Genomic DNA, 72,089 nt, shown 5'->3' on the forward strand with positions numbered 1-72,089 from the left:
TCCTACACAGACTCACAGAGAGACCAACTTTCCTCGATTCCTTCCCTCTCTCGCCCATCACCAAATTAAAAGTGAAAATCACAACCCAACAAGTCAAAGAACACCATTTCTTCCCTCTCTCTTGCAATGTCGCCCATCAATTCACTACCATTGCCAAATTCTCTCTGACATCAGAGTAATCAACATTGTCGTCGCCACCTCTCAATATCCTTGGTAGTTCTCAGCAGCCCTCTTTTGTCCTCTCTATCTCTCACAGTATCTTTGTTTTCATGGTTTTTTGGTTCTCTGTTCAGGGTTATTTTCATTTTCATTAAAGTGAAGCAAAAGAAGGAGTAAGAATAGATATTTCAGTGTAAAGATTATTTTTCAAAACAGGATTGTTAAATTCCAGTAACTATTGGCAGCAATTGTGTTGTTATGTTAATATACACTTGTGACATCTTCATATCTACAAAAAATTTATGAGAATTTCATGCAAAAAAAAATTAGTGGTTTTGCTTTACATTTTTTTTTTTAATGTGGGTATATTTAGCAGATTATTTGTATTTTCATTAATTTATTTTACGGGTATTGAAATTAATAATTATATATATTTTTAGTAATTTTAAAATTTATAACACTCGAATAAATAACTTTAAAAAAATAAATTTAAAATTTAATTAATTAAGTTATACTTTTCAAAATTATGCTTTATATTTTCTTCATCATGCACAGAGGATCAACATACCAAGTGTTGAGGATTAATTTGAAAATATTATTTTAGTTTGGTGGTTTTTTTTTTTTATTCAAAATCAAACTCAAACGAAAATATTCAACTCTCTAATAAAAAGATTGTGTTGTGCATTTTTACCGGTTTAAGCGAAAAAGATTCACATCTCAATTTTATATAATGAAAACTAGGTTAATCGTTCACGTTGTGCCGCAGATTTTTATTTCAGTTAATAAATAATAATTTTAATTTTCTTATGTAAAAAACAAGATTTTAATGTATGTACATAATCCATTTTATTAATTTATATAATAAGTTCATCGACCAAGTTATTTTTATAATACAGTAGGAAATAACGTGTCTTTGACATGAAAAGATTGTTTTTATTCAAGTTGTTTATATTCAAGAACTATCAAGATATAATTATGTCGGGTAAACAATGTTGTTTTAAGAATTTTTTCCAAGATTATTCTAGTTAAAGCTAACTTTTTTTTTTCCTGTGTTTTTTATATAAAATCATATGTTTTTTATTCATAGCAAGGGTTTTTTATTAAAAAAATATCATGATTTGAAAAGTAATTTTTAATTAAAAATATATGTGTAGATAGTTTTTATGTGACTATTTATGAAAAATAAATTAAAATTTTATTTTAAAAATTGTATAAAAATTCACAACAAAAAAATATCATAGATTTTATTTTTATTGAATATTGATGAGAAAAATTTTAAATAACTTATGCTTAGTATATTCAAATATGATTATTATAAAGTAATTGTTAACATTAAAAAAAAATATCTAATCTTATTTGAAAAGTAGCACAATATCGTTGCAATTGTTTTATTTAAAACAGATTTTATTTTAGGATATTAAAGAATTAAAAACAAAAACAACTAGGGAATGACAAGTAGAGTCCAGCCCAAACACACCTGAGCTTGCAAGATCAAGCCTGTACATCTAGTTTTTTTAAAAAAATAATGTTTGTCGGGATAAATCATAAATATGTATTTAACTGGAAAAAAAAAGCCATTTTTTGTTATTAAAAAATTAGAATCCGAGTTTTTAAACCATCAAAGTCTAAATTTCAATTTATTTTCATTTAAAAAACTATAAAATATCTTAGATATCTTAAAAACTTCATTTTCAATCTTATAACACACTATAATCAATTTAAAAACTTAAAATCAAACAAGTGAAAATAATTTTTTTGAATTCTTATATACATTCTTTGGCATTATTAAAAGAACCAAATCGTCTCCATCGACATTTATTATGGTTGAAATGTTGCTGATTGAAAGCTTTTTCTCTCCTCTTCTTTTCTAGACAACTTTCTCTTCATTCATAATGTTTGTGTGTGTATAAAAACAAATATTGTCACCTCAGATATGACTCCCTCCACTAGCAGGGGCAGAGGTTTTCTAGCACCCTTAAACCTTCAAATCATATTCTGTGATGGAAGGTTTGAGAACACGGTTCTCTTGTATTTTTAAAAAATTTGAAATTTTTGTTTTTTTACTAAAATTTAATATAATTTGTACGTTTTAAATTGTTTTGATGTGCTGATGTCAAAAATAATTTTTAAAAAATGAAAAAACATCATTAACATGTATTTTGACACGAAAAGTTATTTGAAAAGCACCCACAACCACACTGTCAAATAAGCTCTTACTATTCCTATGTTGAACATAAATTACACATAACAAATCAAAAATTTATTTTTTATTATTTTTATTAAAGTTTCAACATTCAATTGACAGGACCCTTTAAATATCATACCACCAAGAAGGTTGATTCTTAAATAAAAATAATACTTTTTATATATGAAAATAATTGTATCCTTTTTTTAAAAAAAAAATGTTCAAAATCATTATTTGAGTATAAACTCCATAACGAGCAAAAAAATCACATCCACGTATGAAATCAAACAAAACATGAAAAATCAAACCTCCAGGCACAAAAATCATCTCATCCTTTCAACCCTGTTGTTTTCATGGGTATTAATTCCATTTTATCACTCCCCAAAATTAATAGATATATGATCATAGCTTTGTATCCCTGATGGCTGATGTTTTCACAGTCAACCATTTGAATATTCACAATATCCACACAAAATCAATAATATCATGTTATAGATTATTATACAAAGGAAATAAATATTTGTTTTGGATATCAGAACGAGCAACTAGAGTTGTCGGAATAGATTAAAGCATTTCATTCCCCTTTTTAAATTTTTCTCAGTTATTTTTTATTTAAAAAATATGTTTGAAAACAAAGACAAAATTGATTATAACATTGTAGGGCAGGTGTATTGTTGTGTTTTTTTTTTAGAACACAATAAGATTGTGTATATAACTTAAAAGGACAAAAAAAATATGTCATTGTAATAGGGGTATTGACGTCTTTTTCTCTTGATTTTTTTTGTAGTTATTGGTTTGGTTGAGGGTTGTAACGTAATTTACCATTTAATTTATGATTTTTAAATGTAAAAAATTGTTGGCGCAAATCTAGCACGTGTCAGCGCATGGAAGACACCGTGCACTTTGGGCAGTGTGTGTGGAGTCTCCCGGTAGTGTAAATTGAGCTTTCATCATCTCATTTGGTTCCCCTCCATATCCTCTTCCTTTATTGGTGGCTTATGGCATCTAAAAGTGGTTGGTTTGTTCTCTCTCGTACCCTAGAAAAATCAACTTTGATCTTTATCATAACCAGTTATTTTTAAATTAATTTCAATACTAAAACATTATTTTTTATATAAAAAATAGTTTAATCCTACAATGATACGCTTGCACCAATACTAGTTCATTCTAGAGATGTTTTAGGAGTCAAAATAGAATTAAAAAAATTAAAAAAGAGAGATGAGATGCAAATATATTTACAATCATACATGGAGAATATGTATCTGTTCAATTAATGTTACGTGCCAGTTAATATCATAAACGTACAATTGATGATAAGAAATGATCAGTTTTGCAGTGTCCATTGTTTACCAACAGTTTCTACTTCTTATCTTGTGCAGTCCTCATTATTATTTGCTATGAAAATCATCATCCTCAATTGATTTTCCTTTTCAATCGAACAGTAAATTTACGGAAGAATACACTACACCGCTTTGTTTAATTAGCCCTACGGAGAAAAAAGCTTTTTTATTTATTTTTATCGATTAACATAAATATCCTGGCCAGTTTACGTGCATCTCAACTAATTATACGAGTCTTGAAGTTAACGACTATGTAATCCTTCAGTAGCCCTAAAATTTGTTAGACTCCAACTGGTGATTTCTAAAATATAAATATAAAATCTGACCAGTTAAATTATACCTTTTAGAGTGTGTTTGGTATTGCGGTTGCTGTTGTGGTTGTGGTTTGAAAAAAGTTGTTTTTATAAAAAGTACTTTTAATTGAGGTTGGTTTGGAAAAATGTATGTCTGGTTAAAACTGTGGTTGAAATTGAAGTTGAACAAAAAATAGTTTAATGTGTCTGGTTAAAAAAATGCTTTTCAAATTGAGGTTATAAAATAATTAAAAAATATTTTTAATTTAAATATTGAAGATTTAACTACTATTATTACATCATAAAATAAATAATATTGATATCAAATATTTTTTATTATTCCATTAAACTATATGCAATGTCATCACATACAAAATCTATCCAACAATGACTATATTTTTCATAGTTTCTTAAGCATGCAACAACAAAAACTGAATTTTTTGTTACGTCATCAAGCGATATCCTTCTAATTTTTTGAATAAAACACAATTAAAATAAAAATAAAAACTGAATTTTTTTAACTGGGTCGGACCCGGCAAGAACATAATTGGAATTACTATCAAATTTCACAAATGCTACGCCATCATGCGATATCCTTCTAATTTATGTAGTGTTATAAATAATATTAAATACTAGTTTTTCGAGTAAAACTCAATTTTTTTAAAAAAAAAAAATTACAATTTCATTACGTACAAAATTCATTCAACAAGAACTATAGTTTTCATGATTTTTTAGCGTACAATAAAATTAGGTAAAATATTATCAGGAATAAAATTGAGATTCAGTACGAGTAAATTTAATTCACCTTAAACTATTTTTTTTAACAAAAAAAAATATTGTTCACGTTCACGTGAATAGTGCGAGTGAAATCAATTAATTGCACTGTTTTTTTTTAAAAAAAAACTAAACTTTTCATGTGAACAATGCGAGTGAATTAATTCACTGGCACTGTTTTTCAAAATTAAAAAAAAAACTACTGTTCACGTTAGTGAACAGTGCTGCAGTGGAGCAAGGCTCCATTGTTGGTGTTAATGTCTAGACGAAATGCTGCTTCTCAAAAACCTGTGGCACACCACAGTTATAAGTGGGTCCCATAAAAAAAAATTATTGTTTTAATCTTACCAACACTAAAAGTTGTGGCTGCGGGTGAACCTTACCTGCAGCCACAATAACAAACACCCACTTAAAATTTAAAAACTAATAGGGTGCTTGTCACTTGGCAAAATTAGTACAGTTACCTGAGAATTTTGTCTTATTTCTTGAATCGGAAGTGAACTTCTATTCACTCCACCTTGCTGGGAATGGACATCTGGGGGGAAAGAGAGAGAAATACATTTTCTTTCGAAGGGAGGACATCATAATTCGAGGCCTAAACTTGCTAAATTAATAAATGTGTAAAACGTAGCATTCGTTAAAGAATTCCTAATACAGGATAGACTCTGGAATTATACAAGATCAAGTTCCATTTTAATTATAATTAATTATTATTCCAGAGCAAAAAGAAAAATGAATTAAAATGTTTGTTTAAGATTATGATACATGGTGTTTTTTAAAATAAATTTACATAAAAATATATTAAAATATTTTTCTTTTAATTTTTAATATTAATACATTAAAATCATCCAAAAACCCTAAAAAACATCAATTTAATATTCTTATACTAATATTTTTTTAAAAAATATCTAAAAACAATTCAGACTCCCATGAAGTCAAATTGATAAGAAGGTGACTTATTCACAGCTCATCTGGAAATAATAATAATAATAAAAAAAATCAATTGCAATAAGTAAGTGGCTATGATAATTTTTAACCGTTGACTTTACTCTCGCAAATCGAGCAGTAATTCAAAATGATATCGAGTATTTAATTAAAACTACAGGAAAAAGATGCCCAATAAGTTCTACCACCTAGAATTGTAAGGTAAAAGCTTGATTGGCATTTGCCAAAATTAGTAAAATTAATTTTGTGTTCTGTCTTTTTGTCCGAAATTGGAAGCCAATCAGTGAACTTTTCATCGCTAACCTAGGCATGGACATGATTGGACCTTTCCCATTAACATTAATATATAATATTAAGTTAACATTATTTGAAATCCCAAATATTAATCCCAATTGAGTTACCAAAATAATGTAATAGTTTTATTTTCTTACAACACATGGAAAGATAAGTAAACTCTTAAACTCTCATGTCTGCATCACCCCATTTTTTTTATTTAAAATATTTTCATCATTTTTATGTTAAAATCAAAGCTTAATATTCTTTACAATAATTATCATTGTATAATAAAAACTTATATAATTATATGGCGTGATAGGCCCTCCTCGAATTTTCAACCTCTTGTACGAGCAGTGCATCAAAAGTTCATTTTAGCTGCTCTAACCCAATCTTGGTAATATGAATATTTTTTTTTATATATTTTTAAGTAAAAAACACCCTAAATTAATAAAATTACAGACATGTTTGTAACTTTGTAGACTTGTATCATTGTAAATGTGCAAGACAAAAGCAGACATTGAAGGATCCTAGGCCAGAATATGAGATTTTACTCTCAAAATAGCACATGAGCAAGCTCCATTGCACTTGCAAGAGAATATTATATCCAAGGAAAGGATCCCAGCTGAGAATATTATAACCTTAGCAGTCATGAATGGATGGGAAACTGAAAGGTGGATTTGACTCATCATGGAGTACTTCGATTTGATCCGTTTGTTTTCGTTAGGTAACGAAGATGATGAAATCACATGTTGAGAAATGGTGCAAATCTTTCTTCTTCTTTTTTTTCCCCTTCTTCAAAGCATAATTGGTTCAAATTCACCTAATCTACCATTCAATTTTCGTTCCAGTCATTTCACCTAATGCTATGGAGAGACTGATTCCATGCAAATGAAGATGGCAATTTCTGACTAGCAATTCTTATTTTCAAAGAGCTAGCTAGTAGGTATATCTATCTTCAATTACCTTTATTAATAAATACATCAAAAGCTTAAGATTGCATTTGTTTTGGTTTTTAAAAACACATTTTTGAAATTTTTTAAATAATTTTTTTTATGATTTTAAATCGTTATGATGTTAAAAATAAATTTAAAATATTATTTAAATAAAAATATTTTAAAAAATAATCATTATTATAAAAACAATACAAATACCTAAGCTTTGACAAGAAAGATGCAAGGGAGAAAAAACATAAATAAATAAACTATAAAGTTGTTGAAACATAGGATAGAACGACCTTAAACAAGATGTCGTCAGGCTTAACCATTTAAGTGGTAGTCCAGTGGTAAGAGCTTGGGACCAAGATGTTTGTTTTCTCTGTAGTCTCAGGTTCGAACCCTGTGGTTGCTCATATGATGGCCACTGAAGGTTTACATGGTCGTTAACTTCAGGGCTCGTGAAATTAGTCAAGATATACGTAAGCTAAACCAAACATCCACATTAAATTTAAAAAAAAAATATTGTCAGGCAGTCATTTTCAAAGGTTTTCTTCTCCGACCAAAGACCAAAAACTGGACATACATCTGTGTTTGTTTATGTGCTTGGATTTCCGATACCAAAAACTTGGAGTGCTATGTGACACTCTAGCTTCATGGCCCATCAGTAACTTTAAGTGGCCCCACTTGACCCACCATTGGTTGTCTTCATTGAGAGTTCGGTAGTTTTATTGGTTATTTTTAAAATATTTCTTATTTAAAAATATATTAAAATAATATATATTTTTTAAAAAATTTATTTTTAATTTTAATATATTAAAACAGCCTAAAACATCAAATCAAATGGTTACTTTAAGTAACCCCACTTTAGCTACCACTAGTTCCTTTCATTGAAAGTTTCATAGTGTTTTGTTTTGATATATTAGTTATTTTTTAAAATAATTTTTATTTAAAAATATATTAAAATAATATATATATTTAAAAATTTATTTTTAATATTAGTATATTAAAGTAATTTAAAAATATTAAAAAAATCTAACTTTTTAAAAAGTGAGCCCAACAGTAATAACAAACCGTCCCTACATCAGCTTTTGTTTTTAGATGTTTTTTAAAAATATATTTATTTTAAAAAATATTAAATTAATATTTTTTTTATGTTTTCAATGTTATAATATTAAAATAATTTAAAAATATTAAAAAAATAAAATAAAAAATTAATTTTTTTGAAAAGTGAGTCTAGCCGTTATAACATGCGGCCCTCCATCGGCTTTTGTTTTTAAATGTTTTTTAAAAGATATATTTGTATTAAAAAAATATTAAATTAATAATTTTTTTAATATAATTTTAATATTATAATATTAAAAATATTTTTAAAATATATATGAAATATAAAACCAAAAACCGTGGATTTTTTCAGGACTAGAAGCCCTTAAAGACGTCCTTCCATTTCTACTTGAGAGTTAAAAATATGCCTTCAATACCATTTTGAATAACTTGCAATCCAATGTGTAGCTTTTGAGAAAAGCATAAATTTAATGAGACATTAGAAAAAAAAAAAAAACAATAATAATCCTCCTGCCCAACGTATGTTAATTCCTTAAACCATCCACGTGTTAGGCATTTATTATTTAACAAACTGACTGAAAATCCAAATCAATTATCTATAATAAATTAATTTCCTTATAAATAGAAGATTATGATAAAAAAAGATTTTCATTAATTAAAAAATAAAAATGTGATTAATGCCAGCCACGCATAATAGTCTAAGAGACTGCCATGTGTTGGGTGTGGGAATTTCTGTTGTATTATATAAATAAAAAAAACATGTTTGATAATATTACAGTCACCAATATACTTTTTTACAAGACAAACTTAACTTATAAACAAGCATGAGGTTTATTTATTTTTGACAATAAATATATTTTTGAATTAGTTTGGAGATTTAATTTTTTTTATTTTTACATTTTAGAAATATTTTTAAAAATATTAAAAAAAAATTATTTATTTTAATTTTTTTTTATTTTCAGATATTTTAATGTATTGATATCAAAAATAATTTTTTTTAAATAAAAAAATATTATTTTAATATATTTTTAAGTAGAAAATATTTTTTTTAAAATCTAAATCAAGAATCTTCTAAACCTCTTACCCAATGATTTTATAAATATATTTCCCACGTCAACTTAACTCGTTCATATAAATTTAATAATTTTTTTAAGTATTGTTTCCAAAATCCAAATCTAGAAAATCAAGAAAAGAAACAAATATTCATCACCGGCCAATTTCTTTTTCTTTTTCTTTTCATAGATGGAATGAATATTTTGCACGCTTGTTTTGTCTCTGTGAACTGGACAGCAATTGAAAAGGAAAAACACTCTTTGCAATCTCAATTTAAGAAATTTTCCACTCAGGAAATTTAGCAAATGCTCACAACATGCACTGCCCAGTGCCCACTCTCTTTACCCTCTCCCTCTCTCTCTTCAGTCTAGGTCAGCTCAGTTGCTCTCTCTCTCTTTCTCTTTCTGTCTCTCTACAAAAGAATTTTCCACCTTTTCTCCTTTGAAACAAACCCAGCCCCTAAAGAAATCCACAAATTCTGCCCCAACCTATACAAAACGACAGCCTTCTGCGCCATTTCTGTTCATCTCCAAAAAGACCATCATGCTATCATTCCTTCACTCTCTTTCCCCTCCATCTCCTCCTCATCCTCCTTCACTCTCTCCATCTCTCAAGAATCATACCCGTTGACTTCTTACCGTTTAAGTCTTGATTTTTACAAGAATTTAAGAAAAGAGCACTACTTTTTTGAGAAAAAAATGGAGCAAGCAGTTCTTGATGATATAATCAAGAGGTTATTAGAGGTTAGAGGCAAACCCGGGAAGCAGGTTCAGTTATCAGAGTCTGAGATCCGACAACTTTGTGTGGTGTCTAGAGAGATTTTCTTGCAACAGCCTAATTTGCTGGAGCTTGAAGCATCCATCAAGATTTGTGGTATTTTTTCTTTCTTTAAATTTACTTTCGTTTTGTGTTTTTGAGTATATTAAGAAGGTCCCATGTTTTTATTTTGGCATCCCGTCTGAGTTTTTGTCATTTCTATACTCACTTTACCTTGTTTATTTATTTATTTTCTAAGGTTTGGAGGGTTTTTTCCTTTCTTTTTTTGAATTCGCGATTGTTTTTTGAAGTAAAGATTGTGTCTTTGATGACCCTAGTAAGATGTGGAGCGTCTTAGATGAACTCCATTTTGTTGATTTTGTAGGATTCTTTTGTGTACTGGGTGTGATTTTATAGCTTATTTTGGAGTGTGTTTTGGGACTTGTGTTTTTGTTTAAATGAAAGGTTCAAAATTTACAAGAATTATGGTAACCCCATTTGGTGTTGACTAGTTTGTGGTTTTGGATCGGCTGGAGTGCTTCATTTAAGTGCCTTTTGGTGATTCTTGGTTATCTTTTGATGAATCCTTGGAGAGTTGGTTTGGATTTGTGGTACCTGAAATTGAAGGTTGCCACTTATTTGTGATTTAGTAGGGGTTTATTGCATCACAACTGAGAAAAATCCTAACTTACTTCTGCCCTGACGAAGTTGGCTTTACTCGATATGCCATGTCTGGCTACTTTATCTTCTCATGCTTGTATAATTTTTGGAGAAAATTTTGCCAATTGCACTTGGTACTTGGGAGTAGCTTGTGAACTGGGAGCTTTATGATTGTTTAGTTTGTGAGTTAATTTTGTCCTCTCAAGTTTGTGGCTTGCAACCCATCATTGCTTCTTCTTTTCTATTTTTTGTGCTTTAAGTGAGCCCAACTTGGGGCTTTGTTGGATTACTTCTTTTTTGGTATGTTTGTTTTGTTTGATTTTTATTGATAGATGGATCTTACTGGCTTGTGCATGCTTTGGATGCATTTAAAATGCTTATTGACATACTTTGGCAAGATTGTGAACTGAAGTTTACATTTTATAAACTTATCAAGATTAGGAGTTCTCAATATGTCTAGAGAGTAATCCAGTTGAATCAAGAACTACAGACAAAATGCATATTATAGTTGATTAAGGTTCAGTAGCCTTGTACGAAATAAAAAAAAAAGTTACTTCAAGAATCTGAACTCGTAAATGCTGGCTTGCATTATGATTCCTTTTCAGTTAAATGCAAATTCTTGTCACAATAACAAAATTTTGGGGCCTTCTAATTATTACCCCCATAACTAAGTTATGCATCACGTTTTCTATATATTTGTAGATGGCAAAATCACATTTTGCCATGCAGGAATGATTATGAAAACTGTGCTGTGGACATTGCAATGTCTGATTGGTTGGGTGCACTAAGTTCTCTCTTCGTTGATTGGTGGAACAATCGTGTGCCTGTGTTCTCTTGTTGTGAAGTGTTTGAAGATCCTTTATGAGGATATTCATTTGCCCAAAATACATTGGTTGATCTTATGAATTTTATTTGAAATGTGGATTCATGCTTTCTTTTGTTATTTCTATTTGGTGCTAATGTATATGCTTGTATGAATTTATCTCCTGTTCTGTTAAGGGTTCGCATATCCTTTTTAGGTTTTTTTTGGGGGGAAACGATTGTTATGGAGTTGTTTTGTATACCTTGTCTGTTTGTCTTCCATGACCTCGGGCTTCATTTGGTGCATGATAGTATTCCTATTAGTACTGTATGGCAGGACCAGAGTTACTTAACTAGTTCCCTCCCCTGGAATTGCTATCCTGATCTTGAAAACCGGGGATCTTTTTTTCGATTTTTAATAGTTTACAGTGGATTTACATGGGTTAGAGTTTAAATATAAAAGTAATACTTAAATAAGAAACGAAATATTCTGATTTGCAGAAATCTATTCTCGATGGAAATCTAAAATATTACGTATTTAGGTTGGTCTTTTCAATTTCTTCCCTTAAAGAAAAATTATATACAGCTGACCCTGGAGAAGATCAAAGGTTTTTTTTTTTTTTTTTTTTTTTTGGGGGGGGGGGTCTACATGCACCCATAAAAAATGAACCATGACTTGAAATGACGACCCTACTAAGCCTTGCTCCCTTTGTACCATGTTTTGGGGGTAGCAAATTGTGTACTTGTTCTGCGTACCATAATGTACGATTCTCTAGGTAACATGGGGCAGAACTTGCTCAGGATTTTGATTGCAGACTAGCTATTACATAGTACTTGGCAGTTTTGCCCTAAAACACCTGCATCATTGCTAGTATGGCTATTTAATGCTAATTAGTATTTCCTGTCCTATTCTTTTGGTATTTTTATTCAATGACCGATTGAATACCTGTGAGGTTTATAGTTTCTTAGATGTCAAAGAAAGGTCGCTATCTGCTTTTCGATTTTAGATGCAGAAGTCTAATGCTCTTGTTAATATTTGTTCCCAAGTATTGTTCATGTAATAATCAATGTAAATGGCTTAATACTATCAAAATGTGAATCATATACTTTTTATTACCAATACCTATCACTTTCACGGGTATTATTTTAACTAATATATGGTAGTTTTTTCTTCTTCTTCTAATTTTTAATAGATTGTTTAGAATTATTTATCAATGGTCAAATTTGAATGTTTATTAAATAAACATGTTTGATTTTCAAATAACATTATATGATTTTGTTGATTATAATTAATTTATTTTGTTTAATTTTTTAGTCATAAAATATAATTTATAATTGTAATTAAATAAAAATTAATTATACAATTCAATTATCTTGCAAAAAATAATAATTAATAGGTAGGGTAAATATATATAACTCTTAAAAATGATAATCACTGAAAGAATTTCACTTAACATTATGTTATTACGAACCTTTTTTATTTTTGAAAAGTTCTTTTCAATTAATTATATGTGACATGATTATAAATTAACAATATATAAATGAATACAAATTTTGTAAATTCTATTTTCAATAAATCTTGCATTTGTTCAAAAGAGTAAATATAATTGTAAGACAATAACAAATAATAACTATAAAATATTAACTTAGGATTCAATTTAATATTTTGGTGTAATTTAATCATTTTCTGATTCTAATACTTCATGTTTTTTATTGGCTTATTTTTAAGCTTTTAGAGTTTTGATAGTCAAAGTAAAGTACTAATATAGTCTTATATAGTGTGTGGGTAATTTGAGTTGCTTATTTTATGTTTTTTTTTTTTAATGTTTTTATATGATTCATGAATAAAAATATAATTAAAAAAGGGATTAATCTGTATTTTGGGATTCATCCTAAAAAATAGTCTATTTTTTAGGAAATAATAATCTTCTTTCTAAGAATTTTACCACTAATCATCTTTTTCTTAATTAGAGATGAGGTTGAAATTACTTGTAAATATTGGTGTGTATGTGTGTGTATTATAATGTTAATATTGTATTAAGGATATGATAGTCAATCAAAAGTTTTTATGGAGTTTTTGTTTTAATATATAGTTATGGATTTTTGTTATTTGACCTAAAAAATCTGTAAAAAATTCACATAATTTCCTAATTATTTTTGTAGCATGGTATTTTACTCTACGTAGTTGTTAGTTACCATTTTAGTGAATTTTGGATGATGCTTTATATTGATCCCTTCGATCAAGTAATTTTTTCAATTACTTGAGTTTTCAATGTATTAAACCGACCATCACACCCTCCCTCTTGATGAGCATGTTCAATGTTTAGTGATGTTTGCTGAGTAAATGAGCCCTTATTCTCTGTTATGTAATATTTTTAACCATACATTCTAGTTTCTTTGTTAAAGTGTCTTCTGAAAGACATTTTTCATGTAGAGAAAAAGCTGCATGGCATTTCTGATTCATAAACTGTGAATTTGCAGCAATCTACTTGAAAATGCTGTGCATGTGATTTCTGTAATACCTTAATTATTTCTTTTTGGCCATCTGGGCCTTGGCTTTACCATGGAGTAGCTCATCATCTCCTGAAGTTTCATTTACCCATCCCAAAATTGAACTAACAGGCCTTGGTCTTTGTCGCTCTCCGTTACTTTGACATGAAACTTCTTGGTTGTAACTCCTAATTATTGCCATTTCTTTTTGGGGACAGCACACTTATTGATTTAATTCTATTAATCTAATTGGCTAGAGCTGGGTTTAAAACCATTTTGGACTTTGAGTTGGCGTTTTACTTATCTATGGATGGTATTGCATTTGGTGCAAGGCTAAAAGTTGAAGGGGAAATTTTGCAAAGTAATTGTTGAGAGTGGAAAGATTAGTTTTTTAAGATGTTTGGTGTGTTAATAAATTGAAGGGTAAATTGTTAGTGGAAAGAGAGGGATAATTTGGTGTCTTTTGAGACAAAAGGAAAGAGAGAGAATGAAAAGAAAAAATATTCCTTAAGAGATTAAATTTTACTTTCCAAAAACACAAATTTGGGGGTTAATGTTTCTCCACTTAATAATTCACCTCTTTCCCAATGGGAACTTTAACCTCATTACGCTTGTACCACACATATCCTTAAGAACATTTTACTATGGTTTATGTGCTTGATGAATGATCAAATCTCCCATTTATTTTTGCTGGACGATGATGCATTGGTGTTGGATTTTTGCATATTGTACTCTTTTGTGGTTTCTAAGTCGTTGATTTGAAATATGTTATATGCTTGCATGAGACAATGGACTTGATGAGTCAGCTGGTTGGCTGAGAACAATCAGGATAATTAATATTAACGGAGGAAAGAATTATGATCTTAATGTGTCACTGAATTTCCCCCCTTATTAAGGAACTTTCAATTGTTGATGAACTCTGCTTGTGACATGCAGGTGATATCCATGGTCAATATTCTGATCTTCTAAGGCTATTTGAATATGGTGGTTTCCCTCCTCATGCAAACTACTTATTTTTGGGGGACTATGTGGATCGAGGCAAGCAAAGCCTGGAGACAATATGTCTTCTCCTTGCTTATAAGATAAAATACCCAGAAAACTTTTTCCTCTTGAGGGGAAACCATGAATGTGCTTCTATAAACCGCATATATGGTTTTTATGATGAGTGTAAGAGAAGGTTTAATGTTAGGCTATGGAAGACGTTCACAGAGTGTTTTAATTGCCTACCAGTGGCTGCGCTAATTGATGAGAAGATTCTCTGCATGCATGGGGGTTTGTCTCCAGAACTAAACCATTTGGATCAGATCCGAAACTTACAGCGCCCGACTGATGTCCCAGACACAGGTTTGCTTTGTGATCTTCTCTGGTCAGATCCGAGTAAAGATGTTCAAGGTTGGGGGATGAATGACAGGGGAGTTTCATATACATTTGGTCCTGACAAGGTGACAGAGTTTCTTCAGAAGCAGGATTTGGATCTTATTTGCCGTGCCCACCAGGTTTGACCTGTCACTGCAATTCACTTTCTCTTAGGCAGGCTTCTAGTTGAATTCATATCCTTTACACTATTACTTGTGGGGCTGTTACAAATAAACAATCTAGAGCCATCCTTTGTTGAATTGTTCACTTCCTTTTGGGAGCTGTACTTACTTTTGGAGTGGCTTTTGAGCCAATTGGCCACTGCGGTATTGACCCAAGAAAATATTCTCCAAAACTTTACCGATAAGTTTTTAACTCCACTGTGGTATTGGGTCTGGTTGTCCATTCTATGCAAACTTTGAGTTTTTACTGAAATTTGCTCTTTCCAAATGTATGTTGCAGGTCGTGGAGGATGGATATGAGTTCTTCGCGAACAGACAACTTGTAACTATATTTTCAGCGCCTAATTACTGCGGGGAGTTTGATAATGCTGGTGCTATGATGAGCGTGGATGAGACCTTGATGTGTTCTTTTCAAATATTAAAGCCTGCTGATAAGAAATCAAAGTTTAAGGCTGGAAACACTTCAACTGGAGCTGGTCTTTTTGGGAGCACAACTACAGCTAAGCCTGGAAACCCTCTTCCAGGAGTCAAGGTAAATGCATTACTTAGAAAGACATGAAATGCTGTTTTCCTGTTGGAGTTTTTAGATAGACAACTAGAGTACTCGATGTTAATTGTATGATGATGTACCCTTTCAAGTTTGTAGTTCATCTATTTGTTCAAATATTTTGGTCAAGATAGTCAAGAGAAGTGATTAGTGCTATTCTTTTTTATGCTCTGGCAGAGCTTTCCATTTTTCATGGTTATCCTTTTGAAAGTGATTTGAGTGTATACCTTTACAGTTTTTATCTGGGACAACTTTACAACTTTTAGAAGGGGAAAAGCTTTGGTTTGTATTTAAAAGCAGTATCCCAGCCATTTTCCCATGTATCAGAAGATTTAAAAGAAACCTAAGAAATTGTTCATCATTTACAATTTGAATACAAGTTTTTCTCCTCTACACTTTTGTGGATATCCTGATACTTGTAAATGTAATTCTTCTTTTCTTCAATAAGAATAAATGTACAGTTAATATTTGAATTCTCACCTGTACACCAGTTGATTCGAGATAAATGTGCCACCATTTAGAATTATCAGATGTTCTGGTGGAGCAACTGTAGAGTTGGAGTTGGAAAATGGTACTTAAGGTGGCTTGTTTGTAGTATTGGTCAAGGAAAGAGGATTTGGGTAGTTTCAGGGAAATTTATTCTTTAGTCATGGATAAAAAAATTTCTGCCTTTCAAGAAAAAAATTAATGCTTTTAAGTAAGAAAAAATGATTCAACTCATGAAGTTTGTATTAGTCTGTAAGAGAGTCAGAAGTGTTCGAATTATTCGGCTTGCATGTGTTGAGTATGCTATGCTGAAAGTTTGATGATATTAAACAGCATGTTAACTGCCTTACATGTATTTTATCTTTGTTGCATTTGACATGTGCTTGCATGTTACTGTATTTTACTTTTTACATATAATTGCTGTCTTATCTGTTTTGCTTCTGGTTTTGCAGTCCTTCCTTGGCACTAAAGTATGACTATTGGATTTCCACTTAGAGATCAAGCTTAGTTGGATCATGAACATGCTGAGATTGCTGTGACAGGAATTCAAGGTCCATTTAATTTCATAATTATATGCTGAAATTGTATAAATTGGAGGGGGGGAGGGGGGGGATAGAAAGATTGTTTTCCTTATATAAAGTTGGATTTGAAGGTAGAAGGCAGAGGTTTCCTTCTCTTCTTGATTGTACACTTATAGCTGCTAGAATTGCTGCTATGAATTATTTCCATGTTGCTCTTATTGTTCCGCACATATGTGAGATCCCGAACCATGTCGAAAGTTCGAAACAATATACTCGTGATTCTGGGCAAGCAACATGGACTTGGTTTTAACTATTTTTATGTTTTATTCTCAAGACCACCATTGAATTTGAAGAAAGCTGCAAAACACAAGGAAATGGACTGGTGTAATATTCCGTAAAGACTGAAGAGGTGCCCCCCTTTCTATGTTGTCATTGTGTGCATCTTCTTTTGTTGTGAGGTTCTGAAAAGGCCAGTTATTTTCTCATTACCAAGTGAAGACTGCGAGCTTTTTGCATGGAGGAATGATTCTAATCCCTTGGCTAGAATCATGGGTTTAAAGAAATGGTGGCTTGCCCTTCCCCATTGCAGTGTTACATATAGCTGAAGATGAGGATGCTGATGCATGATGACTGGAAGTTTCATTACCAAATTTGAATGCTTGCTGTTCTCCGTGATTGCTCTGGTTTCGATTATGCATATTTCGTTCCATGAAAGAAAGATTCCCCGGGATTTTGTTTATGGGCCTTTTTTCTCCTTGAGTAGAGATTTCCAGGACCTAATTATCTATACGTCTCTAGCCTCTCAGGTATGTGGTGACTGAAAACTAGAACCGCTTTTTAATTGGGAGTGGAGAAGCAATGGTAAAATAGTAAGAACTAGTCCTACGGAAATTCTAGTTTGCTTTGTCATCGACCAAAATTCTCAGATTTCAATTGGGATGAAACCTGAGAATGGAGAGAGGTTGCTCTATCGCTTGCAGGGAATCTTTCAACCTGAGTGTTGAGTTTCTGCAAAGAAGTCAGTATAATAAGGAGCTTATCAGCTGATGGTAGATTTTCTATTACGAGTCCCCGGGAAAATATGAGCAAGGGGTGGTATCATTATCATTGATGGAGAGGTTGATGCTTGATATTGGTGCATTGGAGGAGAAGTACGAGTAGAAAACTATTGGTCAAGAAAAGTGATCTGCTCTGCATAGAAAATTTTATGAGCGATGCAACACTGATATATTCAGAATAAATAGAGGTGTCTTGTGTGATTGTGAAAAAGAAAGAGAAAGAAGACAGAGGAAGAGAGAAAAGGAGAGGGGGGTGTGAGAGAGGAGAAAGTGTGTGGGAGGGAGAATGTGCGGGGAGAAAGAGGGGAAGAGGAGAGAAGCTTGGCTGTTTGGGCGGGGCTTAAATGGCCATGGTTTTTCTTTTTTTCACTATTAACATGTCTTTAAGCTAGTTATACTATTAATCGGTACTCTGCACTCTTGCACTGGGCTCAGCCCTCTTAGTCTCTTTTGATTTATAACAAAAAATCTTTCTTTAAAAAAAATCTTAGCTCGGGAGATTTCTTGCCGAGGGGGATTGAGGATGAAAGTGGTAAAAGCTATAAAGTCTGAAACTTTGCAGAGGCAAGTTCTCTAAAATTTGCAAGAGGACTTAAGCAGAGAACCTTTCAAGGACTGGAAGCTGTTGTTGGTCGGGAGAGAAGGCTTTCTGGCTATGAAGCTGTGTGTAGTTGCCAGTTTCTCTAGTAAACCAATCAGTGATGAAAGAAAAAGGTTCTCAAGGGAGTCTTGTTCTAGGGCAAAGCCATCATATCAAGCAAGCAAACCAAGTGAGCCGTACACACTTATCCACGTCAGATTCAAGGTCTGCTAATCGAACATTATTTTCACATGGTTTTGGTTCTGGTTTTGGGTAGGCTGGCTGCTTGTCCAGCGGGCTTAGATTCTAAATTTCAAATTGGATTTTATAATATGTTATATATTGAATTAATTCCTCCAAATTAATCTATTTTCATCCCCAAATATCTCTCAAATAATTCAAGCCCCCCATTTGATTACAAAGCCGGCTGGGCGGTGTGAATATTGACTCTGTAACTCATGCCACTTATTTTTTCTGACTGTAATTAATGTTGTAGGATTTCAGTTGATATCATATTGTTTTAAACAATCGTTGGTGCCTCTTCGCATTTTCACATAATTAATTTATGAATTTAAAAAGTTTTATGGCTAATAGTATTTATTACTTACACCCATCTTGATGAGAGACATAAAAAAAAATGAGACTTGTGATTCATAAAAAATAATAAGAATATTTTCATCTAATTTTTTTTTCTTGTATTTATTTTTATTTAAAGTAAATTGAGATAATAACTAATAAGATATTGCTAATTACTTATTTATCACCTTAAATTTGGCTCACAATACTCTTAGATTCCAAGTATAGGACAATAATGGGATTCTTATTATTTTGGTTCTCACCATTTTCAAGTATTTGTTTATGTTGCTAAAAAAGAAATAAAAAAATTATCTAAGTAGACATGTCGGTTTGGTTCCTGTTTCATCAAATAAAAAAAAATAATAAAAAAAAAATAAATATATATATATATATATATATAGATTAGTCCTCGGTAAGAAAAAAAAGTTACGAGGAATGGAAAGGAACCGACAAATCACATGGAAAGGAACACAGAGAAGGAGAAATTGAAGTGGAAGACAGCAAGCACTAAGCAGAGTGTTAAAAAGTCAAAAGGACAAGTGCCCTTTGTGTTCCAAATTCCAAATCGAACTGAATCACTTCACCGTACATCAAGGGGATGATCGCGAAGGAAGGAAGGAAGGAAGGAAGGAAGCCTCGATAACCTTGCCACAGTGTGGTCAGGGGCAGTACAGGACAGGACAACAAGGTCTTTGTTACTTTTCTTGATATGCTGTTCCTCCTATCTCCCTTCTTCCTTGTAACATGCAAAGAATATTTTTTTCTCATTTATATGCTTTAGAATTTCGATGAATTGAATTTTTTTAAAAAAATTAATTTATTATTATTATTTATTTTATTTAAAATAATTTATGAAATTAAAAAAATTAATTTTATAAATAATTTTAAATAAAATAAATAAAAATAAAAATAAAGATCAAATCTGACAAATAAAAAAAATTAAAAAAGTATTAAATTGAAAAAAAATTAATTTTATAAATTATTTCAAATAAAATAAATAGCAATCAAGGAATAAAGATCAAATTTGATAAATAAAAAAATATAATTAAAAATAATAATATAAAAATAAATAACAATTAAAATAATAAAAATTAAAATTGATATAAAATCAAATTAAAAAAATTAAAAAATAAAATAAAAATCGATTAAATTTAATATAATTAAAAATTAATAAGTAACAAGATATCTTTAATTTTTTTATAAATTTTTAGAATTACTTTCCGCTCTAAATAAATTTATTTTTCTAAGAATCAAGTCTAAATTCCTTTTTAACTAAAAAGTGTTCTTGATTGATTTTGTTTTTTTGTTAATAGTAAAGAAATAAAAAAAAAAAACGTTTGTAAAGCGGTTTTCTAAAGTAACTTTCCTTGCGTTGAAAGCTTGGCTTGAATGACAATCCTTGCTAAAACATCACGTGGCAAATTCCACGTTGCCTCATGAGCAAAAGGTCAGAGAATGGCATGATAAGTGCATATCATGCCATTATTGACTCCATTTAAAAAAAATTTAAAAGATGCTTAGTAGAGTTGCCGTAATCGGAAATCTGTCTTGACTAGCCAGAGTGTTTTAATATATCTGTTTTTATTTTTTAAAATATTTTTTTATTAAAATAATATTTTTTTTATTTTTTAAATTTTATTTTTAATATCAACACATCATATCAAAATAATTTAAAAACATAAAAAATTAATTTAATTTTTTTTTAATTTTAGCCAAATTTTGTTTGGACTGGGATCCCAAATGGAGGCTACCATGAAAATGCTGTCTTGATTATCTAGAGTGTTTTAATATATCTGTTATTATTTTTTTTAAGTATTTTTTTTATTAAAAATATATTGTTTTATTTTTTAAAATTTATTTTTAATATAATCATGTTAAAACAATTCAAAAACAGAAAAATATTAATTTTTTTTTTGAATTTTAGTCGACCTTCATTTGTGCTGCAATCCCAAATGGAGGCTGCCATTAAAATGCTCCAGTCAGGTGTTTGAATCGATTTTGTTCTGAATTTTTTTAAAAAAAATCAGTTTAATTATTTTTTTAATTTAAAACTAAACCTAAAATAATCACCTGTATCGTCCTGTTTAGCAACAAGATAGCAATTGCCAGTTGGCAATGAGTTAATGTGTTCAGGAAAGCTGAAATGCCTAGACAAGAAATTAGTAATGAAAGAGACATTGGTAAAGCTCCTTGGCCACCGAGGTTTTTGTTCGAAAGTCGAAACGATGGCTGAGAAAGCGGTCCCGTGAAAAAACTAGAAACTAACTTTGGACAGCATGGGTAGGTCCTGCCTAACTTCCCAACTCCTATTTTAAGTTCGCACGTGGCAAGTAGGTGTCTGATTAGTTGTATTTAATTTCCATTTTCATAGTTTAGGTTCAGCACTGCACCACTTTTTGACTACGTAACTTTATTTTTTAAAGTTTTTAAATATGTTTAGTTTTAAATTAATTTTTTTTAGTGTTTTGAATTTTTTTATAGGTTGGTTTTGAAAATAAATTTTTTAAAAAAATAATAAAATATTATTTTAATATATTTCTAACAACAAAAAAAAATTCAAAAAATAATCTCTGACACATTTCTAAATAGGCTAATAACCACTTTGATATGTGTTGTTTATTGTGTTTTAAAAATATTTTTAAAAAAAATTGATTTTTTTTTCTTCAACTTAATATTTTTATGGTGTTTTCGTATCATTTTGATGTGCTGATGTTAAAAATAATTTTTTAAAAAAAACATTATTTTAATGCATTTATGAGCGAAAAACATTTTGAAAAATAACCGCAACCACACTTTCAAACACTTCGATAATATTATATAGTTTATCAGTATGGCTGTCCAGAAATTTGTTTAATGAATTCCAAGCGAAGTTTAAATTTCTCATTTCAGAATTTACAGCTATGTATTTGGCTTGGCATGAGAATCGAAAGGCTATATGTATATCCTCATAAAGTTCAATTAATATATGGAGGGGGAACTACGTTCGGCATCCTTCTATTATTAAATTTTAATTAATTAAATCCTTTTATTGTTAATATGATTAAAGGGATCTCTCTACTATATATTATCTTCATATTCAAATCTCTTAATTTGAGATACTAGTTAAGTTGACTACATATTATATTATAAACGTGACACATGTCCAATAAGAAAAAAAAAACTGTTGGGTATTAGAACTCATTTTTCTTAATTTCTAAATTCTTAATAAAAGAAGAAGACACTGAAATAATTTTTTTATTAATTTATGCCGAAATTTTAAAAATAACATATAGCAATAAATTAATTAAAAGTTGGAAATTTTTATTTTTAAATTATATTTCCTATAAAACTTTATTCACATGTTATACTTCATTAATTTAATTGGTTTTTTAAATTATAAAGAATTAAAGAATTAACCTAGCCTAACCTAGTTAAAACCTAATTTAATTTGCGACCCGGGATAAAATCTTATCAAAACCTGAGTTAAAACCTATTTATTTATCTTTTTAGTAAAAATAATATTGTTTTGAATTTTGATGTTATTTAAAACACAGCAGATCAAACTTGAGGCTTTGCCTGGGCTGACCCTTAGATCAGATTTTAGAATTATTATATTAATATAATATGTACCCATTAGTAGAAAGAATTAACATACACTAAAAGGAACAGTGAAAAACTAAGCACCTTTTCACTTTGGTCCTGAAATTTTTTAAAAAATAATTTTAAATTTAGTTTTTATATATATATATATAAAAAAATCATTATTCAACATTAATTTTATTGGGCATAGAGCTTCATATTTTGTTTTGATTTATTTTCTATTGAATTATCTTGATCTCATGACTCAGATCTCAAGTTTTATTATTTATCTGTGTTGACTTGAGTTATTTTTTTATTTATTTTTTTAATAATTTTTTTTTTCAATTTCATCATTCAATATTAAGTTAATTGAGAATCAAACTTTATAATTTTTTCAATTCACTTTTTATGGAGTTATCCCAGTCTTCTAATTCAAGTTTGTCAGGTTAACCTGTGTTGGTTTAAGTTATTTTTTTTATCATTTTTTTTAATTTAATCATTCAAAATTGAGTTGATTAAGAATTGAGATTTATAATCTTTTTATTTGCTTTCTATGGGGTTATCGTGATATTATAACCTGAATCGCGGATTAGGTCAGTTAACTTTAGTTTTTTTTTTGTTTTTGTTAGTTGATTTTTTAAAATTTCATTATTTAATACTGAGTTGATTTGGGTTGACTTTATAATTTGTTTTGGTTTATATTCTACGAGGTTATCCCAATCACCTGACTGAGATTATTGGTTTGGTCGGTTGACTCGGATGGTTTTCTATTTTTTTTAGTTGATTTTTTTAAAAAAATTACTTTTAAACATTTGGTTGATCAAGAATTAAGTTTCATAATTTGTTTCAACTTGCTTTTTATGGGGTTATATCGATCTCATGACCCATGTGTTGACATGTTAATTCAAGTTGATTCAATTCAATTTTTTTAGTTAAATTTTGTTTTCAATTTCATCTTTCAACATTAGATTGACAGATAATTAAGTTTAATAAAAAAAAAATTCTATAGAGTTAACAGGGTATCATGATCTAGATAATAGATTTAACAGAATAACCTGAATTAATCTGAGTAGATTTAATATGTTGTCATTTTAATATTTTAAAAAATATCATCCTGATTTTTTAAATTAAATTATATTTTTATCAGTAATTCATATCATGTAAATTCTTATATGTTATTTGTACTAAAAAAAATATATATTAACAACTTCTAGTTATTTTCTTATATTAAAAAAAATTAATCTGACCGTAGAGAAACACCGGACGGAATTAACCCAACCGTTTGATTACGTGAAGAAGCCACATCTCTAGAAGTGTAGATAACCTATCATTTTAGACGCTACATATCTATGATCATACCTAACAAAAGACCAGTGATGTTGAGTGATTGCTTTACACGCAAGGAAAACAAAGAGTGTTAAATGGACACCTCGTTTCCCTCTCCTGCCTGTACTTGTTTTGTCCTATGCGAATTCTAAAGACTCCCAGAACTAAGAAGTAAGAACTATGATAAGTTATCAAAGACGCTTTCACACTTGATCCCTGTCCACCTTAAGTTTATCTCCTCCTTGATAGTAAACACAGTTGTAGTTATATTTTTAAAAATTTAAAAATTTTTTATTAAAAATTAATGTTTTTATATGATTTGAATTATTTTGATACGATGATTTCAAAAATAATTTTTTAAAAATAAAAAAATATTATTTTATTACATTTCAATATAAAATATATTTTAAAAAATAATCATAATTACACTTTCAAACAGTCTTAATCACCTTTCCCACTGCTAAAATGTCTACCTCTGTTTATGTTCTTGCTTTTATTTTCTGAATTATTTCGGATATTTGCAAGCTTCGGCAGGCCCTAAAATATTTAATTCAGTTTTAGGGTCCATCAATGCAATATTTAATTGTTTTATGGGGATGCATAATTTTGACCTCGCGCGGTCTAGATAACTACTGAATTAATCCAACTAATATGAATTGGGGTACATACAGTGTTTCAAAAAAAAATTTAAAATTAATTTTTTATATTTTAAAATTATTTTAATATGATAATATTAAAAATAATTTTTAATATTTTTACGAGTAAAATATATTTTAAAAAATAATTATTATTAAATTTTGTTGATGTTGATAATATCTAGTTTTTTGCCCCGTGCACTCATGCTTTATGTCAATTTAAATTAGTTGTTATCACTCATAATTGAGGAGTTGTCATCAAGCAATTAATGTAACTTGTGGAGGGTTACTAACAATTTTTCTGATCTTGAGCACTGTTTGGTTAGCCAAGGAATGGGATCCAATTCCAAATGAAAAAAAAATCAAATTTTGATTTTAATTAAAACTAAATCTCCTCTTTATTTCAAAAATATATTTGTAACAGAATAGAGTATTTTATTTTATTTTATTTGAATTAAAATAGGATTATCTTGTTTCTTGTCCAAGTATAATCATTACTCGAGGGACAATATGATATTGAAAATGCTCTGGAAGGAGATTTTAATTCTGCTCTCAATTATGAGCGAGCCAAACATGCCCTTGTAGAGAAAACTATACATTAACTAGATGCTGCCAAGATTAACGTAGTATAATCAATTATGGGGGGGCCAGAGCCATTGTCAGTTTTCAATGCTCAAGTGCAGGTGGATTTGGTACATGTCTTATTCTCTCCATTACTAGGCTTCTACTGCATAAAATATGCTTTGTACTGTAAGCTTTGACAATTGCACAACTTAAATCCCATCCTTCGAGCCAGGAAATTGGAAAGAGGAAGAAATCTTTGACTTCACAATGTGAAGCACACCCAGCTGGTTAGCATGAACTCGAGAGCCAAGACAGATTTTTTATTTTTTTTAACTATGTATATTTGGATTAGCTTAAACGTATCTCGACTAATCACTTGAGATTTTAAAATTAAAAACTAAGTAAACCTCCAATAGCTTAGAAATTTATGACACTCAAACTAGTAATCTCTGAAAAATAAATTCAAAACCTACATCCCAATTCACACGACATATTCTTGTTCTATAGAATCACTTTGTTCCGCATTGAGTAATGGCGTGGCGCATCTGCCATAGCATATCCTTGAAATATGCCTCCATCAAAAACATGACTCAGCTTGCATTTACTCTATGCCTCCATCCAAATCAAACAAAAGATGAACACTCAGATTCCGAAACATTTAACACATTACAAGAACACGATTCATTCACAACAAAACTGAGAATAAAGGTAAGTAGGCATAACATATTAAAGCAGTAATAGTACAAACTTCCTCTAGCTTTCTCACTTCCTTGAATTTTCAAAAAAAGCAAAGGAGGGGAAAGACGGGATTCTCAACCTTTTTCTTCTTAACTATCTACAGGCTCTCTCTTTATAGCATAAACAAAGGCAAAAAACAAAAAAACAAGGCCACAGTCCTTTGCATCAGAGCCTCATGAGTAACGTCAGGTGACTGTTTGTTTTGTCCATCTCTCTCAGCCTCTATCCTCCATCTCTGGCTTGGAAAAAACTGAAATTCTGGAAGTATTCACCATAGGGTTTTGTGCTGCACAAGGCAAAGTTAGCATCTTGGGGGCTTGATAGGCGGTTGTATGTACACACTCACTACACAGTGATAAGCTATTAGCAATCCTTGCTTTGAGGGGTATTTTATTGGATTTTTACAAGGGCAGATTAGTCCATTGAGACTGCCTCTCCTAGTCTCCTCCACTCAAGATCCATGGGTGCCCTGCATTTCAAACAGAACACAACAGAGTGAGACTAATGATTCACATACATCAAAACAGTGATTCAAACTCAAGAAAAGGCTAATTTTCTGTTTGATTCATGAGAAAATTGTTAAAAGCAAAACTCTTCTCAGCATTTTAGCTGATTAATTCTGTGATCAAAAGAAAACAAATCTCAATTTATCAAAAGCATCAGAGCAAGAGTAATGATTCACAGACATAAAAACAGAGGATTATGCTAAAAAAGGGTCTTAAACCCTGTTTATAAACAGGAAAACTGTTGCAATATTATAAAAACTATTTCAGTATTTTAACTCATAAACTCATTAATAAAAAGAAATCCCACTTTAAATCCATAAAAAGATTACCAAAATTCAAAAACAAAACAAAATAAAAATAATAATTAAGAGCTTACATAGAGCTTGCTCAGCTGAAAATCTCCTAGAAACGTCTCTACAAATCATCTTCCTCAACAGATCCTTAGCTTCCGGGGAAACATTTCTAAAAACCTTAGGAGGAAACCTCAAATTCCCTCTAACAACAGCCTGAAAAATCTCCTCAGCAGTCTCCCCATAAAACGGCGGAAATCCAGCTAACAAAACATACAAAACGACACCGGCACTCCACACATCAACTTTCTCATTATAATCTCTCCCCATCACCACCTCCGGCGCCACATAATACGGGGTACCCACCACCCCACTCAACGTCCCCTCCTCCCCAACCCAATCAGCGGACCCAAAATCCGCCAACTTGACCCGGTTCATCTCATCAAACAATATGTTATCCGGCTTAATATCTCTGTGCACAATACCAAATCTATGGCAATGCGCTATTGCAGTCAATAATTGTTTCATTATCGACGCACACCTGCCTTCGCTTAACCCGTCATTACTACTCTTCATTAAACGATCATAAAGAGTAGACTGCTGGCAAAGCTCTAATACCATGTCAAGAGAATCTTCAGTATCGTAGACATCGAAGAGTTGGACAATGTTTGGATGGGGAGACAAGAGGGACATAATCTTTGCTTCGTTTTGAAGACACTCACGGTCAGTTGGGTCATTAAGGAGATTCTTGTCGATAGATTTGCAAGCAAAGAATTCGTTCTTGATGGGTGAAAAACAACGAGAGATCGTGCCAAATCTTCCTCGGCCGATCTCTTCACAGAGATGATAGTTGCTCTTTAAGGTATCATCACACATTTTCCTTAAGGAATGAAGGAGGTTTCGTGAGTTGGTTTTGCTCTTAATTCTGGCTGCGTACTCTTCTGTTATGTTTTTTTTATAGGGAAGAGAGAATAGTTTGGGGAATATTCGGTTGAGTAGTTTTGCGGCTACTTCAGATTCACCACGTTTTTTAAGCTAGATATTACTTTTTAAAGATTTGTTTTTTCGTAGAAAAAAACTATTTTTTAATGTTTAATTATATCATAAAATCAAAAATTATTTATTAATATTTTTTAAGTTAATCTAATTAATATATATATATATATATAACATTAAATTTAAATATTTGAACACTTAAAAAAAAAGAGAAATGAAAAATAATATTGTATGAAAAAATAATTTATTATATCATATATTTATATAAAATTTATTTTATAAAATGTAATTATACATATACCATGAATTGTTTAGATACAATATTATAGACATATAACTATTTTTATGTGTTTGAAGAACATTAAAAAATAAATTAATTTTTATAGTATCCTAATTTTATAATATAGTTTATATGATTTAAAATATATGATTATTGTATAATATAACATGTTTTGTTTTCAAATATAGCTTTTAGCAATACTATCTAAATTAAAATATTACATGCACTAGCATATCAAATTAATATATTTTTATATTGCATATTAATATATCCTAATATATTATTTTCTATATAAATATATAATTAATTTATTATTTTCTAATATTATATTTTAAAGTATTATATATAAAATGAAATATTATATCACTTTAATTTTTAGATCATTCTTGGAAAATGTTTTCTAATATTTTAAAATAAAAAAACATTTTTCTTCATTTAAAGCTTTTTTCTCTCTCTTCTATTAACCAATTTTGTATAATATAGCGAAACATGAGAGAATTAAGAAAAGTGTTTCTACAAAAATACTTTTCAACAAACCAACAATGTTTTAATATAAATTTTCTAGAAAAAAACATAATACTAAGATTTTATTAGTCAATTTTTATTTAATCAAACATTTAATTTAAAAAAACTATTTTTAATTAATACTTACATTTTATATAATATTTTGATTTTATGAATGAATATCTACAAAAGATATGATAAGTCGAAACAAATTCTATACAGAACTATAAAATCATGTAATGTTTTTCAAATTGATTTCTCATAATTTGGACCCCTTAGTAAGACTTTAACTTGTAAGGAAAAAAAATTAAGACTATTTTTTTATGATATACACAGTAATTAACATAGAAAATAACACAAAAGCTTCATGTCAATGCCCGAAATAAAAAAAGTAAATAAGTGTTAAACTCTTAACAAAATGCTTTATTCCTTTTTTTTTTTGTGGTTCAATGGTATTTTTAGTCCTTGAGGTATTTTAATTTTTACATATCAAACTCATTGGTTCCAATAAATATAATTGGGTCTTTAAACTTTTGATTTGAAGAGAAAATTGGTCTCATTGTAAGGTTTGAATATAAAATCTGAATTAAAATTGATCCCATCACATTGAACACATGGCGTATTTCTATTACCCACAAAATTAAATACCATTATCAAAGAGTTTTATTTTTTATCAAAATATTTTTTTTCATTTTTTAGTTTGTTTTTTTCACTCATCCACTAAGTAAAAATTATTTCCATTAAAAGGTATTTCGATGAAACTTTTTTTTTCACTTTGTTAAGTAACTAAAAAATTCATCGAATATAATATTCAATCATATATATATATATATATATATATATATATATGTGTGTGTGTGTGTGTGTGTGGAAATCCTTAGAAGAAACTCAACAACACATCTATTAAGATCCAAGAGAAGACAGAAAACAATCTAAAATTTTTAAATTGCCTTGCAATGATTTGACAAAAAATCTTAGCATGAGAATATATAACCATGTTAAAAAAAATTGTTTGTTTTAGGATTGATTTTAATTTCCTTTTTTATTTCCATATTTTTTATCATAAAATTAAAGTATATTTTAAAGGGTGCCTATTAAGTCAAAATAACTAAGTTTTAATATTTAATTAAGTAAATGTTAGCTATCAAGATCTTAATCATTCAATTTTCTTAGAAGGCTTAAATTAAAAGAAAAAAAATAGATCATTTTCAGAGCAACATAAGAATATCCCAATCCTAATTAGATTTAGACTAATTACACATGCAATATTGCATTTCATAAATGTTTATTCTCTTGTTTCTTATTGATTTATTTCTTTTGTTGAAATCAGTTGACAATCTTGAACATATTTGAAAACACTTATAACAGTTGCAATATATTACCCATTGGAGGAGAAGATGAAATTGATTTATATGAAACAAATACCCATTCAACTAGCTTTAAAGGTTTTTCCTTTTAGATTCAATAAAAAGTTGCTATAGTATTATTGGAAATGTTGAATTATAGAGTGCATATTATAGCAATTATACTTACCATGTATAGTGTATAGATTTGATTTTGTGTTGTACTCTCTAACCTTACTATATTTATATTGTGTTGCCTTGCATATATAAATAGAAAATGATGATAAACTAATTGATTTAACTCTATTATTATTTCAATTTGGTATCAGAGTTTAAACATATTAACACTCTTTCTTCTTTTCCTTATGAATTCAATCAACACAGACCCCACCACGGATATATTTTTTTTATCCATGGCTTCTGCATCGGTGTTGTCTTTCTACTTCTCTTCTGCACTGACCAACAATTCTTCCCTTCCCTTCATTGTTGTTGCTATTGCCACTGATCCTTGTTTTGCAGTTGTCGCACCTCTTTCCAACGCTTAACAAGTAATTTCCTTGAAGCTCACAAACTCTAACCATCTCCATTGACGAATACATATGAAGCTATATTTTCTTGGTCAATGTGTTTTCCACTTTGTTGGTGGCTCTTTTCCATGTCCTTCGCCTTAAGTAGCTAATGTTGAAGGTTCTTCTCTTTAAGTTAACCCTTCTTTGGAAACAACAAGATCAGCTTATTTTGAGTGCACTCCTCAAGGTTGTTAAAATCGTATTTTGACTCGTAAAATCATACGATTTTACGAGTCAATATATGCTTAACATGTTAAATCATTTGAAAAACTTGAAAATTGTTGAAATCGGGTGAAATCGCACAAAAACGCGATTTCAGGACCGTTTTAACGATTTCAACAAAATACATAAACTGAATTATATGTTTCCTCCAGGCTCCAGCTGTCCAGCGCCTATTGGCTATTAACAAGCTGAACATTAAATCGGCTTCCTTTCATCCTTTTCAATGAAAACAACGTCTGAACTCTGAACATTAAATCCCTAATCTCCTTTTCTATTAACCAGCCACCGTGAGATCAACTAACCCGCCACCGTGAGATCAACAGCTCACGACTTTAGAAAAATTAGCCATCAATTATTGTTCCATCTAGGTATAGGCAGCCATCTCCGAGTGGGAGGAAACAACCTTCTCCCAATGCTCGAAGGGCTTCGCTTTCTCCAGGGAAAAGGGTTTCTGGAGTGAAGCTTTCACCTGCTGTCTCGGACTCTGTTGGAAAGAAGAAGATTACAAATATTGTTGTTGGGATTTCAAAAGTTTCAGAAATGCTAGTTGGGTCTGCAAAGAGTAGTAGGAAGAATTGGGAAGAGATACCAGCTGTGGCGGGTTCAGGGGAGATGAAAGAGAAGGGTGAAGCCAAGAAGAAACCGGATCTGCAAGCGATTTTGCGGACTCAAGTAATATCCTATCCTACTTTTTCAACGCTTCGTAAGAAGCGTATGTTGAAGAGTCTTCTTTTCAATGATATCTATTACCCACTTCATTTGTAATACTCTATGAGTTTGATTATATGCCTTTACAGTCTTGCTAGTATTACTGAGCTTTTACTTCTGAATTCGTATTTGGTATATGGAATATATTTTCCAAAATACTATTGGTTTGTCAACCCCCTTTAACTACTTATACCTTATGCTTTTGCACTGTCTTCTAAATTCATCAACCATGTTAATTGGCTTTCAAAATGGAAACGAACCACCACACAACCCAACAGACAGAAAAGGAGAAGAACCCTAACCTTGAAAAAATCTTAGGCATAAAAATGAGGTCCATTGGAGTCCTCATGACTTGTCCGATGGACAAATACCTAGAACAACATCTAGAAACCCACTTTAATCTCTTCAAACTATGGCACTGCAACTCTTCAATAACTGAATTCTTGAAAACAGATCAAGGAAACACAATCAGAGCAGTAGTAGGTAACACTGAGATTGGTGAAGATGTTGAACTAATTGCGTCATTGCCAAGTTTAGAAATTGTTGCCAATTACAGTGTAGGATTGGATAAAATTGATTTGAGAAAGTGTGAAGAGAAAGGGATTAGAGTTGCTAATACCCCTGATGTTTTGACTGATGATGTTGCTGACTTAGCAATTTGGTTGATATTGAGGGTTTTGAGGAGGATTTGTGCTTCTGATGCTTACGTCAGGATTGGCAAGTGGAAGGATGCTGATTTTGGATTGGCAACAAAGGTCTGTTAAGCTCTCTCTCCTCTCTCTCTCTCTTCTTCTTTTTTTGGTTATTTATCAGCATTTTAATATTGATTTTGTGTGATATGGATTGCTGTCTTTGGATTCTCGGATTGATAATTGGTGAATGGAAGGTGCATGCTTGTTAGATATTAAAAATCTCGTATTTTAATATTGATTTTATTTGAACCATGTATTTTAAGATGTTTGAACTATGTATGAATTTTTATTTGAAGTGTGTATTTTAAGGTGCTTGAACTATGTATGAAAAAAAAATTCATTATGATTTTACGATCCGAGTTTATTTTGTATTTTCCGTGCCGTGTCAAAAATATGTTTTTGACAACCTTGACACTCCTATCTTCCCTTTCCATAGATATGTTGTATCTTGTTGTTGATTGTCAGACTTTATACTGTGTTTAGCACACTTTTGATAACTTATCCAAACATTCAACGCCACACAAATTTAATTAAAATCCAACTTAATTCATGTTATTTCCATACTCAATTGCTTAAATCAACCTTTATTGACTTAATTCACAACTAATTTATCAAAAAATCAACAAACCCTAATTTCAAACTAAACCTAAACAATAATTTAATCACAACTATATTAATCACAACTTAAATATAAAACTTATAAAATTATTAGCAATGTAGGATGTTTATCTTGTTTTTTTAACCAGAAATAGTGATAGCGTGGTGGGTGGGGAGCGATGGTGGCGTCTAAGGTGATGATTTTTCACTAAAAAAAACATGCTTGGAGGCTTGGAGACGGAGTAGATGCGGTTTCTAGTTATTTTATGGAGAAAACCAATTTTTAAAGACATGTTTTTTTTTTTGGAGAGAGAAGGGGGGCTGGTCATTGGTTTTAGAGAGAGAGAGGGGGGGGGGGGTCTTTTTTTACTGGGAGGAGAAGAAAGGAAACTAGGTTTATAGTTATTTTAGAATTGAGATATATTAAATATTTTACTATTTTTTTAAAAACTGTTTTATTTCACTAAAAATTTTAACCTATAATGCTAATTTAAAAAAAAAAAACAAAATACAAAAAACACAAAAGTAACATTTTAACCACCGAGCCGGGCTAGAGCCTACACACGTCATAGCTTACATAATTAGAACAAACTTGCACCATTTTTACTTTAATATTTAGAGGTGTTTTTTTTTTTTTTCTTGCATCATGAATTTTAACCTGCAAATGAAATTTCTTCTTTGCATCGATCATGCCTCAAGTTTAGTTAGGATCCACGGCCACGCCTTCCTGTAGTTAATTAGCACAGCACGCGCATGCCTCTTTTTTAGTAGAATTATCATTCATCACGCTTCTTTATTTATATATGAAACTATGACATCCTTGACGTGATGGAGTCTCTTTTGTGTAGATTTATATATGTATCTTTTTGTATTTTAATTTTTTTAGTGTTTTTATATTGTTTTAAAATATTGATGTTAAAAATAAATTTTAAAAAATAAAAAAATATTATTTCGATATATTTTTAAATAAAAAAACACTTTAAAAAATAACCGCTATTACAATATCAAACAAACTCTTAATAGTTAATACTGGCCATCCACGTTTATAAAACTCTCAAAACAGTTGAAATTTGCAAATCATCAAAATTAAAATTAAATTAATAAATATTTATTTTAATTTTTTTTATTCATCAAAAAGACTTGATAATTAAATAAGTCTGTTCATTTTTAAATCTCACCCTACCCTATGTTAATATTTATATTTGAGAGTATGGTAGAAATTATTGTTTAGAGTCTTTTAAAGAGTTTTTAACTATATTATTAAACATAAGTAATCAAAACTAAAAAAATTAAATTATGATTTATCATATTTTTGCTTTGTTTAATAGTTATAATATTAAAAATAAAACATTCATAAAATTTTTGTTTATGCATTGTTTTATCCATTCCAATTATAATTAGTATCCAAAAACAATGCAATTACATAATGAGCTAGAAAGCTAATAAATTAAAAAAAATATTACAAGGGTTCTTAGTCATAGTCTGATGTTATCATTGACTTCTTTATGTAAAAAAATTATAATTCTTTTTGTTATTTCAAACAATTGTTTATATGCATTGCAAGAAAGAATACAGTTTTTTTCTCTCTTTCATCCTACGTTTTTGGTTTTAAAAAATATAAAACTTTATGATAAAAGCATGATATAAAGGATATTGTTGTGAATTTTAGGTATGATAAAATTATATGAATTTTTTAAGGATTATTTTTTAGAAGGTACTATGATACGTGAGTGTGTTGTTGGAAGTTAATTGTCATATTATGAACTATGTACATCGTGGATAACTTGGTGGAGTAATTAGACTCGGTTTGAAAATATAGTTGAAATTATATTTTTAAAAATTTAAAATGTTTTATTTAAAATTAATTTTTTTTATAGTTTTAGATTTTTTGATATGCTAATATCAAAAATAATTTTTAAAAAATATTATTTTAATACATTTCCATGTAAAAAATTATATTTTAAATTGTAATTATTATCACATTCATTTTAAGAACATCCCTTTTTTCCAACTACAAAAAGTTGGCCGGAAAATAATATATTATCTCTAAAAAAAAATAAAATTGTATGGCATATACAACACATGAACTCATGCTGCACGATGGACAAACCTGATTGAAGTAGATTCCCCGTAGGGCTAATTTAATATCGTCTACTAACCCATCGTTGCATTGTTTTATTTGTTCCAATTAAATTTAAGAATATCACATAACTGCTATAGTTTAATTCTAAACAAGTGTTTAGTTCTTGCTTTGTGTCCACTAAAATAAAAATATTAAACGATGGGCGACCAAGATACCAGGTGGTTTTGTGTATTAAGTTAGGACATCACATAAGTGGAACAATTAAAAATATAATTAGGATCTAGATTCGGTTTTGAGAGATAATCAATTCTAATCTTATAAATTTCAGGACCACTGAAGACTTACATGATCGTTAATTTCAGGACCCGTGAGATTAGTCAAGGTGTGCGCAAGCTGACCCGAACACTCACGTTAATAATAATAATAAAAAAATATAATCATTTTAATGGGGTGTGGTTCAACTAGTCAGATCCTGGATTTGTTTTTTAAAGATCACCCGTTTGAGTGCCACAAATTTCAGGACCACTGGAGATTTACCTGATCGTTAACTTCAGGGTCGGGGAATTAGTCGAAGTGCGCGCAAGTTGATCTAAACAATTGCAATTAAACAAAATAAAAAATATAATCATTTTAATGTGGATGTTACCTGTCATGGTCTGCTGTTTGTGATCCGAGGTCTCGAAGTTTAATAATTTTGCATGATCTTATATAATATCGCTCACATCAGCTTTATATTTTGATGATGAAGAGGGCTGGCTGACTATAAGTTTTAATTATATAGAAAATATAAATAATTAGTAACACAAGTCACGGGGTGTGATTTTAATGGGTATATTATTAATATCGTATTTAATTTTTATAACCCCTCCCTTCACCACTGCTATTATGGCATCGCATGGATGTAATTGTCTTAATCATAATTAATACCCTCAGACCTTCAAAAAGGTAATTAAAATATCAAATTTTATTCCTTTTTTTTTTATTATTATTATTATCATCATTCCAAACACGTAGCATGTTATTTCAGTTCTCTATTATTATTATTCGTTCCAACTTTTTCATATTTCCATTTAGAACCTTTTATTGCTAGTATATACTAAAATAGCCACTAGGCATGTCTATAGTAATGCGATGTAGGGATTTTTTTTATTAAAAAAATTCCATATATTATGCAGAATTAGTTTAAACTAGATTGATGACCAGCACAACATCATAAGCTGGATCCAAATAAATTAAAAAAAAAAAAAAAAACTCAAGCAACTGCTAGCTTTTTTCAAAGAAGCAAGAAATAATCTATGACCCCACTGAATTTAATAAGCAAAGCTTTATTCATTTATATTATAAAAAAGTATGCAACCACAATAAATCAAACAAATTAAACAAAAATAATAATTGGATACACAAAAAGAACTTTTGACAATATTTTGAAAAGATTCCTTTCAAAAGTTTTCTACAATCTAACCTCTTAACAATATGTTTTATCAGATTGAATTTATTAAAATAATATCTAAAATACATTTTCCGGCTTATCTAAGAATAAAAAAATATATTTCAACCAAAATAATATTTAATTACGGGAATTAAAAAAAATACTCGATTTTAAAAAAAGAATTAAAAAAAAACTTAATTTAAGTTGAGTTAAATTATCAAACTCGCGATACGAGTTATGAGAACGAGACAATATCATATAAATCTAACAAAAAAGGTTTTTGGAGCCCAGTTCCAAGCCAAATCAATTTAAAAAAAAAATAAAAAAAAACAATTTGAATCAATTTAAGCCAGCTGACCAAACTGCATCCTAAGTCGTGAGGTCATGATAACTCTATAAAAAGTAAATAAAAAAATTATGAGGCTCATTTTTCAACTAACCCCAACGTAAAAGGATGATATAGAAAAAAAAAACAATTTACAAAAAAGGAGAAAAAAAAAAACAACTCGAGTAAACTTAAGCAAGTTAACCAAACTCTACGACTTAGGTTATAAGAACGAGATCACCTGATAAAAGGTAATAAAATAAATTAAAAACCTGAATTTTTGAACCAACTCAATGTTAAAGGAAAGAAGTGAAAAAAATAAATTTAAAATAAAAACAAGAAAAAAAAGACTCGAGATAACTTTGGTTAGCCAATCAAACTCATGACTCATGTCATGAGATTGAGATAACCCTATAAAAATAAAAACAATTATGAATATGGATCCCCAACAAACTCAATGTTCAATGATGAAATAAAAAAGATCAAATTTTTTTTTTAAAAAAATAAAGTCAACTTGGACCAACCTTTTAAACTTGTGATCCAAGTCTTGAGACCGAGATTACCTCATAAAATACAAGCTTACAAAATTTTAAATCTCAATTTTCAACTAACCAAATATTAAGGGATGAAATTAAAAAAAAATCATTTGAAAAAAATATCCAAAACAAAACAAATAACATATAAAAAGAAAGAGCACTAAATCTGATATAAAAATAAAATGACTTGCTACTTTACTATTTTGGATGTGTCAGTATGGAAATCAAGAAGATATGAGAGAAAAGAGAGAGGAGAAGAAAAAAAGATTCAAAGTCAACCTATCTATCAACCTCCTCCTCGTGTTGCTTCACTGTAAGACTTCATCGTGTTGCACTTAACACCGTCATAGAAGGCTGTATTTGGTAGCCAAAAAAAATCACACGCACCATCCAATCAGAACAGCTTCACCCACTCACTAGCGTGTGAGTTACATGTGTCATCCAAGCCTTGCCTTCTCGCTCACTTTAATCCCTTATAATTGTTTTATTTTCAAATTTGATCCCTTAAAGCTCAATTGTTTTAGATCAATACTTTGTTTTACCAAACAAAGCACTAACTGAGTGCGAAAGATTTTCCTTGATATCACAAGATCACCATCTAGTCAACCAAAATAAACCATTAAGTACAATCTCCAATAAATAAATGTGAAATTATCAAATTAAAAAAAAGAGTTAAAATAACAAAAAAACAGGTGGACTTTTCTCTTGTCAGTGTAGATCAATCCCTAAGGTTGGATATTTGTTAAAGCTTCAAATTCAGTCCCAATGCTCTAATTATTTAAAACCAATGAAATTAAATTTTATTTTGCTACACCGAACATTAACCAAGCGACGGAATATTTTCTCGACATCACGAGCCTTAAATGCAGATATAAAAAATAAATCACTAAGACCAATTATAAATCAATACAATGTTAAAGGATCAAATAAAAATAAATAAATTGAGTGACCAAAATATAAAAAAAATAGAAGAACTAAGAAAATAAAAAAAATTCACCATGGATTATTGGATTGTTATTGTAATCCATTGTAATGTAGGAACTTTTCAAGCATATATTTTTTTTAATTTAATTTTTAATCAAGTGACAAATAAATGAATTTTATCTATAAAGAAGGTGAAGTTTGTAGTTTTGTTTTTTGGTCAACACATTTTTATATTTATTAACTTCGTAACCCTTTGAAAAGGGCTAATTGATTTAAAAAACATATGGCTCAGTTACAACCCACACAAGCTAACATACCAATCAACAAACAAGTACCTAATGCTTGCCAGCCCACCCATGTTTCTTTAGATCCCCACCATCACCTATTATAAATTATGGCAACAATTTAATTGCCATGTTTATTTTATAAATAAATTTAACAGTCCTAACAATCCATGTAGTATGCTTACTTTTTTAAATTATACAATAAAATTAATTTCTAATCAATTTATTTGTTAAGCAAGACTAAATCCTTTCATAGACAATTTTAAAAGTATACTTCCTACATTAACCTGGTATATTAAGAGCTTGTTTAACATTATGATATTGATTGTTTTTTAAAGTGTTTTTTACTTTGAAATGCATCAAAATAATATTTTTTTTATTTTTTAAAATTTATTTTAAATATCAGTATCAAAACGATATATAAAAACATTTAAAAAATTAATTTAAAGCAAATAAAAATTATTTTAAAAAAATATTTTTGCATGCAAAAACAAAACAACCGATGCCTAAACAATATTTTTTTGATGCCAACCTCAAAGTTTGAATCCAAAAAATAATAAAAAATCAAATCTTTTTAACTATCTAATCTTTTGAGGTTTTTTATTTATGATATACTACTAACACCTTATCTTATATATATATATATAACCCAAAAAAAAACTCAATTTTTAATTTTTTTTGTTACAAATTAGAGATTTGAATTACACTTATCATGGAGAAAACAGACACTAACATCAATTGAACTATGATTTATTGAAAAAGTTAATAAGAAAAGTATTCGGTTCAAGAGTAAACTAGTGAATTACTCTTGCATTGCTGTAGTTTTTTTTTTTCATTTATATATTTGAACATTGATTTTATTAGTTGAATATATTCAGTAGTAACCAATTTATATTACCTTCATTTAAGAATAATACTTATGCAACAATTTGGTTTTTAATTAAAACTAAAACCAATTTGTATATTGATATTATCAACTCAAAAAACCCCTCACATATTCCATGTATCAACACCAAAATTAAAAAAAATGCATAAAAGCTATAAAAACAATTCATAAAGCTAAGGGGTGAGTAAAAAAACTGAAAAACCAAGAAAACCGGAAAAAAATAACCGAAAAAATTGAACTGTGAAAAAAACCGATTAAAATTTTAAAAAAACCAATCGGTTCGGTTTGGTTCGGTTTCGGTTTTATAAGCCTAAAACCGAAAAAACTGAACCGAAATCAAACAAAAAAAAACCAAGTCAAACCGGAAAAACTGAGTCAAACTGAAAAACTGATCCAAACCGGAAAACCGATCCAAACCGAAAAAATCGAGTCAAACCAGTTTGAACCGGTTTTTGTCCTAAAAAACCGAACCAAACCGAAACCGGTCAGTTTGAACCGATTTCGGTTTTTTTTAAAAAATTTCAGTTTGGTTATTTTTTTAGATAAAAACCAAACCAAACTGAAAATAATCACCTCTAATAGAACTTATTAAAAAGCTTAGAATATATGTGTGTGTTGAGATTTTAAGGTAATATTTGATATTTTATTAATAATTACTTTTTATATTATTTTTTATTTAAAAATAAATTAAAATAATATTTTTTTAATATCAGAATATTATAATAATTAAAAAATATAAAAAAATTTAATTTTAAAAAAATTCAAAACTTTTAAAAACGCACAGCGAACTGTAAAAACAACTACAGCCTTGGAGTCTTCCAAAGCCTCACGGGAGAGATTTGTAAATTACTCAAAAGAAGGGGAAAGAAAAGGGATTCCAGGAATTGAATTGAATTTCCCTATTGGACACCAACAAACAAGCACTAACGGATAAACCTGTAAAACTACTACACTCCAATTCAAAAACCCTTGAAAAAACCCTAAAACTCAAATTCCACAATTCCCTTCCACATTGAAATCAATGGCTTTGGCGGTCTCAAATGTCCTTAACTGCCCCAAACGCCAAATTTCCCAGAGGAATTACACTCTCAAAAGCTCAGTTTTAAAATCCCCCCCTTCTTTTCTCAGGTAACTATGAATTATCGTTAAAATCCCGATCTTTGCATAATCTCAGTAACCAAAGAGAGAGTCTTATTGAAATGTCACAAATATTAGTATGTTTATATAAAGGAGCTAAGCCTTTTGCTTGGAGCTTAGTTTATGCAGTGATTCTTAATGGGTACAGAGGTTTATGAACTGTTTGGTCGCTGAGAAAATTTTACAAAAAGAAACTATACCAAAGTTTGAGTTTAATGGGTTTTCGTATTTTAAGACTCAGTCTTAAATGAAAATTAATAAATTCAGTTGTGTATAAGTATATGTATGCCACTTTGTTTTTGCTTATTGGTTTAATTGCATTGGGGTATATAATAACGGTAGCATTTTGTTGTAATTTTATCAGATTTCCTAGAGTTGAAAGGCAACATAAATGTTTTATTTATGCTTCTGCGTCCGCAGCAGGAGGCTCTAGGTCAGATAATGACTTAAACCCATATGAGGTAATCTTTGATAATTCTCGGTTTTGCAGTAAGGATTTGATGTTATGGAATTGTTGTGTATGGTGGTGTGGTGCTTTTTGTTTGAATTATTTTTGGGTTTGGGTGTTTCAGGTTCTTGGTGTGAATCCCATCGAGGGGTTTGATATGGTCAAGGCAGCGTATGCAAAAAAGCGCAAAGAGGCCCAAATAGAGGGTGATGAAGTAGCTGCTGCTCAGGTATGCTACTACTTTATCTCACTCTAAAGAAAAAATATTCTGTTGATAACTGTTTTGTACTAGCATATGTCTTTATAATGAGGAATTTGTAATTTGTCTTGTGTTGGGGTTCTTGTCTTGTGGTTTTACCATACATGACTTTCAGCTAGAGAAGGCATATGATAAATTGATGATGGCTCAGTTAAGTAATCGGAAGAAGGGTGTGACTTATGGTTCATTCAAGGTATGGTTCATGATTTGATATTCTTTTAGAACCTTTTCGAATTGATGAATTAAACGTGAAATATTAGATGATATTTGTGGTGGTTTCCTCGTTCTTCTGTCCAGGGAAAATTGAATGAAATTTATAGTGTGCGGGTTTCTATATATATATACACTTAATTTTTCTAATGACTTGATATATTATAAGTAACCGAGTATAAAAAAACTATCAGCTTTAATGACCATGTAAAAAACAACGAGAAGAACTTAATATGCTCCTAATAAGTACACAAGCTATCTAGTTTAATATACACATTCATGGAAGAAACCCAAAACAGGCTTTTCTTACACTAAGTTCATGATTGCTTTTCTTTTTACTGAGTGAAAAACTTATCAGTTACCACGTCAGCTTTGAAATGGTTTGGCAATCTCTTAACCACATAACTAACTTGGGATATATCAAGAACCTTGTGCAGTGCAACATTTTGCTTTGCAACTTCTGGTGGCTGTCTTCACCTATTCCCACCCATATTGGCGTCCACAAGGGTGTATGGAATTCATAATTAGAATATCAGGACTAACAAGATCAAGTAGCAAAGCTGTATTCTTGATTACATGCTTTTGTGCAAAACATTTTTGAAAATTCATAGATATTTTTTAGATACCTTTATTTTAAAGATGTTTCATTGATGTTTTGAAGTTCATTTCTAGGATCCATTTTGTTATCATATTGATTATCCTAGTATCCTTGTATATATTTTTAAAATGCAGGTCTCAAAGGACATAAAATATGCTGATAAGCAGCCGATTGTACCATGGGGACCAAGGTCTTGTGATTGCTCCATATCAGTATTTTAAATAGAATCTGGTGCAGAATTGACTTATGTGGTGCTGTGTACTTTAAATCTTTATGTCCTGTATTACCTTTATTTGTAGTTTATGATTCTGCTAGCACCCATAGAATAAACCTTAGGGAGAAAATGACGAAATTGATAATAAGTTACCTATAGCATAGTTATACTATGGCTGCCTGGAGAGGTTCTAAAGTGAAGGTGTGAGGACTACTTCTCTGTCAGATAATGGGAAATGCCTTGCGCAGCATTACTCATAAACTTATTGGGATGGCATTTTGTATATTTTATAGAAGTTATGTGCAATTTGTTTTTATCTTTTAGTTTTTCTTTGCAATTTCCACTGAGGATGCAGACTGATTTACTTTGCTTTGATGAACTATGTAGATATCTCAGAATAGTTCCTTTTCTTTTTCCATGTATGTTATATTCGTTCCTTCAGCAGTACTATTAAGTCTTCGATATGTTTCAGGTTTTCCAAGTCCAGTGAAAATGACATGCGCATCAACCTCGCAATATCTGTTGCATTTGTAAGTAATTAATTGATGTTCTTTTGTGAAAATTCTCTGCATTTTGTGAGTGCCTGTGATATGCTTGGGCAAGGAAGTCATTAGTTTCATTTATCCATGCCAGCAATTTGGAAGTTGGTGGGCACTGTCATAACTTATAGGTTGTTGATTCTACTGTCTATTTGTCTGTTTTTCTTTTTGTTTTTATCTCCGAGCTTAGTTTTATGAACTTGCAATTCATATAATGACATTTGTTTTTGGTGTGATTGATTCGGTCAATTTAAGTTTTCATGATGTTGAGGGTTTATCTTTGAACCCCTTCTGCAATATAAATGAACTTATGTTACTCTCAGGTTTTTTCTGCAACCCTCAGAGACATGCTCTTTTCTTTGTTCTTTTTTCTCTTTATATATGAGTAGAAAATGTCCATGAAAATTTATCATGTTAATACTGGGTCTTGGGTGTACCAAAAATGTCAATAACAGAGGGCCTAGTTAAGTGGCTAATAGTTGCACTAGTAATTCTGATCAATCCATCAGGAAGAATTGTTGTGTTATAGGTGTTAGCTTGTCGTATATGAATACTTTTCAGGTCTTTAATAACAATGATGCTTTCTTTGTTCTTTGTTGGATTCCATTCTCAAGTTGTACTTGTCTTTCTGCAGACAGCTTGGATTCTTATCAAACGCAGTGCTGAATATAAACCTCTTCAGTTTTTGGCTTTCGCATTTGTATATCGAATTTTTGAGAAGTTAAAAGCCTTTGAACCTCCTGTTTCACAAACATATACAGTGAGTAAAATTTATAATAGTAGCATTCTTCCGTCTTGTGGGACATTAGATGTGGAGGCACTTTCAATAATTTTGACATGCCTGAATAAGTTTTTCCAACACCTGAGATGTTTTTGGCTGCAGGAAGAAGGTGAAGATGAGGGACGAACACTGCGCTTGGGAAAACGGATTCTTCGTTCCCTCGCACTAGTGTTTGGCTCTGTTGCTTTTGCTTCCTTGGTATTATACTCTTCCCTACTTTTTGGTGTGGTTTTGGAAAGGTTGTCAATAAGTTCACATGTCTGTGGCTTTAATGTGCAAATGTTCCCTGAGCTAAGTTCTTGGAGAACTAATTGGGATGCTATGCAACACACATTCAAATAAGAGTAGTCAATCCTGAGTTTCTTATGATTGAAAAGAGAAATGTTCCAAAACTTTTCTGTCCCTCAATAGTGCAATGCTCTCACTAAATAATACTAAATCCATAAGTCCCCCGGTATGTATATAATACTAATAACTTTCCTCTGGCATTTGCGTTATGAATTTTATGGGAGATGGACCAGCTTACAATAACAAGATTTGTCAAGTTGGTTCCATCAAGTGGTTGATCTAGATTTGTGGTGAGGAGGCTTGGGGGGGTGGGGGGGTTATATGCTTCAAAGTATTTGATGAAGATTCTGTAAAACCATTAAAGAAGACCTTTTATGTTTGTCCCTCCTCTAAATCCTTGCTTCTGTCCAATCAATTTTTGAAAATGTTCATGGCGAGACCATCACCAGTTAAATCATGCTTAGTTTACTTCCTGTTCCTTTTCCTTTTAAGATCTTTAGGAAAGGACTTCTGCAAGCCATTGGACAGGATTATGTTTGCCTCTCTGATTTCTCTACATTAGAATCTTAGTTTGGTTTTGGATTATTGGTCATTGATAACCATTGGCTGATACCTTGCAGGCTTACACTGGTATTTTGAATTTGATTGAGATGGCTGGCAGTTACATACCTGTTTTTCTTTACAATAATCAGGTAGTGACCTTGACATATTGTCCTGAATAAAGGAGTTCTTCGTATGGATATTTTTTGTGCAAAAATACATTTGGGGATCAGTTTGGGTTTATGTGATTTTAACACATAACATATATCGCTTACTTGTATTCTTAAGGTTCTTTTGTAAACTGGGAATGGCAATTAGCTCTCACATGTGTGCATATGGGCTAGAAAACCTAGTTTATTTGCATTTGCTATTTGATTTTGCAAAATCCCCTAGATTTCGGCATGCTCTATTGTGCTGATAAAAGTGATCTCACTGCAGTTTTTCTTTGGCCTGTGTGCTGGATAGAATAACAACACTGCTTTACCTGCTTCATGCATCAAATATTAGCTTGTGTGAAACGCAATTATTATTTAGTTCTTGGATACATGCTCAACTGGTTATGTTAGTTATCCGATGGTGTTTCACTGTCTATATTTCTATCTGTTGAATGCTATGATGTCTGCTCTAATATAATAATATGTTTTCACCTGTAGGAACTGCTAATCACCACTGCCACATCAGTCATTCTCTACATCCTGGCATCATATTATCGGTAAAGAATCGGTCAAGAGGTTGAAGGGGCGTGCAGAAATCCTTAATCCTGTATCTTGTTTTTTCCCAGTTTATTCAGTTGTCAAACGAAATGAGGAACCTTGTAAAAATGGAACGGTAATACAGAAAGAAAATTTTGGTTAAAATAGCGTGGTTATATATTTGATTCGATTTTTATTTACAAGTGTGGTTAGTGCAGAAACAGCTCCACCCAAATGTGCTCTTAGCGGACCACATTTACAAACCGAAATTCCATAGAATCCACACAACTCAGATATAGCTTAGTTTGGTGCCTGAACGAGAATGTGGTAAAGCTTGTGTTTTTTGTTAAGAAATAAATTAAAATAATTTTTTAAAATTTATTTTTAATATTAGACACATCAAAACAATTCAAAAACATTTAAAAAATTAAGTTTTTTTAAAAAATTTAAATTTGAGATAAATAGTGTTTTGATTGTAATATCAAACACGCTCTAAATAAAAAAAAGTGAATTTCGCGTAAGTGATGTAGAAATGCATTTTATAACCGACAAATCAGAGTTATAGGATTCACAGCTTAATTTATATCAAACAAAATCAAAATAATATTACTTAAAAAAAAAAGATTTTTTAAAATCGCTATGTGTTGACAGGTAAATCTGTTAAGAGGCATTTGACTTGCTGGGCATAACCGAGTGCCTTTGCCTGTGGGTATTATCATACGTATCGAAATATCTAAGAAAATGGGCAAGCCCAAAGGTATAACAGAAAACGCCCAAAGTCCGATACAACAAGCTTCGAAATTGGATGGCCCAATAAATTATAAACTTCTTCAGCTCAGATTCATTCATTATCAATCAGGAAAGAAAAAAAAAGATTTGTGCGCAAAGTCTTATATCTCATGCTTTGCTAGCTTGCTTGCCAGAGTGACCAGAAAGAGAAACACAGAGACCCTAAATCTTCTGCTTCTGCTTCATAGAAAATCTAAAAGAGAGCTTAGTGGGATTCAAAAGAAAAGGCAAGCAAGATGAGGATCATGATAAAAGGTGGAGTATGGAAGAACACGGAGGATGAAATTCTAAAAGCGGCTGTTATGAAATATGGCAAAAACCAATGGGCTCGTATTTCTTCTCTTCTTGTTCGTAAATCTGCTAAGCAATGTAAAGCTCGTTGGTATGAGTGGCTTGATCCTTCCATTAAAAAGGTATGTATTTGTCATACTTTACCTTTTCTTTATTTATTTTTACCCTTCTTGGGTTTTGGTTCCTGGGTTTGATTTTTTTTTTTAAGATAAATTATCGTTTTATTTTTTGGATGGATAATGACAGTGTAGTGTTTTTATTAATAAATGGTTAACTGGGATTTATTTTTTAGGGTTTTTTGAGTGATTATTTAGTAAAAGATCGTTTTTTATTTTTTGGATAATGATAGTCTAGTCCTTTTTTTGATAAATGGTTAAGTGGGTCTCTAGAATTTTGATTGGTTTTGTGAGAAAATTAGGAAAAAAAAAACATTTTTATCTGTTGTAGTGATTTATGGATTATGAAAACTGTAGTGGTTTTATTGATAAATGCAAGACAGTGAATTTTGTATCTTTTTTTTATGTTGGGATTTTTGCAGACCGAGTGGACTAGAGAAGAGGATGAGAAATTGCTTCATCTTGCTAAGCTCATGCCCACGCAGTGGAGGACGATTGCCCCGATTGTTGGACGTACTCCTTCACAATGCCTTGAGCGTTACGAGAAGCTGCTTGATGCAGCTTGTGTTAAGGACGACAACTATGATCCTGGTGATGATCCACGGAAGTTGCGTCCTGGTGAGATTGATCCGAACCCAGAATCTAAGCCTGCACGTCCGGATCCTGTTGATATGGATGAGGATGAGAAGGAGATGCTTTCGGAAGCACGAGCTAGGTTAGCAAATACGAAAGGTAAAAAGGCTAAAAGAAAGGCTAGGGAGAAACAGCTTGAAGAAGCGAGGAGGCTTGCTTCCTTGCAGAAAAGGAGGGAACTGAAGGCTGCTGGTATTGATAATAGGCATCGGAGAAGGAAAAGGAAGGGGATAGACTATAATTCTGAAATTCCCTTTGAGAAGAGACCTCCTCCTGGATTTTATGATGTTGCTGACGAAGATAGACCTGTGGAACAGCCTAAGTTCCCGACCACTATTGAAGAAATTGAAGGGAAAAAAAGGATGGATATTGAAGCACAGTTAAGAAAGCAGGATGCTGCAAAGAATAAAATTGCTGAAAGGCAAGATGCCCCATCAGCTATTCTACAAGCAAACAAGCTGAATGATCCAGAAACGGTTAGGAAGAGGTCAAAATTGATGCTTCCTGCACCACAGATTTCAGATCATGAATTGGAGGACATTGCGAAGATGGGGTATGCTAGTGATCTTCTTGCAGGAAGCGAGGAACTCATGGAAGGGAGCGGTGCAACACGTGCTCTTTTAGCAAACTATGCCCAAACACCACGGCAAGGAATGACACCTCTACGAACCCCTCAAAGAACTCCTGCTGGTAAAGGTGACGCTATAATGATGGAAGCTGAAAACCTAGCACGGTTGAGGGAGTCACAAACACCATTATTAGGAGGAGAGAATCCTGATTTGCACCCTTCAGATTTTTCTGGAGTTACCCCTAAGAAACGGGAGATTCAGACGCCAAACCCAATGCTGACTCCTTCTGCAACTCCTGGCGGTGTTGGTCTGACTCCCAGAATTGGTATGACACCATCAAGGGACTCTTTTGGGATCACCCCAAAAGGAACTCCCATCAGGGATGAACTCCATATAAATGAAGATATGGATATACATGATACTGAAAAACTTGAGCAACGAAGACAGGCTGATCTGAGAAGGAATCTGCGTTCTGGTCTTGGTAATCTTCCACAACCCAAGAATGAATACCAGATAGTCATCCAACTGCCTCCAGAAGACAATGAAGAACCAGAGGAGAAGATTGAAGAGGATATGTCTGATAGAATAGCGAGGGAAAAAGCTGCGGAAGAAGCCCGGCTGCAGGCATTACTTAGGAAGAGATCAAAAGTACTGCAAAGGGAACTCCCTCGGCCTCCTACGGCATCATTGGAATTAATTAGAGATTCTTTGCTGAGAGCTGATGGGGATAAGAGTTCCTTTGTTCCTCCTACATCAATTGAACAGGCTGATGAAATGATAAGAAAGGAGCTTTTAGCCTTACTAGAACATGATAATGCAAAGTATCCACTTGAAGAGAAGCCAAGCAAGGAGAAAAAGAAAGGCTCCAAGCACCCTTCAAAAAGATCTGCTGCTTCTATCCCTATGATAGAGGACTTTGAAGAAGATGAGCTGAAACAAGTATATGTTTATTGTGTCATTGCTAAATTACATATTCTTCCTTTTCATAATTTTATTATTCTTTCTGTGGTCATGCTTCGAATGTCTTTATTTTTGTTTGTTTGTGTGCGTATGACCTTATGTGCTTGTGCTTAATTTAGTTGATTATGGACTTAGCTCCTTGTCAAACATTTACTGTTGTTCAGCACGTTGTGTCTGTCGTGTATGTAGCTGCATGAATACCACATTTTAATGTTCCTAATTCATATTTCCTATACCTTTTAACTCTTTGAAGGTAATTATATCAAGGAAAACCTTCCATGTTACTTTTGGTGTCCATGGCAGTTTCTCCCTTTGTGTAGCCTAAGGATTACACTTTCTACACCCACCCACCCACACACACACATATATATTTTAAATTCATTAATAACTATCAGAATTTCAACTTAGCAGGATTTGACTAATTTATTAATGTTATAAGCATGAGTAACATTCAGTCATAGTCAATGTCAGTAGTGGCTATTTTTTCTTCCCTATATTGCAGTAATGGAAAGCCTCATTTTGAACTACATTCTTAACTGAAATCATATCCTTTTTCCTTTCAAATTTTGTCTGCCAAGAAGCCATGCCTTTTTGACATGCTAAATTGTGGAAGATCTTGTCTCATTTTCTATTATTTGACCTTGAGTGACATAGAGGCTCAACAGAAGCTGAAGATTAGGAAATGAGTGACCTTGTGGCAGATCATTGATGAGAAGATACAAAGATGGTTCTAAATACGTGCTGTTACCTTTTATCTGTGCATTTATTTTGATTCCAACTTTATACTAATCCCTGTGATGTAGTTGTTTTGCTATTCACCTTGGGAATGGGTATTGCAGCTGGCCATCATGTTACATGATGACTCACCTTTCAAATTAATTACCTTCTTGGATGATATATTGTGGTTCTCCCATTGTATTGAAATTTTTTCATGCATCTTCCATTATTTCAACGTTGCATTTCTCATGATTCCCCAACATGGTGGGTCCTATAATTTTGAAGTCTGATGGAAGATATGTACATTAGGAACATAGAAGCTTTATTTTGCACCTTCTACCTCTTAATTTAATTTCTATTGTAACTTCACCGAATTCTGAACATGTTCCCGATTTAAAGATTTAGGGTAAAAACTCAGCTATCAAATTGTTTTTGCAAAACTATTTTTGAACTCGCTTTATGCTGTGTACATCATAGTTTACACTTCTATCTTTTGTGATATCATTGCCAATTCCTTCCTTGGAGACAATGTGCCAAAAAATGTTAACAATTCACTCTTGTGAGTTTTGTAACACCTATGTGGCCACAACCTATTTCCCACGGGTGAATGCATGGGCATACGTGTTACAACCTATTTACCACGAGTGAATGTATGGGCATTCTACTTGCATGTCATTTACCATGAGTGAATGGACGGGCATTTTTACTTGCTTGTCAATGCAGATGAATTTGCCATGTATCTTTAAACCCATATATTTCCTGATGTTAATTTATGTTCTCTCATTGTTTTTATCTTGGTAGTCATTTTTTTCCATCTTGAGATACAGCATACAAGGCAATAATTTACAATTTGTGTTGGATATGTATTCAATAAATGCAGATTGGCAAGTTTTCTGGATGTTCCTTTGATCTTGTATTCTAATTTTATTTGTGATATTGAAAAATGTATTGTCATTGAGGACCTTACAAGCATGTGTAGTGAAGAGTGATTGTCCATTTGCTCACTGACTGACGATCACATTCTTCTCTGCAGGCTGATAATTTGATAAAAGTGGAAGCTCAGTACATACGTGTAGCTATGGGACATGAAGATGAATCCCTTGATGAATTTATTGAAGCACACAAAACATGCATAAATGACCTCATGTACTTCCCCACTCGCAATGCTTATGGTCTCTCCAGTGTTGCTGGAAACATGGAGAAACTTGCGGCATTGCAGAATGAATTTGAGATTGTGAAAACAAGGTTAGAGGCTGAAAGGGAGAAGGCATTAAGGCTTGAGAAGAAGGTCAATGTTCTCACTCAAGGTTATCAGGTATGATTTGGTAAAACAACTGGTTCTTTGTTCGGACTGTAGGCGTACTTTATGTTACTGCCACTCCTTTGGCTGTTATTTTCTTTCCTTTTGACATGCAACTTGTCATTGATTTTCTCTCTCGTGGAAAATTATATGAACTTTTTTTCCCATTTAATTAGTAAATTACTGTGTTAATTATTATTGGTTTCTGTTTGTTTGAGTTTTCACAGCCTTTTTTCAGTTCTCAGTATCCGCACAGTTTCTATTGTCCAAATTGATGTTTTTAATGAATTTATGGTCACTGAATTTGGTGATCTCAAAGAGCACATTAAAAGAGTGTTGCATTTTATCTTTGCTGTAGAATATAGTTATAGCCCTTTGATGGTGCCACATAAATTGCTGCGAGATTATTTGATTATTTTGTTGGAGGTCCAAAGGTTCAAAAGAATTTATTTGGCAGTTGCTTTATAATCAACTCCATCAAATTCAGAAGCACCAATCTCTGTATTAAGATCTCTATGCAATATATCTTCCTGTGATATCGTGCTTTCATTTTTCTGTTTTTCATATTATTCCCTTTCTATTTCTGGATATAAGAAATAAAATATTAGCTATTAGAACCAATTGAAGCAGATTCGTTTGTTAGCTTTGAGCACAAAATGTGGCCATGGCTCTCTGATGCTCACTGTATTAAGATATCCAATGCTATATAACTTCCTGCAATATCATGCTTTTTTTCTTCTCAGTTTTTGGTGTTTTTTCCCTTGTTTTTTCTGTATACAACTAATTAAATGTTAGCGATTGAAACCTATTAAAGGAGAATTGTCTGTTAGCTGTGAGCACAAAATATGGGCATGGCTCTCTAATACTATGCTATACAATTAGTAAGACAAAAGGAGGTAAGGGCCTTTTCCACCTTTTACCTAAGCTGCACAGGAAAGGCTGAAAGCCAATCCCAGGGAACTTTGTAGTGAGATCTGTAGATTTACTGACTTTAGAACCCAAGAATACTGATCTCTAGTATGATCTTATGTTTTTCCCATTCACCCATAGTGCTTGTCAAGATCACAATTCTTAGGTTACTAAATTGCTGATTTTTGAATGATCAGATACGGGCAGAAAGGCAACTTTTGCCTCCAATTGAGGTGACCTTAAAGCAGATGGACACCGCTGGAACAGAACTGGAGTGCTTCCAAGCTTTGCAGAGGCAAGAGCAATTAGCAGCATCACACAGGATCAATGGTCTTTGGGAGGAAGTTCAGAAGCAAAAGGAGCTAGAGCAAACTTTGCAAAGGAGATATGGAGATCTTGTTGCTGAGCTAGAAAGGATACAACAGCTCATAATTAATTACAGAGCACTAGCCATACAACAAGAAGAAATTGCTGCAAAGAATCGTGCCCTTGAGTTGGCCCAAGCCACAGCAAAGCAAGCTGCCATACTGAACACTGAACTGTCTGAGCCTATGCCTTCCGATGAACTTGGAAGTTCTTTGCCGGTAGGTTCATCTGATGAAAAAGCTTCAGATCAGCAAATGGATATTGATTCAGAGAAGGTGCACAGTGCACGGGCCACAGATACAAGCTTGACCAACAATGTGCCTTCTGATCCTATGCCTTCAGATGAACTTGGAAGTTCTTTGCCGGTTGGTTCATCTGATGAAAAAGTTTCAGATCAGCAAATGGATGTTGATTCAGAGAAGGTGCACAGTGCACGGGCCACAGATACAAGCTTTACCAACAATGTGCCTTCTGATGAGGTGCGGACAACACTTGTACAAGGTAGTGGCCATGAAGCTTCTGGTACTTGTCCCTCTGGTTCAGATATAAATAACCAAAATGGAGTTCCAGTTCCAACAGGGGACTCAATAAACAGAGGAGATATTATATCTAAAGTTGCCGTTGCAGTGGAGAATAAGGTGAATAATGATTCTGTTGGCGTGGATGCTGGTGATGCTGTTATAATTACAGAAGTTATGAAGGACAGCTCAGCTGCCATTGAAGGAGAGAGTATACAAGAAAGAGTTGATGGCTTTGCCACTGCTGATGTGATGCAGGTTTCCAGTGGCGGAGATGATAAAGTCAATCAATTGAAGGATGAAGGAAAATTGCCTGTCATTGTTGTGGATCTTACTAGCTCTGAATAGGCGAGTTCAGAATTAGATGGGGAAAGTGTCCTGATTGTTCATCAAGGGAGAGAAACTGCTGAAGAACCCATGAAAAATACTCCTCTATTCTTCAATAATTTCTGTGAATGAATGAAGCACGGTTCCAAGGTTAATCTCTCATGTTGCTGCCTGATAATGATATGATTATTGTTGTAGTGGTTAATCAGGGATGTTGGGGAGTTTTCCTGTCTTTCTTGTTTTTTACCAGAACTGGAGATGGAAGCCCATCATTTCGTTCTGTTTTGAATGACCAAAAGAACCAGGTAAAGAACTAATCTGATTGCATTTTCTGTTCGGTGTAGCTGTTATTAGGCTGAGGAACCCTTTATTTTAATGAAGGATATATGCTGTGCTCACTTCTCCTGTGTTGAGTATTCAATTAATGGATGAGAGATTTTGTAATGAATCAATAAATAGTAGCTGAGGGCCATGGACCCTGGTCTGTTCGAGTTTGTCAGATAGGTTTTGTGCCCCATTGGCTTGAGCTTATCATACTTGTGTACTTGTGTCCCATTGGTTGAGATTTTTTCTAAATGTTCCTGCCACAATTTAGAAGTTGGTGAGGGACGAGTTTCCACGTAATGGCAGATACTTCGGCTGTAATATGTGACAAGCTTCAACAATGGTGGCCTGGAGCTACGTCTTATTACAGTTGTTTCTTATGTCATCAGCTTTGCTTCAAGAATTTTTTAATTTTACCATTTGGGATTTCTAAATATTGGAGGTCCATGCATTATCAAAAAGTTAATGATATTCAGGTTCAAATTCCACTCGCACAGAAAGGACTTCTCTCTTTTATTTTGTTGCTCTTAGCCATATTGGTAAATGGCCTCTTCTATCATAATGAAAACTAACCAATGGGTCAGGTGGTGTTTGGCATTGGTGTCAGGAATTTTTATATTTTAGCTTCAAATTATTATTATTATTATTATTATTTTGTGTGTTTTTGAGTCATTTTAATGTATTAATATAAAAAATAAATTTAAAAAAATATAATATTTTTATTTATTTCCAAGAGCATTACACATTAAAGACCAGCAATCCAACGTTACTAGGCTCGTTTCAGTAGCTTCCATATCCGCTCACCCAATGCACTTTTGGGCATTGATCTGTTAGCTCCTAAATATACATACTTTGGGCTAAGCTGTCTTACCTTTAAAGCCTGGTTTGATGATATCTAGATGGGCCTATTACATCGCAATCCCACGTAAGAAAATGAAGTTATGAGTTCGGGGTCCGATTGTCGCTAATTAAAGTTATAATTATTTTTTAAAATGTTTTTTATTTAAAAATATATTAAAAATATATATTTTTTTATTTTTTTAAATTTATTTTTAATATCAGCATATTAAAATAATTAAAAAAATAAAAAAAATAATTTGAATTTTTTTAATTTTATTTAAAAAAAACAGGTTTATCCTAAACAGGGTTATACACTAGCTATAGCTCAATAGCAACAACAGGCCCAGATCTTCTTAAGAGAGATTGTCAATTACTAAGTCCCAAATTAAAATTTGCCCACTAATTAACATTTACATTTTTATTTTATTATGTCAATTTCTAAATTAATTTTTTACATGATAGAAACCCACTTATATTAAACATGATTTGAGTACCGACCCTCGTTGTAGTGGTTGGTTCTTAAAAAACGTCCGATTTAATTAAAACTAATTAATTATTTTTTTAAAAAAAAAAACAATGTCGTGACTCTTTATAACTCAAGTCTTGCACCGAGTCAATTTTTTATTTTTTTTTTATTTCTGTACATATTATATACGCTAAGCATGAAGAATACAAGACAGATTTTCAAGTCAAGAATGAATGAATTAGAAAGCATATATGGTCCTTCAACCATTAGAATTATTGTACATAAATTATTCGATGAGCATGCATGCAAGGTCTATTTATTACACCAACCAATCAAGAAATTACTTATATATATGAATCCAGTTCATATGATAATCCTAGATAAAAGGATTAGGTTGTGTGATCTGATTAAATAAACTATATATTCAAGGCAAAATCAAGCACAATTTACAAGAAGAAACGCACAAGAAAGCTACCTTAATTAACTGTCGTTTTGCTGGATTATGCGCATGCATTCCACCAGTTGAGAGTATCATCAAGTTACTGTCAGAAGGGAGAAATTACATGAATTTATTATAAAATTATGTTAGAAATAAATTTATTTTATATTTGTTCAACCATGCATGTATCTGTCTATGCTGGTGGAGTTTTATCCTGGCATTCTCTATTTGTAAGGACGGGCAGTACTGATTTAGTTAAAGATTTCTTGTCTTTTCTATTGGGTTAGGTTTGTTTTTTGGATTCTTGTTCGAGATTTTTGCAATTTTAAAAGACTTCCAAGGTGATCTATTCTCTTTTTAATTATATGATCAACTCTGAGAAAGCACGAGGGTTTGTTTCATATACAGTGGCTGGCGGGTTAGGTGGATTTCTTGGAATTTTGTTGAATTACATTGTATATATTTAAAGAGTTTTTTTTGTTTTAATAAAAAAACTAGCATCATAAAAGGTAAAGATTTGGCTGAATAGTACCGTTTTAAAATTTTTTTAATAAAATAACATACTTTAACATTGTCACACTTCTGAAAAACGACAAAATAGATGTCACGCTTCAGAAGCACGACATCAATGAAAACTTAAACCCACATCAAAGAACACAGAACAAACACACAGTAACAACCTATCTCTCCCATAACCGATCGACGCCCTCACTTTCTCTCTACAAAACCCACCAAACAGCTTCATTTAGCCCTTTAACAATAAAAAATCAAACCCATTAGAGGTATGTAAGCATTATTGGATGTTTTTATGTTTAAAATTGATCGATCTATTTCTCGTCACCGCTACCACCACCACCCCCAATTTTTTTTCTAGTCCTATAAGTAAGGTAAATATATTATATTGCTATAAATTTATGTTTTGTTTGGTTGAAATAAAATAATTGTTTGGATTGAATTTAGGGTTTGTTGAATTACTGTGAAATTAGTTAAGCATATAATCAATTAGTGTTGATTTGATATAATTGAATATGAAAATATGTTAAATTAATTATGAAATATTTATTTTAATTAATTATATGTTGCTTTTAATTGATGTTAAGTTGTCGAATTAGAGATTTTATGTGTATTATTGAAATCAATTAATTACGCTTTATGATTTCATGGACGAGAGCATGACTGCGGTAAAATTATGACGAGTTAAATGTTTTGTTGAATTGTTGATAAGTTGATGAATTTTGTATTTTTTAATTATATTAATTTTCTATTTATTTGTGTTTGATTTAATGCAATTGAGCATTAAAATATCAATAAAATCTCATATCATGAATTATGTTTAATTTATGATGAATTTGTTTAATGTTAAATTTTAAAAATATGATTGTATTTGATATGAATTTTGCCATGTTAGGATAATACAATTTAGTTACAATTACATCTTATTAATTAAAATATGATTTTTTGTTATTATAATGTCTTATAATATATTTATGTTATGTCATTACGGTAATGTTATTGTTTATGATGTGAATAATAGTTTAACATATAACGTGGTGAAAATAATTTATTATTAAATGATAATTTAGACCTTTCACGTTAGGAAATGAAAAAAATCATTTGATATAGACTTGGGTGGAGTTTAACATACAATAGTTAGGATAATGCAATTTAGTTGCTGGCGGATTAGGTGGGTTTATTGGAATCTAGACGAATTACATATATATTTAAAGATGACTTGCACGACTTTTGATGGTTTCTTGGAGCTATAAAATGTCACGGATTGTGGGCTAAATGAAAGTGTTCCTTTTGGGCTCAACTTTTGTGCTGCAAAGTGTGATAGCTGAAAGATTATCGAGTTGATTTGCTGGTAATTTAGTGCTTTTTGTTGTAGCTTTTGTCTGTTCATGCTGACATGCAAGTTAGATTGGCTTCTCTGAATTTATATACGCAAATATACCAGCTTAGAGTGTATAATACAAGTACTCTCTGTTGAAATTCTCATATTTCTTGCATGTGTGCAGAATTTAAGGAAGTGGGTAGTCAGTCCAATCGAGAAACTTTCTTGATATCAAGTTTAAAGGTTCAAAATTTTTAGGGGTTAAGAACAGAAAAGAATAGGAAGTTGCACGGGTAGTCCATCTCTCTCTCCCTCTGCCTTTTATCAAATTCTTTCGTCGGTTTTAGCTAAAAAATTTCTCCAGTTTCCCTTAAGACTAGTTCAAGATGCTTTGGACTCGCTGTGCTGAGCCCTCGCAGTTTTTGCTTTGACCAGGGCATCTCAACAATATTACCAGTGACTAGGACAAATCCCACTTCAATTAAGGATCAAGTTTAGTTGAATTTGGTTTCTGACCAGGTCTTTAACTTCGGTTCTGTATTAAATAAATTTCTACGTTGTTACTTGTAAAAATGACTGTTGGGGTAGAAATTGTCATGACTTGTGAGTTTTGTGGTTACCTTATTTTTGGTTACGAGGGGGTTAAAAGTTAAAACCCAGCAGTCTTGTGATTAATTTAATTTTTCTTCACAATAGATAATTTCAAGCATTGCTCTATATTTTCAAACTTTGTTAACGATTACAAGGATATTTTCGTGGATCAACCAAAATGGTTGCAGAAAGTCGACACTGTAAGAATTAATCTGTTTGGAATTATTCATTTGAAGTCATGAATTCACATTTTTGTAGATGTATGTGAAGATATGAATCTCGTAGCATAGACTGACATATTTTTTTTGTAACATTGTACTTCTTAGCAAGAATGGTGACAAGAACGGTGGATCTCCGGTCTGACACTGTCAGCAAACCAACTGAAGCAATGAGAGCTGCTATGGCAAATGCTGAGGTTGATGATGATGTTTTGGGTCACGACCCGAGTGCGTTGCGGTTAGAGACTGAAATGGCGAAAATCATGGGCAAGGAGGCGGCTCTATTTGTTCCATCAGGCACCATGAGTAACCTTATTAGTGTGCTTGTGCATTGTAACATTAGGGGAAGCGAGGTGATACTTGGAAGTAAGTCTCATATCCATATTTATGAGAATGGAGGCATCTCAACAATTGGAGGTGTTCATCCTCGAACCGTGAAGAATAATGAGGATGGAACGATGGATATTGATTTAATTGAAGCTGCAATCAGAGATCCAAGAGGGGAGATTGTTTATCCAACTACTAGACTTATCTGTTTGGAGAATTCACAAGGCAGGTGAGTATTTTTTATGTTGCACAATGGTTTATCCTACTTGTTTCAGAGGGCCTGGTTATTCTATTATACTAATCTTTTGTGGCTTGGGAAGCTGAGTTCATATTTTAATGTTGGCATATTCCTTGAATGTATTTTATTGTTATCACCTTGCATGTGAGGACCACATTGATTTCTCCCTTGGTTGTCTGCCATTGTTAAGGAGCTCAGTGATAGTATCACTGCAGATAGAAGATGCACATCTCCTAATTTTGAATTAAAAAAAATGGAGTGAACTTCACCTTCCTGTAATTTGCTGAGAGGGACAGTTGATAGATTTGGTTTGATAAAGTTTTTTTATTTTATTTTTTCACTTTCCTTTTGCTTTATTAGTCTTATGTGAGGCGGGATGCTTCTGACAAGTAGGTTTGCCATCTGCAACTGATGTTGGTAACTTCTACGAATGTTAAACAATAAATGTTTCTTATAGTGCAACTGGGTGGATTTTGAATTTTAACAGAGAATTACTCATCTAGAATTGGATTTGAAGGAACTTTTAAAGGAAAGTAAAAAATAATTATGTGACTATGAAACTTAATGGAGCATCAGGATTGTCCTGGTGAATTCATGTTCTCTGTTGTTGCTTCTATATTGACTCAGATTTGGAATTTTTGTTCAACCGAGTTGATACTGACTAGCATATCCACTGCTGGGATATTTATCATCTTATTTTTTGTAAGCAGGAAGATGATTTTACTCTTGACAATTCTATGTATCAAGGTTATGACCAAGAATAAATCAACCCTGCTGCAAATCAACTGGGACATATAAATGCTCCTTTCGTAGATGTTAATTCATTAGCAGTGAATATTATATCATCTTGCAACCCTCTCAGAAGTGTGAATATGTATGAGAAATACAATAACTTGTTATGTTCTGTTTTATGCTCATAATGATTCTGCACCTAGGAATTCAGAGTTGTCTTGGATGATTTGCAAGGATAATTTACCTTTACAACATTTTACTATCACATAGAAGATGATTCAATTGTATATATGGATTGTCTTCTTTCTTATTATCTAATTTTCTGAAATTTCAGTATCATTGGAAAGTGATTCATCGTTTTTTTTGGCACCTTCGACTTATTTAGTTCAGCTGTTATGTCTTATGGGATGATTTCTAATCAATGCAGCTGCGGTGGTAGATGCTTGTCTGTAGAATATACTGACAGAGTTGGAGAATTAGCTAAAAAGCATGGTTTGAAGCTTCACATTGATGGGGCTCGCATTTTTAATGCATCAGTTGTGAGTAAAAGAATTTTCAATATGCTGATTTATGAATACTGTAGTAAGTTGGAGCATGCATTGCTCTATCATCCATCTGTTGATTGAGATAAAGCAAATGCTCCATTTTTTTTTTCATGCTAGGCAAAAGCATATACAAGCTAAAGTTTTCAGTATCTGATTCAAAAATATTGATATCTCAGGCACTTGGAGTTCCTGTTAGTAGGCTTGTACAGGATGCAGATTCAGTTTCGGTATGATTATGTGGCCAAGAAACTAATAGTCACTTTCTTTCTCAAATGATACATGTTCAATTAAAGAATTCTGCTCCTTCATTAATCTCAAAATTTTGAACCAGGTGTGTCTGTCAAAAGGTTTAGGTGCACCAGTTGGCTCTGTTATTGTTGGTTCCAAAAGCTTTGTTGCCAAGGTTGGGATGGAGATTTACACTGAGGAATAACACCAGCTATTCTGTTTTCTGGCAGAAATCGTCTCAAACTCTTTTTTTTTTTGCATATGTTCTCTTTAGGCTAGAATCCTCAGAAAAACCTTAGGAGGTGGAATGAGACAAGTCGGTGTCCTTTGTGCTGCTGCTTTAGTTGGTGTACAAGAGAATGTTTCAAAGCTCGAGGATGATCACAAGAAAGCTAAGATGCTAGCAGGTACATGGTCTGGCTATTTATGTGTCTTACATGCCATTGTTTCTGACCTTTCCCTTCCATTGCTTTGCAATATAGAGTTACTGAATGTCTTTTTAACTTTACTTCATTAGAGGGGCTGAATCAAATTAAAGGACTAAGAGTGAATGTTGCTGCTGTGGAAACCAATATTGTAAGTACCTTTATTGCCAAAGTTCTCAAATGTGCAAGTCACAGTTCTTCACTTCAGCTTGGATTGGAAACTTCTTTCTTGCTATTGCTTCCCTTTGTTTTATTGAGTATCTTTTCATAGTTCCAACAAGATTTTGCACGAATATGAGAACACCTCTGGAACAGCATGGTACATTTACAGTGTAAATTTATAATTTTGTTTGACCAGATATATATCGACGTAGTCGAGGGCGCAGCAGAAAAGCTGTGCAAGAACTTGGAACAGCATGGTATACTTATAATGCAAGAGAGTCCAATCAGGTGCGTTTGAACCCCAAATATATCCATGACTCTAGCAAAAGAACAAAATAGAACAAAGACCACACATTTCATTTAGTGTTGCATCGCACGAATTCACAACTGTTATTTATACCAGCAGCCATAGCGAATTTTAAGGTTATGGTGCATGAAGATGTATATATAGCCATCTAATGTTGAGTTGTTCTCTCATCTTTTTTACCACTTTCAGCATTAGGGTTGCCTTTCACCACCAAATTTCAGCAAGTGATGTGCAGTACACTCTCTCATGCTTTAAGGTACTCGATATCACACTGCTCTCCATTTCTATTGCTTAATGGTTATTCAAAAGCTGAAACTTGCAAGCTCTGCTCGTTTTAATATTGCAGCAAGCTTTGACTGGGGTGGTGCAAGAGGATAATGGCATCTAGTGGAAGAAATTGCTTGCCACAGGTGGTTGTTCAGTGAAAATGTTCATGGGGCTGAATCGAGTCTTTTTGTGGTTAAATAGTGTGTAATAAACAATGAATTTATCAAGTCCAAAAGCGATCTCTGCCTAAGAGCATATCTATGTTATTATTATTTTTTTTTAACGTGGGTGTTCGGGCCAGCTTGCGCGTACCTCGACTAATCTCACGGGCCCTGAAGTTAACGACCATATAAGCCTTCAGTGGCCATCATATGAGCAACCACAGGGCTCGAACCTGAGACCACAGAGGGAGCAAACCTCTTGGTCCCAAGCTTTTACCACTGGGTCACCACCTAGATGGTTAATATCTATGTTATCTTACAATCATTTGATGTTGCTAGCTAAAATACAGGTGCAGCGGTGGCGACCAAAATAACCAAATTAACTATAAAATTAATTGAAAAAATTAATCTGGGATATCAAACTGAAAAAACCAATTAGAAAATTTTAATTTTTTTTTGGGTCGTTTTATATTTCGAAAGCCAAATTGAACCAAGCCAATTTTTCTTAATAGAAAGCCTAGAAAGAGCCTAGGTTTATTAAATTGTTTAAAAAGCCATCTAAAAAATTCATGTACTAGTTCTTTTTTTAAAAAAGAAAAAATAGAAAACGAAATTGAACCATTTTGTTCGATCCGGTTCTTTAATTCAAAAATTAAAAAAATCCCTCCTAATGAACCACTTTCATGTGGGTGGTGTAAAATCACTAGGAAGGAAAGGGACTAGTACATATAAAAGTGTGTCTGTTAGTTTTTGTGTTTAAAAAATATTTTTGAAAATATTTAATTTTTTTTATTTTAAATTTTTTTATAATTATATATCGTTTTAATATTTTAATATCCTGATGTTAAAAATAAATTTTTTAAAATAAAAAAAATATTATTTTAATGCATTTCTAAATAAAAAAACACTTTGAAAACAACTACTACAGCAATATATAACATTACCTCGGCTTGAGATGCCATAGCTATCAAATAAAATAAAATCAATTCATGAATATAAGAAAATTACCTAATAAAATATATTTTTTTCTTTTAAAATTTAAATCATCGTTTTAATTGCTACAAAATTGAATAAAATTAGATTTCAAAAACCGTCTCGGCAGCATTTTGTGGCATGTGTTCATCCTAAATATTGAAGTAGAGATACAGGGAATTGCTTTGAAGGTTCCTAGTTTGTTTCTTTTGTTTATTTACAATTGAAGCAATCTAGAGCTAGTACTTTAACTTTGATGTTAATTTTGAGGTTGTCAATTAATTTGACAGTACACAGGCATTGTGTTTAGAGAGGTTAAGTTACGTAATTTACAATTTTATCTTTCATTTTGAGTAAAAAAATAATCAATATTGACCAAACAAATTTTAGATTAAAAAATATGTACTTGAGTATTTGGTAGTGTGATTACGGTTACTTTTCAAATAACTTTTCATGCTGAAATATATGTTAATGATGTTTTTTTTATTTTTTTAAAAATCATTTTTGATATCAGCACATCAAAACAATCTAAAATATACAAAACATATTAAATTTTAGTAAAAAAAAAATTTAATTTTTTAAAAAAACGGTGAAAACATATAATTATAAAGGAAAATGTTACATACGTTTGCAAACAAATGGTAAAAAAATCTATATATAAAAATAGACATAGCAAGTGGTAAGTAAGGGATATTTTTGTCATTTGCTTGTAGGTAAACCATTTCTCAATTAGAAATATATTTAAATATGTAACTTTGTTTTTTTTTAAAATCTCTCTTATTTCAGTATTGATATTTTGATGAATAAAGGGTGAAATGGAAGGGAAATTAAATTGATTTTAGCAGAAAAGAGTAAAGTATTAAAACATTAGTAGCAAAATCGAGAAAGGAAAAAAATATTTGAGTATGTCATGTGGAGAAAATAATGAAAGGGAAATAATTTTGAAATCTTAAACTATCTCTAAAAATAACTTGCAATTAATATCCATATAGTAATAATACGATCAATTTATTTTGTAGTTTTTTTGAAAATTTCTATAGTTGTCTCTCAATTTACTCGGCAAGTCGGTTAAAGCACTGCTATAACCCTGCAAGGGTGAGAACACAAGTTCGATTCCTAGAAAGCGTACTTATTAGGAGAAACAATCACGAACCCCGAACAGAACTAGTCTTATCTTTTAAAAAGTGTGAGGATATCCAAGTAAGAATAAAAAAAAAATTCAATTTATTTCTTGAGAATTCATTTCATAACTTTCCAATAATATATTATGGAGTCCATATAACTATGATTATGAAGAATACTGTTTAAATTTTTAACTATGATTATAAGAAAAATATGGAAAAGTCTCTTACAGGATATTTTCTTTTAGAGTTATTATGATAAAAAAAAAATGGGATTTCTATTTTCTAATTACTGAACCTATCCATAAAAATATTAGAAAAAAATATTACATATATAATGGAACAATTCATATGCAAAACATCTAGCAATTATTTAATATATGTCATGTGCATGAGTTACGTTGTCATGTGTTCTCGATTCCAGCAGCTAGCAAAGGGAGCCAATAATATGTCACCTCCATAGCAGCCATGCAATCCTCTTTGTAGCCTGTAGATTCCAATGCAGGAGATGTGTTTGTTACTCAGAAAGGAAGTATATACACTTGCCTTTTTGTATGATGAGAGTATGCTCTTTTATCTAGGAAGGGATATACTATTCTTTTTATTTATTTATTTATTTATTTAACCACAGTGATGATAATCGAACCCAGTGAGATATTGAAGTATACACAGAGAGTCCCCAGAAGCAGGAGCCGACGCCCTTCTCAACACAGACAGGTCTTGATTAATATTCTTTTCCATCCCTTTTTGTAATATATAGTCTAACGGTTAAAGATTTAGAATTTTCTATCAGGTTTAAATCTTATAATTAATTAATGGGATGAGATTTTAGGATTTGGTTTCTATATATTGTGTAATTCAAAATCAAGTGAATAATTAAAAAGTTTATGTTCTTATAGTTGTTCATCAAGACCTATCGCATAAACCTTTTTTTTATGGAAAAACAAATTATTGGAATTTGATTGCATAAATAATTACGATACCATATGAATAGGGGATCGCTATATCGGAAATACTTAATAATCTTTTATGAAAGCGGATCTTATTATTTTTTTAGTTCAACAAGAGGCTCAATAGTGCACACAAATAAATATAAGATTTATTATAATAACTATCTATATGAATATTACTTTTATGGTTGTGAGAGAATATTATATCTAATAATCTCTTGTAATTCTAACCTCATGTTATTTTGTAATTCATTAAGAGATTTTCACCGCACAAAGAAAATGTTAGAAAATTATATAAATTATATTTTGAAATCTCACATAACAGCTTAAGTTTTTAGTTGAGATGATTCTTTCATATAGTATCAGAGTCTTACTGATCAAGTAGTCACGAGTTTCAATCTAACCACCTTCATTTTATTTGATAAAAAATAAGTTAAAAAAATTTCACTTAAGAAGATGTGTTAGAAAATTATATAAATTATATCTTGAACCTCATCTAACAATTTAAATTTTTAAATTGAGATGATTCTTTGACACGAGATAACTCTTCCCTTAAATCCCACCATACTTCCTAACTAGGGTTTGAATTTAAAAGCTTTGGTTGGAACCGTAAGTCCTAATCTCTTTTCTTAAAAAAAAAAAAAAGTCGGTATAAAAAAAAAAGAAATTAAGCTTAATACCCACTAAACATGGAATTAATCTAATCATCACAATAACAATGAAGGACAAACTTCTTAGAGGCCGTTTGTTTGCATGGTTGCTTCTGCGTTTGAAGCAACCACAGCAAACATGATGTTTGGTTACACTAAAAACACAATTTAATTTTAGTGGGTCCCATGTAATTTCACGTTTTGGACGCGAATTTTACAAAGCAGCTCATAGCTGCTTTGTAAAATTCTGTGTTTACGTGCACAGTGCAATTCACTTGCACTGTTCGAGTGAACTTTTTTTTTTTATTTTTTATTTTTATTTTTTTTAGTGTGTTTAGTTTTTGTATTTTTTTTAAAAAAAACTAGTTTAGAATGAATTAAATTTACTCGCATTGTCATGTAAATAATATTTTTTTCTCGAAAAACTAGTGTAGAGTGAATTAAATCCACTCGCACTGTAATATCAAATCAATTTTATTCCTAATAATATTTTATCTAATTTTATTGCACGCTCAAAAAATAATAGAAACTGTAATTCTTATCGAATGAATTTTGTACGTAATGGAATTGTAAATGGTTTAATGGCATAATAAAAAATATTTTATATAAAGTATTATTTATTTCATGAAGTAATAACAATAGTTAAATCTATAATATTTAAATTAAAAACCATCAATATTAATATATATTTTTTAAAATTATTTTATAACCTCAATTTCAAAAGCATTCTTAACCAAACACTTTAAACTACTTTTTGTTCAACCTCAATTTCAACCACAGTTTTAACCAAACACCTATTTTTTTAAACCAACCTCAACTAAAAGTACTTTTTATAAAATAATTTTTTTTCAAACCACAACCACAATAGCTACCGCAATACCAAAAAGACTCTTAATCAAGTCTTAACTTCTAATTGCTTAATTATGAGTAATGTTAAGAGGTAATGTTATTGCGAAAATGGCAGTTTCTGTGTATATATCATCTGAATTTGAAAACATTACTACATAACTATATGTGCATGTCATGTCATCTTGGAGAAAAAACAAGTGTATTACTTTATTAATTAAGCTAAATAATAGAAACTACTTTATGCGTAACAACAACAACAATACTATAATAAAAATAAAGACACAAGATCTTCTTTTTGTCGGATCGCAATTTTATTTTTTTATATATAAAATAAAGATAAAAAAGAATTCAAAATGCCAGGAACCGTTGGTAAGGGATGACGGGAAAATTACAGAGAGGAAACGATAGGCTTTCTAAAAAGGAAAGAGATATCAAAGCTGTCTACTCGAGCCATCACACCAAAATAACTTTGAATCATAGAAACAAAAACCCACATCACGTCGTCCATTAAGTTTAAAAAATTGCATTATAAGTTAGATAGCTACTCGATTAAAAAAAATTAAAAGAAATTGAACACCAAAATCATTTCTAAAATCAAATTATATATTTTCTAAAATCAAATTATATATACACACACGTGTGTGTTAAAGAATTACCACAATTCAAATATCTAATTTATTAAATAACTCTTAAAAAATAAGTTGATAGTTTGATATTTTGCTTTTTTTAATAACAGCGTGTTTGGAAACGTGATTACAGTTGTTTATTAAAGTGTTTTTCACTCGGAAATGTATCAAAATAATATTTTTTTTATTTTTTAAAAAATTATTTTTAATACCAGCGCATTAAAATAATCTAAAAACACTAAAAAATATTAATTTAAAGCAAATAAAAAAATTTTAAATTTTTTTAAAAACACTCTTAAAACACAAAAACAAACAGGATTTTTTTAGCTACTAAATTGATAGTAATTAATGATCAAACTTATTTATTTATGTATTGGCTCGAAGCTACTTCTAGCTAGGTTTTATATTCCAGTTTGAGATTGTGTTGTATTTTTTTTTTTTAAAAATAAATATTCTTTATTGTGAAAGGAAAGCTAATCCAAGAAAATCAAGCCAGTTCAGGAAATCAAGGACAAGAATCTGCAGAATAAAGTTGCTGCCACTGTCAATTAATGTAGATTGATTTGGTTGTTATTTGTTTCCTTGCTTGTGAGCAAATCAAGCTTTAATTATAGGAAGTAGAATAGGATTCTGATGCAATAACAACAATATAAATGGCTGTAGTATTTGTTTTGTGTACAGTAACAGTAAAAGAGAAGAGTTCTCTTTTAATACAAAATCTTAATTTCTTCAATTATTTTTTATATTGTTTTTTAATGTTACATGTTAAAAATAATTTTTTAAAAATAAAAATATATATTATTTTAATATATTTTTAAAAAACATTAAAAAAAAAACAATTACCACCCCGAAATGAATCAGATTAGTTCCTTGCTCGGAGTGGAAGGTTATAGGCTACCCTTTTACAGCTGTGTCTTCCCTCAACATATGCACGATAAAAGCTAGATTAATAATTTCAGGGTAAACTTCATACTCACCCTTCTAAATTCAGTAACTTTCAATTTCAGTCCCGTAGTCTAAAATGTATCAATATCATTCCTAAATAATTCACGAAAACTAATTATATGCCCTTTTTTTGAATTATTTTTTACGCTTTTAAACAATTTTGCTGAATATTACCTCATGCATGGCGACTTGAGATGAAAATATAAGAGAAACATTAAAAAAAAAAAATGGACATTCTGTTTTGGGGAAAAAAAGTAAAGATTAACCTAAGAAAATTTCATGAGTATGGGAATCGAAATGAGAAATTATATACATACTGTTCATATGTATGAACAATGAATGAGCTGCCTCCATTTTTTCTCAAAAAAAAAAAAATCAATCTTCCAGTTATTTTTTTAATTGAGTTTTTTTTAGTTTCTTTTAATTACATCGTTTAATATTATATTGATTTTAAATTAATTTTTATAATTTATTTCAGTTGCTTTATATGAGGAGGTTATGACATCTCAAATAAATATCTTGATATTTAATTGATGCTTAATTTGATGAGCATATATTTTTGTTATCATATCATCAAGCAGAAAATAGTTAAAAAAAATTGTTAAACCCAGTAAAGTCAATAATCTAAGATCACGAGTTTGGTAAGTTTAACAATGAAGTTGAGTCGATTCAATATGTCATCATCTCAATATTAAAAAAAGTTATCATCTTAAAAAAATTAAAATCAAACTACATTTTTTACCGGTCATCTGGGTTATCTTTGGACCCGCAAATCATCGGGGTCACATCGAAGCAATTTCTACACAAGTTAATTTTAAACCGTTGGGTCGAGAGGTTTCAAGGTTGACCCCCCAGGTCGACCCCTGTTTTTTCCTTCTTTTTTTTTAAAAAAAAATCCATCTTCTAACTTTTTTCTCTCTTTTGATTGAATCCTTTTTTACTCTTTTTTTTTTAATTTCATCCTTCAGTATTTGGTTGATTTTGAATTGGTCTTCATAATTTGTTTCGGTTTGTTTTATATGAGGTTACCGCAGTCTCAAACAAATATCTCAGTATTTGATTGGTGCTCGATTTTACAAGTTTCTATTTTTATTATTTTATCATTAAGTAAAAAAAAAATTTAAAAATAAAATTATTAAACCTAGTGGAGTCCATGATCTAGGTCATGGATTTATGCGGGTTAAGCCGCAAGCCTGAGACAATCCAATATGTTGATGTCTTAATATTAAGATAAAATTAAAGATGTCATCTTGAGTTTCTTCAAACCAAACCACGCTTTTTACCAATCATCTAAGTTGTTTTTTGACTCGTCGAGTTGATTATATATGTCAAATCAAGAAAACTCTCACGCAAATTAATTTTAAACCTAAACCAGACAAATAATTAGGTCGAAAGGTTTTAAGTTGACACATTAGATTTAAGTTTAATAATAATAAATATCAAATATTTTTTTATAACCTAAATATTTTTTTCACATTGAAAAAAAATTTAATTTGACCATAAAGTATCAACTAATAAACTAGTTGAATATATAGGAGCTAGAAAAATAATATATCCTTTAGGTTATGATGAACCACACCCAGTAAACATTGCGCAATCTAGGCCCATTTTATTAGAAGTTTCTGAGGCTTGGAGCTAGCAAAACCAGCAAATGATGCAATGGCCTCATAATTTGATGAAACACCCTTCAGTAAACGCTGTTCGAAACTCTTAGTGTGTGTTTGGTATTGCGGTAGCTGTTGTGGTTGTGGTTTGAAAAAAGTTGTTTTATAAAAAGCACTTTTAGTTGAGGTTAGTTTAAAAAAATAGGTGTTTGGTTAAAACTGTGGTTAGAATTGAGGTTGAACAAAAAGTAGTTTAATGTGTTTGGTTAAAAATGCTTTTGAAATTGAGGTTATAAAATAATTTAAAAAATTATATATTAACATTGATGGTTTTTAATTTAAATGTTATAGATTTAACTATTGTTATTACATCATAAAATAAATAATACTTTATATAAAATATTTTTTATTGTTCCATTATAATATCTACAATTCCATCACATATGAAACACATCCGACAAAGATTACAGTTTTTTTGGTTTCTTAAGCACGCAACAACATCAGATAAAATATAATTAGGAACAAAATTGAAATTACGATCAAATTCTACAAATGTTACGTCATCAATCGATCTTTGTTTAATTTATGTAGTTTTATTGAATAATATTAAACACTAGTTTTTTGAATAAAATATAATTAAAAAATAAAAAATAATTTTTATTTTTTATTTTACTAGTAAAACCTATTTAAATACATTTTAAATTTTAAACCGAACCGGTTCAGCAGGAATAACACAGCATGCGAACAGTGCAGCAATCTGCACTCTTCCTGCTAATTAATTAGGAACAGTGCAGCAGCATACTGCACTATTCATTCTAATTAATTAGCATGAACAGTGCAGCATGCTGCACTGTTCATGCTAATTAATTAGCAGGATGTGCGCATGCCAGGAACGCGACGAGAAAAGCAGAAAATTTCTGCTTCAGCGAAATAACGTTTTCGACGCAATTAATGGTAGGGCCCATGTACAAAAATCACGGTTAATTTTCTAACCAAACACTAGATGTTTACTGTTATACATAAAACGCAGTTATAAACGCGTAGACAAACGGAGCCTTAGAAGCCAGGCCTCTTACAGTATGAATTTGCGGCCAGAGATCATAGTTGTGATGTGGGATGCCAACCATTGCCACGCATGAATTTGGTTTTATAATTTTAATTTCAAACTTAATGTAATTTTATACCTTTAGGGTTAGTAAACTTTGATTTTGAGAGTTTTACACAAATAATTTAAGTTTAGTAGCAATAAGATTTGTATGTTTAGTAGCAATAACAATATCCGGAGTTATGGACTCCTCTATATGAAATTATTTATTTATTTATTCTATTATATGATAAAAATATTAAAATTAATTTACAATAAATCCAATACTAGACAATAAAATTCAATAAAAACTTAATATTAAATAATAAAATTAAAAAAATATAGGGTCAATAGAAAAAACTCATGAACCTGTTTTTAACATAGGTGTTTGGGACTGAGACAAACCCGCGTGTTTGGCCAATAATTTTTTTAAATCCACCTTTCAAAAATATAAAGAAAATTGATTCTCTATAGCCTCAAATAAATAAATAAATAAAAGTTACCTTTAGGCATCAACACACGTTAACCAGCTGAGTTACCTAACAAACATGTTATCAAACCATTAAAATAATATATTAACTTAATTCACTGTTTATATAAACATTTAAATCAACCCTAGTTCTTTTAATTATTTTGATAGTGTACCCAAATATATATTGTGACTAAATAATTTTACTTAAATGTAAAATAATTATATCTTGGCGTTATATTTTTTTTTTTGGTATCCAAGAACCAACGAGTCTTGAGTTACACAATGAATTTCGTTTTAATAGATTTTATTTCAGCCTTTTTAGATATTTTGAACGTAAGACCTCTTAATGGAAGTTGGAACTCTTAAATATGTAATTATTGGGTTTAGTTATTATTTCAGAATAAAAATATATTTTATTAAAAAAAATATTATTAAATAATTTTAAAACAAGAGTTCTAGAGAGAACATGTCTTCAGAAATAATATTTATTATTTTTTATCTCTAAAATATCATTATAAAAATTTTTAATTTTAAAATTGTTCATTTAAGACATGTAAGGATAAAAGTGATTATTATTATAATTTTAAAACTCGACATGAGAGTGAATGTAAGACAAGACCCAAGTCACAACTCGGGAGGATTGACCCGTGCTTATCCCAATTTTTTTAAAGGATAAAAAGATGTTTTGACTAATCTTTTTTAAAAAATCAACAGGTTTTTTCTCAAGTTTTGTACAGGTTTTATCTTGAGTCAAAAAGTTATAATTAAGTTGATCTAGGTTTTTAATCGTGTCAAGCCAGATTAATCTTTTATTTTCTTCTTAAACTCAAACCGATTTGGTCTTAGGTGAACCAGGTCCCAAGTTGACCCTTTCGACCGATCTAGATTTTATAACTAGAGTTATTATATTATTATTAACTTCAACTACACTCAATATTATAAACTAAAATATATATAAAAAATAATATTCAATTATATTATTATTTTAAATATATAAACTTGACAATAATTTATATTAAAGGTAAAATATTTTATTTTTTCTTGTTTATCATCAACTAAATAGGATATAAAAACCATTATTTTATTTTGTATGCCATTATTATCTCATTATCTTCTCAAGACAGTAATCACTAGGGGACATTCTTGGATCTGATAGTAGAATGTAATTGAATCAAATCTTAGCGTTCATTATTTTGTGATTAGCATACAATCGTGGAAAAGATTAAGGTTAAACTCCTGAACCTTTCTGTAGTCAAAACTTTAAGTAGAATGTAATTGCTCTTATGCTAATTGTTTTTCAATATGACAGTAAAATGTTTACTGAGCACGCACCCCAGATTCTGGTGAATGGCTGCCACACACCCAGGGTCAAATAATGCGTCTGAAGTTCAAAAAATGACAAACCTTGTTCAAGATTTGGAACAAAGAAACACCTTTCTAATGCACTACTTATAGATGCAAAGAAGGTTCTAATCACAAGGTGCCTCGAATTGTTGATTATCTTCACCTTTATCTTTCTCACTAGTAGCTGAGGCCAATTTGATGCATGAATCTGGTTCGTGTTACGGCATGATACTACATTTATGTATGATTCATGTTCTCCTGTAGAATTTCAAGCTGCATGCATCAGTCCAAAAGCTAAAGTAAAGGAGAGAAACGAACCTGCAGATATGCCCCTTATCATCCATGTCCGTGATCATCCCCCAATTAGGTGTAATGTGTACACCATGTATTTATCCACGAATATTTTTTGCCGGTTGTTCACAAGGCGGCGTGCAGTACTGCAGTTCGGTATCAGAATAATAATTGTTATTTTTTAAAGTTTTTTTTATCTAAAACTACATTTTATTCTTAACATTGATATACGAAAATAATATAAATGCATTAAAAAAATAATAATTTAAAAATACAAAAAGAAACAGTATCATCTCTTATGAATTACATCTCCATGGCTTGGGTGGGGGAAGGAACAGCTTGAAGATTGTTAATGATTGAGGTAACAGTCGTGCCCTCAGCATCTCAGCACCTGTTACAACGTTGGAATCTTTGTTATTGCAAATTTACTCACGTATAGCTGTTCCTCCAATAATTTGCATATGAAAAGAAAAGGGAAGAAGACATTTTGTGTGAAGGCACATCATCTTTACACATCCTCGTCAAAATACCCATGATAAAAAAAAAAGCTAGGTATAAGGGCCTGTGAAGATCTCTTACAGGAAGCCAGACATCAAAAAGATATCTAGGATAGGAAAATACTACCATGCCTAGCTAGCTAGCAAGTAGCTACAATTTGAGCATACCCCACCAACCATATGCCCAGGTGCCTGTCACCCTTTTGGTTTTCAACCAGTGAAAAGGTATGCAAGCTGTCACTTATTATTTTTCGAAATCTGTTTCTGTTTAATTATATAAAAGTTTTGTAGTAAATATTCATAAGAAATAATGAAGAAAGACTTAGTTTTTTAGTCAAAATTGTCTTCT

At 31.0% G+C, this 72,089-nt stretch overlaps 6 protein-coding genes across 9 annotated transcripts; 5 read left to right on the forward strand and 1 right to left on the reverse strand.

Annotated features, from left to right (window-relative positions):
• The first annotated feature begins 9,306 nt into the window (after nt 1–9,306).
• Nucleotides 9,307–17,110, forward strand: LOC7474621 (serine/threonine-protein phosphatase PP1). The gene is made up of 4 exons (XM_024583762.2): nt 9,307–9,895; nt 14,666–15,225; nt 15,548–15,799; nt 16,753–17,110. Exons 1-4 carry the CDS (start codon nt 9,721–9,723, stop codon nt 16,774–16,776), a joined length of 1,011 nt encoding a protein of 336 aa, XP_024439530.1. The 5' UTR covers nt 9,307–9,720; the 3' UTR covers nt 16,777–17,110.
• Nucleotides 17,111–25,815: 8,705 nt separating this feature from the next.
• Nucleotides 25,816–27,590, reverse strand: LOC7487701 (phosphoenolpyruvate carboxylase kinase 2). The gene is made up of 2 exons (XM_002319617.4): nt 26,739–27,590; nt 25,816–26,325 (listed from the first exon to the last, which is right to left on the reverse strand). The coding sequence occupies exons 1-2, from the start codon at nt 27,526–27,528 to the stop codon at nt 26,294–26,296; spliced, it is 822 nt and encodes a 273-aa protein (XP_002319653.1). The 5' UTR covers nt 27,529–27,590; the 3' UTR covers nt 25,816–26,293.
• Nucleotides 27,591–30,778: 3,188 nt separating this feature from the next.
• LOC127904194 (glyoxylate/hydroxypyruvate/pyruvate reductase 2KGR-like) lies at nt 30,779–32,337 on the forward strand. The gene is made up of 2 exons (XM_052446482.1): nt 30,779–32,029; nt 32,161–32,337. The coding sequence occupies exons 1-2, from the start codon at nt 31,523–31,525 to the stop codon at nt 32,173–32,175; spliced, it is 522 nt and encodes a 173-aa protein (XP_052302442.1). The 5' UTR covers nt 30,779–31,522; the 3' UTR covers nt 32,176–32,337.
• A 7,574-nt stretch (nt 32,338–39,911) lies between these two features.
• Nucleotides 39,912–44,939, forward strand: LOC7474622 (protein CHLOROPLAST J-LIKE DOMAIN 1, chloroplastic). The gene is made up of 10 exons (XM_002319068.4): nt 39,912–40,158; nt 40,532–40,628; nt 40,740–40,844; nt 40,990–41,067; nt 41,817–41,872; nt 42,369–42,426; nt 43,070–43,195; nt 43,319–43,414; nt 44,125–44,196; nt 44,698–44,939. The coding sequence occupies exons 1-10, from the start codon at nt 40,052–40,054 to the stop codon at nt 44,758–44,760; spliced, it is 858 nt and encodes a 285-aa protein (XP_002319104.2). The 5' UTR covers nt 39,912–40,051; the 3' UTR covers nt 44,761–44,939.
• A 643-nt stretch (nt 44,940–45,582) lies between these two features.
• Nucleotides 45,583–52,629, forward strand: LOC7487702 (cell division cycle 5-like protein). Its single transcript, XM_024583247.2, has 4 exons — nt 45,583–45,938; nt 46,355–48,073; nt 49,845–50,126; nt 51,218–52,629. The coding sequence occupies exons 1-4, from the start codon at nt 45,762–45,764 to the stop codon at nt 52,250–52,252; spliced, it is 3,213 nt and encodes a 1,070-aa protein (XP_024439015.1). The 5' UTR covers nt 45,583–45,761; the 3' UTR covers nt 52,253–52,629.
• Nucleotides 52,630–56,005: 3,376 nt separating this feature from the next.
• Nucleotides 56,006–60,429, forward strand: LOC7487703 (low-specificity L-threonine aldolase 1). Of its 4 annotated transcripts, none has more exons than XM_002319070.4 (10): nt 56,006–56,164; nt 57,052–57,499; nt 58,668–58,779; nt 58,962–59,012; nt 59,117–59,188; nt 59,288–59,420; nt 59,531–59,589; nt 59,797–59,888; nt 60,097–60,163; nt 60,254–60,429. In XM_002319070.4, exons 2-10 carry the CDS (start codon nt 57,057–57,059, stop codon nt 60,293–60,295), a joined length of 1,071 nt encoding a protein of 356 aa, XP_002319106.3. In that variant the 5' UTR covers nt 56,006–56,164; nt 57,052–57,056; the 3' UTR covers nt 60,296–60,429. The 4 variants fall into 4 exon arrangements, with proteins under 4 accessions (XP_002319106.3, XP_024439175.1, XP_024439176.1 ...); XM_024583407.2 differs by lacking the exon at nt 56,006–56,164 and adding an exon at nt 56,299–56,427; XM_024583408.2 differs by lacking the exon at nt 56,006–56,164 and adding an exon at nt 56,436–56,653.
• Nucleotides 60,430–72,089: the final 11,660 nt, after the last annotated feature.

This window comes from Populus trichocarpa, chromosome 13 (genome assembly GCF_000002775.5).
Source record: "Populus trichocarpa isolate Nisqually-1 chromosome 13, P.trichocarpa_v4.1, whole genome shotgun sequence".
Classification (NCBI taxonomy): domain Eukaryota; kingdom Viridiplantae; phylum Streptophyta; class Magnoliopsida; order Malpighiales; family Salicaceae; genus Populus; species Populus trichocarpa.

Bases quoted from the DNA above. Each gene is read 5' to 3' on its own strand.
- LOC7474622 (XM_002319068.4), top strand. From the start codon at position 40,052: ATGGCTTTGGCGGTCTCAAATGTCCTTAACTGCCCCAAACGCCAAATT. The intron at 40,629-40,739 runs GTAATCTTTGAT...TGGGTGTTTCAG, and splicing joins ATGACTTAAACCCATATGAG to GTTCTTGGTGTGAATCCCAT. The intron at 41,068-41,816 runs GTATGGTTCATG...TTTAAAATGCAG, and splicing joins TGACTTATGGTTCATTCAAG to GTCTCAAAGGACATAAAATA.
- LOC7487701 (XM_002319617.4), bottom strand. From the start codon at position 27,528: ATGTGTGATGATACCTTAAAGAGCAACTATCATCTCTGTGAAGAGATC. The intron at 26,326-26,738 runs GTAAGCTCTTAA...TTTGAAATGCAG, and splicing joins TTCAGCTGAGCAAGCTCTAT to GGCACCCATGGATCTTGAGT.
- LOC7487702 (XM_024583247.2), top strand. From the start codon at position 45,762: ATGAGGATCATGATAAAAGGTGGAGTATGGAAGAACACGGAGGATGAA. The intron at 45,939-46,354 runs GTATGTATTTGT...GGATTTTTGCAG, and splicing joins TTGATCCTTCCATTAAAAAG to ACCGAGTGGACTAGAGAAGA. The intron at 48,074-49,844 runs GTATATGTTTAT...TCTTCTCTGCAG, and splicing joins AAGAAGATGAGCTGAAACAA to GCTGATAATTTGATAAAAGT.
- LOC127904194 (XM_052446482.1), top strand. From the start codon at position 31,523: ATGGAAACGAACCACCACACAACCCAACAGACAGAAAAGGAGAAGAAC.
- LOC7474621 (XM_024583762.2), top strand. From the start codon at position 9,721: ATGGAGCAAGCAGTTCTTGATGATATAATCAAGAGGTTATTAGAGGTT. The intron at 15,226-15,547 runs GTTTGACCTGTC...TGTATGTTGCAG, and splicing joins TTATTTGCCGTGCCCACCAG to GTCGTGGAGGATGGATATGA. The intron at 15,800-16,752 runs GTAAATGCATTA...CTGGTTTTGCAG, and splicing joins ACCCTCTTCCAGGAGTCAAG to TCCTTCCTTGGCACTAAAGT.
- LOC7487703 (XM_024583406.2), top strand. From the start codon at position 56,904: ATGGTTGCAGAAAGTCGACACT. The intron at 58,780-58,961 runs GTGAGTAAAAGA...TTGATATCTCAG, and splicing joins GCATTTTTAATGCATCAGTT to GCACTTGGAGTTCCTGTTAG. The intron at 59,189-59,287 runs GTTGGGATGGAG...TGTTCTCTTTAG, and splicing joins CCAAAAGCTTTGTTGCCAAG to GCTAGAATCCTCAGAAAAAC.